General features: G+C 25.4%; 2 protein-coding genes across 3 annotated transcripts; one reads left to right on the plus strand and one right to left on the minus strand.

Annotated features, from left to right (window-relative positions):
* Positions 1-5,330: 5,330 nt before the first annotated feature.
* LOC145838026 (tubulin polyglutamylase TTLL7-like) lies at positions 5,331-26,638 on the minus strand. The gene is made up of 19 exons (XM_082945548.1): positions 26,619-26,638; positions 23,217-23,394; positions 22,799-22,997; positions 20,767-20,928; positions 19,453-19,669; positions 19,115-19,279; positions 18,713-18,821; positions 17,751-17,811; positions 17,449-17,535; positions 16,305-16,461; positions 15,680-15,792; positions 14,116-14,212; positions 12,822-12,995; positions 10,904-11,064; positions 10,101-10,347; positions 9,738-9,818; positions 9,357-9,517; positions 7,397-7,633; positions 5,331-5,539 (listed from the first exon to the last, which is right to left on the minus strand). Exons 2-19 carry the CDS (start codon positions 23,374-23,376, stop codon positions 5,428-5,430), a joined length of 2,700 nt encoding a protein of 899 aa, XP_082801674.1. The 5' UTR covers positions 23,377-23,394; positions 26,619-26,638; the 3' UTR covers positions 5,331-5,427.
* A 7,594-nt stretch (positions 26,639-34,232) lies between these two features.
* Positions 34,233-56,684, plus strand: LOC145838326 (translation initiation factor IF-2, mitochondrial-like). 2 transcript variants are annotated; one of them, XM_082945896.1, is made up of 17 exons: positions 34,233-34,330; positions 38,318-38,401; positions 38,920-39,046; positions 39,392-39,457; positions 39,745-39,874; positions 43,943-44,106; positions 48,528-48,610; positions 48,974-49,114; positions 49,707-49,803; positions 50,561-50,727; positions 51,162-51,326; positions 51,634-51,737; positions 52,492-52,613; positions 54,159-54,296; positions 55,380-55,544; positions 55,719-55,850; positions 56,082-56,684. In XM_082945896.1, the coding sequence occupies exons 1-17, from the start codon at positions 34,250-34,252 to the stop codon at positions 56,264-56,266; spliced, it is 2,151 nt and encodes a 716-aa protein (XP_082802022.1). In that variant the 5' UTR covers positions 34,233-34,249; the 3' UTR covers positions 56,267-56,684. The 2 variants fall into 2 exon arrangements, with proteins under 2 accessions (XP_082802022.1, XP_082802023.1); XM_082945897.1 differs by lacking the exons at positions 34,233-34,330; positions 38,318-38,401 and having other exon boundaries at positions 39,392-39,461; positions 56,082-56,683.
* Positions 56,685-72,089: the final 15,405 nt, after the last annotated feature.

Below are 72,089 nucleotides of genomic sequence, written 5' to 3' on the forward strand. Positions count from 1 at the left end.
TTTATTAAGCAGAATCTGTATTACTAGGTAACTCATTTTAGTTCAGATTAAAATGTGTGTGAAAAATTATATTTGAAAATAAAAATATATAAATACAAATATTTTTAGCAGCAAACTGCTAATTATTTTTATTTTTGCAAACATTTTTATTTTTAGCTATGATTTAATAAGTTGTTTATATTTTATACATTACAATATTTTATTATATTATACTTTATCAAATTATATTTTGCTATATTTTTTTTTTATATATTTATTTTGTTTTAGCTGTTTTATATTGTATTGAATAGTTTTAAGCGAGGTAAGCTTTTTATGACCAATGAAGCAAAACATAACAAGTAGACTTAAACGTAGAGAGTTGAACAACAGATTCGACCCTAATGTATTCGTTAGAACCAACTATTTCAACGAATCTATGATTAAAAGAATGATAGTAGAGCAGGAAATCTCATTAGGATCTGAGTCTTATGACGACCACATCACCTCTGGTTCGTGGAACTACGGAGGAAATTTACTAGGTTGCGGAAAAGCGTATAACGGAGTTAACATATACGCGCCTTTTAGAAAAGATCAACTGTTAACGACTATTAAAGCACGGCAAAACCATTACTTAAGTGATGTAGTTTTTATGCATAGACATAACAACCTTATTTCTACGGCGTTTAGAAACCACAATGACGGAGTAAACTGGACTATGAGTACTGGGCTCAACATGGAAAGTTATGTAAAAGTGTTTGATATAGAGACTAATATTGCAACTACGACGTACGCTTTTAGAGGATTAGTGAAAAATCATAAAAAACAGTTCCGCCTTTCCAAACAATATCTGGTTCAACATTGACCAGACGAATCACACCATAGCTGAGGCAGACATAAGGTCGAACAAATACAGACTTATAAAATTTGGTGTTGTTGATGAACTTGAAAATTTGCTACATAAACGTACCTTCGACATTCATCCATTCGACGAAAAGACAATTGCCGTGGGATACAAACAGAGGCTTTCATTTTACGATCGGAGAAAAATAACATCGTCTTCGGTAGCGCAACCAGTCGAGTCTATTGACTTTAGTTCACTTAATGACGACGGCTCTGTTATTGATTACATTAAGTACAACTCATGTGGAAATAAAATAGTTTTGACAAAAACTCGTGGATTAAGTAGTAAACAGTATGTAGTTTCAGCCAGTAATGCAAAAATAATTAATGTGTGTAAATTAGAACATATTGAATCTTTAGCAATAGCAACAATGAAAACGCCGAAATTTCTTGGAGAAAAGTATGCTCTTTTTGATGTTTACTACAAAAACTTTGCCGTTGTTTTTGATTTGGAACGCGGTCTGTATGTTGGTAAAATACAGTTAAATGAAAATGAAAATTCTTTTTATGACATTTGCTGTTTTCCACACCCTGACTACTGTTTAATAGCAGCAGCGAATCAAGGTTCTGTCAGCTTTATAACTCCAACTTGTTCAGCCCAGAAAAGAACAATAGAATGATTTTCATTATAAGATAGTAAACATCTAAAAATAATCTTTATTGGGTTTATTAAAGCTTTTAGTAAAACTAGTAAAACTAGTAAAAGTATAAATTTATTTTTATTTCAAATTGAGAGCATTTTGGCACAAAGGATAAAAGTTGATAATATTTATTACGCCGCATACTTATTTCTGCACAATTTGTTATTTAAAAGCTGTTTTTAAGAATTTTTAATTTGAGCATTTATAAATAAGGTTGTAAAAATCTAATTATGCTCTATAGCTTAATAACTGCCTAACTTTTATTAGTAAACTTCATTGATACAGTTTATCAATCCAATTTTTAGTTGCTATAAAACTGAGTCGTGAGAAATAAAAGCACAAACTATTTCTTTATTCTTATAAGTATGTTTTTAATACCTTTTTAAAAAATATAAGCTTGTTTTAATAATTTCACAAGCAAAATTAAACAAAACAATATTTTCTTTTGTAAACTATATCTCAACGACAGATTTAAGATACTAGTTTTTTCATATAGTGATAAACTTGTTTTTGTTTTTACGTATAACAACTTTAAAAATTGGTATAGTTTTCAAAAACTAAGAAAGTTTTTTTAATGCTTTTTGCTGCAGTATTTACTTCAAATATATCTTATTATTTTAACTGCTTAGTATGTAAAAATATGTTATTTAAGCTTAGAAATATTTTTCAGACTAATACTAAGTTGCTTTAAATTTATTTATAAGTATTAAGTTTAATAATCACTGCATACTTTGGAAAACAAAGAATTAAGCTATAAAAAATGATCGAAACATAAGTATTTAGACTTACTTAGTAAGCATTAAAAATAAGTTCTACTAAACTTTGAAATGTAAAATACAACAATCAAATAGCTTATTTAAAGGGTATCGTAAGTTCATTATTAGTGCTAAGTCTACCTTATGAGCTTAATTTGAATGTTTAATGAAAAAAAGAGTATCTTATTTCGTTAAATGTTTTTATTTTAATTTAACAATTAAGGCTAGTTAAAAGATATTTCTAATCCAAAAAAGTAATAGTTTATTTTATAACAAACGATACTAATTAACTATACTAACTTTTTTTTGCAGTATCAGTATATCAAAAAGAAATAAAGATCAAAAACGATACTATTTTTATCAAATTTTAAAAACATTTATGTAAAGTTTATTAAATACACAAGTTTTATAAAAACTATTTAATGTTTTTCAAAATATTCCATTATAGTTAAGTATATCTTAAGATGTTTAAACTTTAAAGAAGTGCAGTCACCTTTCGCTTGAGTACACATTTTGAATACAGGCTAAAAATGCATACTCAACCGTCAGTACATACGCAAAAAGTTCAAGTTTCAACAAACATATGTAAAATTTAATCAAAACATATGAAAAACCACTAAAGTTTACAGTTGATCATTAAGGCTAGAACAGTATTGAGTGATTGAAGTATTTTTTACATATTTAATCCATATCGGTTTGTATTTTACCTGGTGATTGGTTACCTTCAAGATTTAGTTTGTGCTCTGATAAGCCAATGGGTCTTAAAACTACTATTAGAGATTACAAGCAAGTAGTGTTCATGGTAACTGGTACGCAACGCCTGTCAATCTGGTAGGTGGTTTGTTTTAACAGAAGTTTTAGCTGTTGTTCTAACAACTATTAAAATCTAAGGTCCTGTTTTAAAAACTTTGATTTTTATTTGATAAAAACTGTTCACCAGCACAAAACTAAAAACTACCACAGTAAACCAGAAGTTTGACAGACGGAGAAAAATTCTAAATTTATATTTGGTAATTAGTAGTTAGAAAACCAATATTCTAGTGCATTTAGAGCTTGAAACTAAATTGAATTTCAATTTCTAACAGAGTATATGCAAGTTCGCGCGAGGAGATTAAAAATAGAATTGTATAGATAAAATTGTGATGTCCTTAGAAATTAAACGACAATAAAAAACCTTTAAAAACCACATTTATTTTAAAGTATTTTGTTTCTTTTGTCACAAATAAAGGTATTTCAAATTTATTTTGTAGTTTAATCTATATTTATATTTTTTATGTCCTTAGTGTTTTAAATTTGAAAGATTAAGGTATTTTACGGACAAACTTGGCAAACAAATGTGTAAATTCAAAAAAACTCATAGAGTTATCAAATTTAAAAAAAATTATAAAACATTCCCAGATACTCCAGAATACATGTTTTGTGAATTTTTTAAACAGTTCTAATCGACTTATTCTTCAGAAAGCCCTATAGGATTTATATATTGAAGTTTCAATGACTAATTTAAGTATAAAAAGTTGTTTTTCATTATCAGATATTTATATTTAACATCTAATAAATATTTTTATCCATTAGCGGGAGTCTTTTTGTACAATAGATTTTTAGACCTTTTTTGAGCGTTTCGTGTTTATAAACGTATAAAAAAGTTAATACAACAGAAAAGTTATAGAAGTTTAACTTGTTTTACTTTTAAGTTAAAAGAAACTTATTTAAAGATAACAAATTATTTTATTACTACAGATTTAAATACTTAGATGATAAAAAAATTATGTGTTCTAGTTCGTATAAAATTTTATAAGCTTGTGGTGTACGACTCGATAACCGAAAGGTTCCTTTGTACACCATGTCCTTACATTAAACTTTTTGAGCGCTTTTTTTATCGTTCAATAAACAATAATAATACGAAAAAAGCATGAAGCAAAAATATTTAAGGATTCTTCTACTTTAAATTTGATAACTTTTACTTTAAAAGGACATTCTTTACTTGAAAAATTTAATTAGTAGAATCTTGGGCTCAGAAAAAATATTATATACTTTATAGAAATTTTTTCTCTATATGTCAAGTTCAACGCGATTCTGGTCCACTATGTTTACTCTAATAAACAAATATGTTTTCAAGAGCATCTAGTTCTAAGTATATGTCAATTGCATTTATTGTTTTATTCATGAAATATTTAAGTCAAAAAACTGTATTTTTGTGTTTTTATTTTTAACATGGGGTATGTAAATATCAGTTACACAATTAGTTATTGGTGTAAAGTAGTTAAATTTTGACATACATTTTATTTCTATCATATTTAATCAATTGAATAACATACTATGTCTCTTCTTTGTTTTTTTAATAGTTTTTTTTTTTTTCTATTTACATTTATTATGAAAAAATTTAATCAAGAAATTATATTTTCTTTAGTAATTTTCAAGTTATTATTTTTAATGCTAAAATTAAAAAAATTGTTGCTTTTTGAACATAAGCTTTTGGATTTAAAAATGCGTATTTAAACGACAAGTTAACGTATACATTTTTTACATTTGGTAAATAAGGAACCTCATAAACGTAAATATACAAGTGTTTTAAATTCATCTGTTCTTTTTTTGGTATAAATCCGAATTTTGTATTTTGTAAGTTATACGAAATATTTATTTATCTAAGTAATTAAACCTAGCAAAAAATCAATTATCTTAAAATAATAAAATAAATTAAACTTTGTAAAGTATCATCCTATCATTAACAAAAAAATTACTTAAATATACTTTAATTGGTTTTAAGTGACTAAATTTTTGGTAAACATGGCTAAAAAATAAAATTATCACCTTATGTTTAAATATTTAATTGATAAAGCACAGCATTAAAAATTATTAAAAATTAGGTCTATACTTCTAAAACGCATTTATTTTTATTATTTTTATTGAGACGTTAGAAAGAAACTTAAAAAATTAATCTCATTATTTCACTAGGAGTATGTTTTTTAATAAATTAACGCATAAATCAAACAAAAAAAAATATTCAGCTTACACAAGTGTTAAAAGTATAATAGTTTTTAAAACAAACGTATGCAAATGAGTGCAGTTAATTTCTTCACAGTGATGTAAAAACAGAACGCACAGTAAGAAACATATAAAACACATTTCAAGCACAAATTTCTATGATCTATCAATCATGTGTTAGTTAGTGAATATCGTTTTGAGTATTTAGGCGTAATTAAATTATTTCTGTCTTGCTGTTCAAGCAGGCGTCTTGTTGAGTTTGGAGTATACAACCGTGTAAACCTAAAAAAAAAATTATTCGGGAGTGTTCTAAGTTACACTGTTATGCTTAAATACTTAAAAAAAAAACTTATGCTTATAAAATTTACTTTTAATATTTTTAAATTGTGTCGTGAGCGAACGGCCTAGTTTTTCAACATGGACCAAACACTAAAGTCCGGATCGGCAATGAAGGAGGCAACAAAATATATTACAGCTAAAATATAGTTGGCCTGAAATTACTTCTTATACTTACTTAAAGTATAAATAATTATCAATGCCATTGTTAAAAAAATTATGTATAATTGTTGCAATAAGATATTGCTTACGGGTAAATGGGTTACTTTTTGTGCCTTTGATAAAACAATTATATTTTTTTATAAAACTAAAACAAGTGAAGGTAAAATGAAAACTACCGCAAACAAGCTAAGCTTAAAATATAAGTTATAAATCATTTAAACACTTATGAACAAGAAGACCAATACTTAGAATTTAAGAAAACGAAAAACCCTACATTAGGTTATTGTTCTAAACGCACGGAAATGTTACCGAAAATATCACACACGCTGCAACAACTGACTCTGCTGACTACAAGAAATTGAAGTAAAATGCTGTTTTATAAGCATTGCAAAGAGTCTAACAATTTGTAATAAAATAGATTTATTTATTTTAACAATAACTAGTTTATAAATACTTAAAATCGTTGTCCACTTTTTCTAATCTTTTTAGCTTATTTGTTTTTATTTTAAATTTATTAAATAATAGAAGCTACCGCGGTAAAAAAATATGAAAAGATTACAAAAAGCTATGAAATTACCTACATATCTAACTCTAAAGTTAGGAATTAAAAAAAAAATTAAGTTGTATAAAATTAAGGTAAAAAGTTTGGTCACAATGGTAGCATGGTATCTTTTAATTTAAGTTGTTAATAACGTTAGTATAAGTTTATACACCTATTTAATCTAGCTCTTCAATACTTTAACAAAACTTCAATCAAAAACAAAACCACTTAACACCTTGGATAAAGTAATGTAGTAAAAAAAAAATGAAAAAATAAAAGAAGTGAAACTTTAATCATAAAGATATAAATTGAAATAAATTTGAAAATAGAATCACAGTATTATTGTTTAAACCAAGCGTAATTTATTAGTATCAGTCTTAAAAGTGTTTATAACTGGCATACCTACCTTTAGAACTTATGGTGTAATAAAAATAGTTGTTTATTTAGTAAGGTGAGACAGTTAGGACGTGGATGTAATCTATAACAGCTCAACATGACATTGTAGATAACTTATGATTGATAAACAAAGTATTTGTTAGTGAAAATTGGAATGGAATACAATTTGTAACATCAAACACATGACTAGTGGTGTGAATAGAATCTGTAAAATATGTAACGTGGAGAGCAGCAAACAGAAAATAACAGAACAGAAACTATCACTAGATACTTTAGAGCTTGTAATGAAAAGAAAAAAAAAGTGTCAGGCATAATTGATGGGATATATGAAATTACATTAGAAATTCTGGGGCCTAGAATTTTTGAAATTAACACCAAGTATTTTGGGGTTTTTAATGAAGTTTAATTAAACTACAACTTGGGGTGAATAAAGTTATTTTTCGCAGTATCGTGTGCACAGGTTTTAATAAACTTGAAGATCACTGCTCTACAACACATTTGTTTACAACAATAGATATGTAAAATAAGTGACAAAAGAAAGTTGTAAGATTTACATAAAAATAACAAACACACAGATAATGAAACAAAAACTATAATAATTACATGCTAAGTAGCAAAAAACAATAATCAAATAGAAAGCTATTTCAAGGTACAATGAAATGTTTTAAACCAAGTTTAAAAAGAATAAAACAGTAGCAACAAACCTTCTAGGTAGGGATGTGAACGAACTAGTAATCTCCCTGCTCTTCAACTGTCTCGGTGCGGCCAGTTTGTTGAATTTATAGTTGGAGTTTCCGGTCAATCGCTTCGTTTCATTGGCGAACTGATACACGATCAGAAGGCAGTCTTTGCACAGCTCCACAATCCTCCTGCAGCACTCCAGCTCTTCTTCTTTTATGACGTCACTGCTCTTCTTGAAAATTATTTCCCACGTTGCTTCTCTGGTTAAGTTAATTTATATTGTTATAATGGAGAACTTGAGACCAAGGTTCAAAACAAAGAAATATTACTAAGTTTAGTGAGTATAACAAAATAAAAGTTATTTATGTAAGCTTGCTTTAGTTCAGTGCTTCTGAAATGAGGTTCCGCAACGCCTCTCAGGGGTTCCGCGAAGCCTTTCAAAATTTAAAAAAGAAGTTTGAAAAAAAAAAAAAATCATAAAACTTCAAAAATAAAATAGAACACATAAAATGGAAAACATATATAATTATAGCTTTCATTGATCTGCTTAGTGTGTATCTAGCGGTAGGAATTTAAATGGGTATTCTTTATTAATAGGTTTCCTGGTTGCGCAAAGTTTGCTAATTTTTTGAATTTCTATTTTTAGTGATATCATGAAAATACTGTTATTATCACTAAACCAAACAATGTAGGAGCAATCAAAACAAATTCTAAATGTTTACGCAATAAAAGTAAATAAAAAATCTTTATCAGAAACTTATTTCTGGTATTTTATATTGTTTCAAATGCTGTAAAAACGTTTAAAAAGATGTCTATAGCTTGACTTAAAGTTTAGATAAGTTTTTTTTATTTATTTTTCGTTAGGCATCTTACCCGTTTATTACAGTAATCTGTGAATTCGATTAAGTTTATGTTCATTTCGTTATTGTTTGTAGTTCTCATTTTATTTTTATTATGCAAGGAAAGATTTTTATGACGTTGCGATTAATCACGTTTGTTTTCGTTTATTTATTATAGAATCATATAATACCTATTGCCTCTGGCGCACTTTGAGTTTGACTCGACTTAATAAATTACAATTGGTATGATTACTAACAATGATATAGTTTTGCTAAAACATTTGTTTTTCACTCAAATTCTTTTGTTTTTTGCAGGAAATATTGTATTAAACATTTTATGTAAAATTAAATTAGGGGTTCCGCGGAAAAAATGAACTTTGGAAAAGGGTTCCGCAACTAGAAAAAGGTTCAGAAGCACTGCTTTAGTTGAACATAAAATTTCCTTATTATACAAAAAAGTGATAGAAAATACAACCATGATTTAAAAAATACTCAATTTATTGAATAGTGGCACATGTTTATCTGTGTTCAAATAAAAACACAATTCCACTGGACTTTGAAAAAATATAAGTAAACCATAGAAAGAAATATGCCTTAGTTATCATTAAATAAAACACTTTATAAATTTTATCTTTATTCCCCCAACGAATTTGTTTCGTTCGGATCTCATAATTAGTAATTAATTATCTTTGAACATTTATTTAAATAAATTTAATTTTCTAAAACATTTTAAGTGAAAAATGTTTTCTATTGAACAACATAAGTTATTTAATGTGATATCCATTTGTTGCTAACTTTTACTAAAGTAAGTCTATACAGAATTATAAACACAATTGTAAATTTTGACTATAGTATAAACTTATTTACAGCGTTTGTATTAGGTTATTTTGTCAACTTATTTTCTGAACAAATCATCAAATAGTAAAGTTTTACAAGTTTTTTACTTCATTATTTAAATGTAAGAACTCAAAATTTAGTCTCGTAAGTTTAAACTAAAAAGATTTGAAAACAGCTTCAAACAATGTAATTTGACCATAAAGAAATAATAGCTTTTAATTTCTTTAGAAAATTGTGGTAACAAAATGAAATACAACCTTTGTACAATGCTTTAAATGATATTAAGTTAAGTCAAGCAGGTACGTACTTGTCAGGGTCGAAGCACTGCCACAAACCTTGACCACGATTCCATAGCATTCTGTTGAATATTTTGCAGAAGAGTCTACTGAGCTTCAGGCTATCTAGTTTGTAGAACTTCCAAACTTTCTGTACAACAGCTTCCACATTTCCTTCCACAATCTCAATAACCTGTCATGAATAAAATAAGTTTGTTGCTATATATTGTAGGTTGAAAAACACATACTACATTTTAAACTAATAGTACTAACTGTTCCGAAAAAAATTGGTCTAATAATATACTACAATATCTACAAACGTAAATAAATAGGAAATGAACCAGCGTTATAAATGACTAGAAGCATGCTAACAAAATTACATATTGTCTAAAAAACCAAATTAGACAAACAACCTTCTTTCTCTTAACCGAGTCTAACTGAACGAGCCAGTAATGTGCTATCTTCTGTTTGTGTTCAGACCACTTTTCTATGAGCTGTGTTTTTAAATTATCAATTCAACATTAAGAGCAAAAGATTTGTGGACACAAAAATTTAAATAAGTATTAAATTTTAACACTTGATCTAAAGTTTTAAATAAATTTTGAAAACAGTTAAAAAGTACCACTTAGAAGATGAAATATTAAAAATAAAACATTGTATAATTTTAGAATATTTCTGAAAACATCATTAAAATGAAATCATGTACAAACAAGCCGTTGATCTAAGTTAGAAACAAAAAAGTTTGTAAAAAGTATTGAAAAAAGAGTTTTATTTACGTGTTTTAGTAGTAAAGAAGCTTCCGAATCACATTTGCCGGGAAATTTAATGGTAGTTTTGCGCAAGGCTTCCAAAGTTCTCAAAACGTTCTCTTGTTCTCTGTTTGTTACGTCATAATTGGTTGTAATTACTTCGTGAGAAGTTTTTTTGTTTATCTTTCTTGTTAAACTTTCCAATTTTTTTTGCTCGTTATTACTAACATCTCCTGTACCCAACCACACGACATTTTGAGGTGAAATAACTGTTCTAATGACATTTTTAATAAAGCTTAAGAGTATAAAAGCAAAAAATTTCATAAATTGTAATAATTACATAGATTACATGTTGATCAAAAAATTATTTACATGGTAGTTCAGAAACTATCAGAATTAAAATAAAATTGCATAACTTGTAAGCTTTAAGTTTAGGTAATTTAGTTTTAACATTTTGACTAATGTTATAGTATAAACCCAATAAATTATTTTAATAATGTGGTAATGAAAAAATAAGTGGTTTTTAATCAAACATGTGCAAAAGATTTTGACGTGTTGTGAAGAACGTTTTAACAAAAAAAAATAATGGTTTAGAAATAAATAACAAAAACTTATAAAAAATCAGTAAAAGTTAAAAACATTTATGTTACAAATCACAAAGTATGATTTGGTCAAAATGGAAAATAAAACCATTTAGCTTAACTGTAGGTTCTAAAATAGGCAAGCACTTTTTACCAAAAACAGGAAAATTAAACAAAAAACACTAACTTATTTCACTATTTGGTTTCAACATGTGCTTTAATATTCTAATTATAAAGAAAATTACAAACTTTCTTTTTAATTCGTTAACATCTTTGTTATCGCTTGAGTTTTTTATTTCAGATCTTGCGTTCGGAAAAGGATACTTGCGTCGTTCATGAGTCGAAGGTGATCTTTTAAGTTTATTTTTTAGCAAAAGTTTTTGCCTTCTAAACACCTCATAGCGATTTCTCTATAAAGATAATATAGTTTTAGATTAAAATCAGTAGTAGTGAAATAAATCAAAAAATGTTTAAAAACATAAAGTTAACGTTAGTGCTACAATAAATGTCCATAAAAAAATTGTAGTGTTTTATATAATAAATTGAAGAACATCTGTAATTACATTATAACAGACCAGAACTTTTAGTTTGTAAACTAAAACAGATCTAAGTGTTCTTTATTTAAATTATACGAAATGATTTTAAAAAATTTATTGACACTTGTGATTGTACAAGTTTTAAAATAATTGTAAAATAATTTGGCACTCATAGTTTTTTTTAAAGCTCAATTAAGTTTATAGTCATTTTTAATTTTTGTCAGCATGTCAAATAGATTTTTAAAACCAAAAACCAAATAAAAAAAATTAGCTCTGTTTATTTTGTGCAGGGTTTTAAAACACATGCTTACAAATTTTCAAAAGTTAAGTTTTTTGTACTTCCACAAAGAAATACCATCGAAGTAAACAAATAAAAAGAAACACTTAACTTAAACAAATGATGAGTCTAGCTGTTGTAATAAACTTTGTAAAAACTAGGGGAAAACTAATTTATAAATTATGAGTAGCTTTCAAAAGTGTTGTTTACAATACATTTTTAACATTAAACTTTAATGTAATTAATACATACTTTCGACTAAATATATGATAGTAAAAGGTATATTACCTTAGATAAAAGCAAATAAAATTTATAATTTAATCAAGCCCATACTTGATATAGCTGTTAGTGCTTTGATCGTTTCAAAGTTTATAAAATAATCATGATGAATGTATTTTTAAACATCTTGTACTAGTAGTAAGTAATTTAGTATACTTTTATTCGAAATATAAAAATAGATTTCTATATAAAATACCTATTCAACATAAATAAAACATAGACTGAGTCAATTTATTTAGTATATTAACTAAAAGAAAACTATTAATTTCTACAAATGATATTAACACAAGCTTAGAACTTTTTGTATACTCTTACTGGCCTTTAGATAACGAACTCAAATGTAGTCTGGAACAAATTCTATTGCGTACAAACTAATAATTTTTTATACTTTTTGGTTAAGTATCAATTTTTAATTCTTTTTTCAAATTCTGATAAAAGAGTGTTTTGTCTATAAAATGTTATGTGCCAATAACCTTAACTGGTTTTCAAAAGGTTGTTTTGAATTTTTTATTTGATTACTTTTCATTTATTTTCATATTCAAAAAGCAATAGTAGTCATCTAATATTACGGTACAATTATATTATCATTTGTCACAATATTAAAGACTTTCGTATTAAACCATTAATATGTATAATTTTTTAATTAAAAAGAAAGTTAAAAGTTTAAATTTCTTAAAGTAGGTGCAAATTAAAAAACTCTTTAAAGCTATTTATTCTTCTTCTAAATCAAGGTTAATAATTGATGTATATTGTAAAAAAATTCAGTTACTTCTAAATGTTTGCACTTTGGAGTGATTTATCCGTTAAACTATCAATTAATGTATTAAATCAAGTTGATGTAAACTTTACAAAATTATATAAGAAGTAGTTCAAAAGAAGTATAAATGGTTAAACTTTTTTATTTAATAATTCTTATATATTAGTGTTAAGCTATTTTTGATAAATGTTAAAAAAACAAACGAATATAAGTATTAATTACTGTTCAAGCCTTTTTTAATTAGTTAATCAATGTGAATTAGCAACGAGCTACTTTGCTAAAGAAAAAATCTTAGAATATAAAATTTCAAACTCTTACATCATTGTAATCTTCATCTTCAGAGTTTTCGCTTGAGGACGACGAAGATGATGACGATGTTTTCCGTTGTGATGTCAGAACAGAAGGCATACTGCGTAGCTGCTTGGAAGTTTTTAGAGGGAGAGTTCCCTCCTCCGCCTCGCACTTTTCAATCATTGACAGCAACTCATCTTCCTGTGTGACGTCATAAACTTTATTTTACATAACCATGGTTGCTTAAACAAAAAATTGCCTAACAAAATTATTACAATCAACTTTAAAAACTAAGGTTGCTCCATAAACACCTGAAAGCTTACTTAATGTACTAAACAATAAAGGCATAACATTTAAAAATTTAGCACTGGCGAAATGACAAAATTTAACCATAAAGTGAGTAAAACTGAAAAAAATAAAAAAATAAATAGTTCTCATCTTTTACAGAAGTTTTTTTACAATAAACAAATGAAGTTTCTACAGTTTTAAAGCACATTGAATGTTTTAATATGTAGTATGGAGAAAAATGCACATGTTTTTTTTACAAAAGGTTAACAAATACATTGTAGTCTGAAGTTGTTGATTTTATACACTCCTTTATACAAAATGACTTAATTCAAGTTCGACTTTATTTGAATAGACACTAAGTAAATAAGTTAAATGTAATATTGGATAGATAAACTTTATAAACAATATGATACATAGCTTTTAAAAATACAGTAGTCGTAAATAATTTTATTTACTTAACAAGTACACTATTTACCAAATGAAAAACAAAAGTTACTTACATAATAGCGCTGATGGTTAAGTAAGAAAAATTCCTTGAAATTAAAAGTTGAACGTTTACAGAAAAAATACTTGAGCAAAATTATGTAAGTACTTTTAAAGATTAAGACTGTGATCAAAGTTAGTTATATTTACTACTAAAACTTGGTCACACAAAAACATTAACACTTTGTTTACAGTTGTACTCAAGCTTTTGATATCTTTATATAACTAACTTAACTGTTTTGTTAAATAAAGTGTTGTAAGTATTAAGCAATAGCGAAACTTAAATTAGAGTACAAATTTATCGAAAGATCTTCTCAAAAATAATCCTAGTTGTATTCAAATCATAAAAAGAAAACAGAAAACAAACTTATTTAAAAACTAAAAAATACTGTACTAGTAATAATTAATACTTCATAGTTGTATTAATTGTTTAAGACAATACAAATAGTACGGTTATAGTTAGCTTTTAATAAATTTTTAAATTTAATTCCTTTCATACAGTGTACTTAATTTTTGTCAGCAAAAAACTCTGTCCACAAATTGAACTTACGTTTTTAGGGTCATAGTAGTCAATAATGCTTTTTTGGAAAGGTGTTGACTGAATATGATGGAACAGTCTGAACGATTCTTTAAGCATATCCGTATACCTAAATTTATCAAAATTTTATATGGTTAAAAATAATTCAGAGATATATTCTTTTTTTTTAATAATAAAACTTATTCTTTGTTATACTATATATTGAACGATACAAAAACGGTCAAAATATTTGGTCCTAGGACCTGGTGCACAAAGAACCTATCTGTTATCGAGTCGCACACCATGGATACCTTTTTACGTCTTGCCCAGGACTTTTCTGATTCCTTTTCAGATAAAAATAGTTTGCTAGTTAAGTACAACTTTACAACCAAAACTCCAACTGATTTAAACAGTTTTTTTCGTACAAAAATAAATGCATCTAAAAAATGAAAAGCGATTGCTTACAAAAAAATAGATTTGATTATTTCAAAAGATATAAGTATATTAAGTAAAACTTAAAGACCAAGTTGCTTTAAAAATTATAAACTTAAACTGAGCTGATAGTTTTGATAATCTTTTAGAAATATCCTATATATAAACTAGTTATTGTTTGAATTTTAGAAAATTATTTTCATAAAAGATCCGAACGTAACACATTCGTTTTTAATGAACTTTGATATTTTTTACTTGAATAAATTTAAGTACCTGTCATTTTACAAGTAACGTTTTGTTTAAAAACATTAAAAAAAAGTATCAGGGTTGCCACAGATCGAGCTGAAAAAAAATCCTGAACTTTCTAAAACAAATTCTTAATTAAAACCGCTTCAAAAATATACAAACAAACACTTGAAATTATGTAAAAGTTTCAATATTAGTTTTATAAAAATTATACAACTGTTTTTTTTTGCTGGTTTTAATCATCAATTTTGCACGAAGGGTCATTTTTGCACGAGAGTAAAAAAAAATAAATAATTAAAAAGATAAAAATAAAAAAAGATTAATTAAAAAAAAACTACCGACTGAGGGTAAGGGTTAGTGGTAACAGTGATAATAAAAATAAAAAATAAAACATAAAAAATTACAAAATAAAATAAAATCTAGGCAAAAAAACAAATAAACTAATAAAAAACTAAAAATAAAACAAAAACTGACTGAGGGTAAGGGTTAGAGATAACAGTGGTAGAAAAAAATATATTTACTTTATAAAAATTATCAGAAAAAAAATTATAAAATATGTTAAAAAATAAATAAAACAAAATTTACCGACGGAGAGTTAGTGGTAACGGTGAAAGTAAAAAAAAAATTATTTAAGTTAATAAAAAAATTGAAAAAATTTCAACTTGTGCAAAACTGTCCCATCGTGCTAAAGTGACGCCCGTGCAAAAGAATCGCCGTGCAAAATTGTCCACTCGTGCAAAAGTGTCCTCTCGTGCAGAAGTGACGCTCGTGCAAAAATTTTCCTGACCTTACGGCAACCCTGAGGTATAACTATTAATTCCAAGTTCTTAAAAAAGTAGAAAAGTATAATAACTCTAAAGGTTGATTTTTATGAAACAGAATAACACATAAGTTTTTACTCTTACAAACAATATCTTACATTTTCTTGCGCGTGACGTCAAGACAGGGGAAAACCCTGACATAGTTACCAATATGGTCGTCTTCGTATTCCTCCCGAGCTGCTTCTGCCCTGATCCATGCAAGCTGGTCCTTCTGTCAGTTACAAAACTGTTTGTTGAATTTATTAAAAGTTAGATTTTTTTTTTTATTCACAATTTTTTTTGTTCATAACGAATGGTGGTAGTTTAATATATTATTAGCAACTTAGATTTTTTATAAAAGATTCTCTTTTTGAGTATAAAATTACAAAAACACGTCAAGCAGCGAGAGACTTTGTCCATTAATCCAGATCAGTTCTTATGAAAGGCTATCAAACCTAGTATCTTTTAGTAGTCTAATTTTTTTTTTTTTGGAACTAAATTATTAAATAAGCTGTAAAAATTTTTAAAATAAAGGTTCTTGCAAGAAAATTTTAACTTATAAAATATTTTCAATTTAATTAGCTTTAAACTGTCAAAGCCTCAAAATTAAATAAACAAATTATAATATGCTTAATAGTTTAAAGTTAGAACTTCATATAGAGTTAAGAAAATTGCTGTTAGTATAAGCAACAGTCGTTGCATGAAACGATTAGCAAAAAAAAAGTTTAATAAAAATTCACTAACAAGTTCTTTCTTTCTTCGAGTAATGTTCAGCTTATTTTTTTCTGTTTTATTACTTAAGTTAAACTCATGTTGCTGTTGATGATTTGTGTTACTTTTGAACAGTCTTCGCTGAGTTTCCGCTTTTTGAAAAGCCAATTTTTTTCGTCTATCACTTGCTCTGAAAGTTGTATTTAATAAAAAAATTAACGAAATAATTTTCAAAACACAACACCTAATTAAAAATTATTTGAAATCAATATATATTTTTTAACAACACTTGTTTTTACGATGTTAAAGCTGTCATGAATTAATTTTTATTTAAAGAAATTAAAAAGTTGGATTGAAGCTTATGTTGTTCAAGTCATAAAAGGGTAAGGCACTTTTTTACATGTTGGTCGTATTTTGTAAAGTGTTATCTTATCTATCATCAATTGTAAACCGTTTAACAAAATTCCAAGTAGCTTCCGAGATATAAGCGATCAAAGTCAGTAAGCTCAATAGGTTTCCTATAGAAAGAGCAAACCATAAATGTGAAAAAAGACTATTTCAAAAAAAAGCTATCTTTTATTAATTTTTATAACCAAACTTCTTCAAATTTTTACAGTATGTCAATTATTAATATTTATACATTTTTAATGCATGAACATTTTTAACTTAAAAATAAAAAATAAAAAAAAACATCTATCTTTTTATTTTAAATTCTATTTTTGAATATTTCTACAATTTCAACATTGAAATTCTTTTAAACTATAATAGAAATGTTTTCTAGAACTTGAGGTCTTAATCTCAAAAATGAGGGGAAAATTTATTTTTATCTAATCTTTAAATCTATTTGTATCAGAAAATTTTTGCAGTATCTCAAAAACTTAATAAAATTCCTAAATACTATAACAGAACTGATTTGTAGTTTGAACTTAAAGCTTTCATATAAAATAAAATATTAGTTTTTGGTTGAAAAAAATGTAGGATCCCCTATGGCTTTAACTGGCTAAATAAGAATTAAACTTGATCAGTTACACCAGTTCACTTTTACTATAGACTGTTTTTTAATACAATAAAAGAGCTATAAATTTTTGTAAGAATATGTGCTCGCCATGTTTGCAAAATAGGTATAAAACATCAAGTGTTAATGCATATATAAACTTAACATTGTACAAATACATACTTTATGTTGACAAGCACCAATGCATCATTAATGACACCAGCTTTTATTTCTCGATCTATTCTTTCATCTCCACCGAAACTAGGAGCCCTTAAAAAGTTACATAGAAATACAACTTAGAGAGAAACATTAATGCCATTATAATTAATTATAATTTATTAAGTTATTGAAATAACATGTTATAAGACAAAATAATTTTATACAATTCTACTTTTCCAAATTTACTCAGTCAAAGAGAAAAAAATACAGTGTTACTAAAATAACTACTTGAAAACTTATTTGACTATTAGTGAAGAAAAAAAAACCTGTTTACTTCAAGAAGCCAAGGCTTTAATCTCCGATCAAGAAAAATATCGAATCCCAAAACTGTAAGAAGTAGTATTACATTAAATAAAGTAAAATATAAATAACTTTTAAAAGAAAAAAACAGAAATAGCATTAGTTTAAGTCAGCTGTTTCAGTATAAAATTGTTACTTCAAAATTCCTACATGTACTTAATAATCTTTAAAGTTTATAGAAGGACAAAAAACGCTCAAAATATTTGGTCCTAGGACCTGGTGCACGAAAAACGTTTCATTTATTGAGTCGCACACCGCTTGGATACCTTTTTACGTCTTGTTAAGGACGGTAAATTGACGAGTAAAAATAAATATTATTTAAAACAAGATCAAGAAGTTGAATTTTCAGTAAATGTTTTATTAAATCAACAAAACACCTTGTTGAAATGTTACAACCATTTTGAAATATAAAAACTTAAAATGATAACTATATTTAACTACAAATATAAAAATTTATAAAAAAAATAACAACTAAGTTTCTCTAAGAGAACAGATTGACAAAATATTTTCTTTGTTAAAGTTAAATAAAAGATTAAATAAAAAAAAATTGTAAAATGATTTGATTCTAAACTATGATCAAACACACTTATATTTTTTAAAATTAACGATAAAAGTGTTTTGTACATGATACTTTAAAATAATCAATTTAAACATCTTATTTTTAGTTTTGTGAAAATTGGTTGTATGTTTTTCGAGGTATGTTAAGATAAGTTACAAAGGTCTATGGAAAACTGCAAATTGAAAAATTAAAAATATTAACTGTTAATTCTCAAATACAACCATTTTACTTATAATAAATATTAAACTACTTTTAATTATTGTTAAGTCTTCAAATATTATAATTTAAAATATAATATTAGTAATAAATACAAAGAAGTGTTTTGTAAATTACTGTTTTTGCTTTTATAATTATTACTTGTAGACAAACCTTCAAAGCAAACACTTTCGAGTTTTGAATTTTTACTGTTGGGACGACACATACGATATGCGTGACTAACTTCAGGCGAAGCGACTATAAGAGTCTTAACAACCAAATCCTGTTTAGAATAAATTCTTGTTAAGTCATATAAAAGCTTTCTGTATTTCTTATGTGAATCAAGTAGGCATACTAAAAGTTTAAAACGAACAAAAAAAATTAGGACACATGTATATCTAAAAACTGGTTTACCAAACGATTTGCTGCTCTTTCTTAAGAAAAATTATACTAAGTCAAAGCAAAACTATTTTTTTAAATCAGAGAGTATGAAAAGTATCAAAGGATTGCAAAATCAGAATAAAAAAATTATTAGGTAAAACTTTAAACAAGAAAGTTACAACAAGAAACAATTACAGCAATATCCCTCCACACTTTAACAGTATCATGACCATCATTACTGAGGTGTTTCATCAACGACTTGACACTGCGTTTGCTACCTCGATCCATATCATTATGCCTTTCAAAATTTTCATTTGTTTTGTTCACAGAGTAATTTGTGAGGTGCATGTATAATTGATCCTTAAAATATTTGAATTTAAGTAAGTCTAATGAAATTTATAATATCTTGAAATAATTATAAACAACAGTTTAATACCCAAAGATTAAAGCTGTACAGAGTACACAAATACTTTATAGAATAAATTAAGTTGAAAAACTATACAACGTATGGAAAGTTTAAAATTTATTGTTACCAAATTTTTTTCACTGGCAGAGCTGTATTTTTCAGTGCTAAGTCTAACAAGGCCATCTTGGTAAAGAAAAATTCGAAGAGGATCACAGTTTGTAACCAACACGTAAATACGCAAGTCGATTTTGTATCCATCCCACAACAGTGGTTTGTTAAGATACTCTTGAACAACCATCTGACTTCCAATATTAATTTTTTCAGGGTTTCGAAATAAGGATATTCTAAATAATTAATAAATATGTTTAAAAAAATATCTTTATTTATATTGAAACAGAGGCATGCATGTAGTTACAAATTTTTCTTAAACACACAAACATGACAAATAAGGTTACAGTAATTTGTTGCTTAAGTTTGCAATTTTAACACAGTCAAAAATGTAAACTTTGCGAAACTGTTTTTCAATACAAATAAACAGATCCTCAGTGTATTTTGTCTTTTAATATTCTTAAAATATATTTTTTATTAAAATCACATCAAAGTTAAAAATTTAATTTTTGTGTTTTGCCATATCAAAGGTTTTGCTAATTATTCTAATTTTTTATAAATCACACAACTATTTTATTATAATTCATTTACCAATTTAACATTAAAAAGTTCCCAACTTATATACATACAAGGATACAATTTATAAAGATTTTATTCAAAAAATTTTCTAAATTATAATAATAAAATTGCGAATTAACTGTGTTATTAAATAGAATAGCTAATTAGTTGCACTTTTGTTATTACTACTTAAATTAGCTCTTTACTCTAAAACTTGTGATTTTTTTTTTCTAAAAAAAACACAAATATTCATATATTCAACAGGTTACCAAAACAAAATAGTATTTACTCTAGTTATTCTAGAGATCGTCAGTTGTTAATTAAATCTGCAAAAAATGTTTCAAAAAATAATTGGAATATATTGTAGATAAAAAATAAAAATACATACAAAAATAAAACAAAATGCTAGATATTGTAAGCATTGTGAGTGAAAACAAATTATTAATTACTTGAATAAGTTTGTACCTAATATTCATTTTTTATGTGATGAAGTTTTTATAAACTTAAAACATACTTATATATGGTATATCCAAATTGCATATACTTTTTAGCATAAATAGATATATAATATGCAATAAACAAAAAATCAAAGTGATAATTTGAAAACAGGCTAGAAATATTATAAGTTAAATCTTATATTTAAAAAATATTTCAAAGAAAATTTAAAATATTTAAAAAATATTTCAAGACATAAGAAATTAAAGTCAAACTAAAGTCAACTAAAAACTTTTTTAATAATAATCTGTAAACGTAGTTTAACACTGAGAAAACTTGCCCATGTCCCATAGCCCCATTGGATGGTTTGTGAATAAAAACAGGAACTTTTTTTTTACTTTTTCTCATGTCTTGCGAATATAGCAACAGTGTATTGAACTCAGAAGGAAGAATCCAAGATCTGGGCGTGAAGTTGTATTCCTCACCACAAGCCCGCTTCATTCTGTTTGAAAAATACTTTTTCTAAATAAGTTTACAAAAAACTTAAAAAATATTTCAACAAAGTACGCAAATAATATAAACATAGCTTAATAATTATTTTTGTTATGACAGAACTCATTAGAAAAAAAATTAGTTTTATGTAATGTTTCAGTAAGTTAATGTTATGTGCTTTTGACTGTTCAAAATAAGATATGAAACAGCAATATCTACATTATATTAATGTTTAAAATATTAAGTAATTATGATTTTTGTAATTTTATATCTACTAAACTAAAAAAATACGTTGGAGCCTAATTAAAGAGTCTTTTGAGTACTTATTTTCAAATTTAGGCCTTTTCCTTGGCTAACTTTATATTACAGCTCGAATGAGTCTTAAATTCGCAAAATTCAAATGACTAACTTAATTAATTATCATGTACTTCTATAGTTATTAAAAACTTATGTTTTAAACTTAACTTTATAAACAAAAATAAAAATAAATTTTGTACTTTTAGTAGTCTTAGTTTGAAAAATTCTACAAAAAATTATATATATTAGTATATAAAACTTTAAGGTAAGGTTTACTTTGTATTATTGTATTTTTAACAGTTTCAGTTTAAAATAGATATTAATTAAATAAATATTGAATTGAAGCTGAAAATGGAAATTAACAAAATAAAACACAATATAAATGAAGTGTACTACAATTTCTTTGCTAACATTCTACACATTTTTAAGATAGAAAATATCAAACAAGTAATAACTTTAAAGCTCTACAATATTGTATGGTAAAATATACCGTCAACCAACATCAGTTTAAAAAAATGCAAAGCAAAAAAAAAAATGCTTTGATAACTAAATAGTATTTTTAAAACCTAAAAAAAAGTTTTAAAAATTCATACTTACAAGGCTTTGATAAATCAAATGAAGTAAATGAATTCTGTCAGGTTAAAAAAGAGCTTTAAGACTTAATATTCTATTTTATGACTGTGTCGTTGTTTTTTAACAAGATGTTTTACATTTATTACTGGTTCAACGTTTTTTTTTAACAGATTTTACCTTGATTGCACTTTTGAAAATAAACAATTGAAGTTTATTTACAAGATCATAACTAGAAAAAGAACTTAAATACTTTATTTTTAAACTTGTACATTTAGAAAACTTGTAATAAATAGGTTTATTTTACAGATTAAAAAATAATAAAATTGCAAACAGCTGTGCAGTAAGTGAAATTCATGCGCTGCAGTTAAAGTAGGGGTGGGCAGAGTTTGTAGGCCCAAAGACCAGATTTGTCCCGTCAAGTGAAAGTTCTAATGTTTACAAAACTTAAGTGGAATCCGGCTGGCGTAATGTAAAACTTATGCCCGCAAACAAGTAAATCTGGCCCAATAAACCAAATGTTATAACTTCACCAGATATGGTGAAGAGCAAAAATAAAGTATTTTGTATAATTTATCCAGCCTGCTAAGAACTAAAACTTTTCACATCTGGCCCAACGACTAAACACGTTGCCCACCCATAACTTAAAGTAGATATTTCAGAAAAAATTACAATATTTATCATTAGTTCCAAATCATAGAATACATATAAAGTTAGGTTGGCTAGTATTATTTCTAAATTTCTCCTTTTTGTTAACCTTGAATTCTGTAGTTATTACTATTTTTAATTCGAAGAACCATCAAAAGACTAAACTGTTTGTTTGCCTTAATAATTTTAGTTAGTAAAGATTTTATTTTGGAAAAGATTGCAATTAAAAATACTGATTTTAATAACATTAGAAACTTTTTTAAATGTGATAAAAATAGTTTAATACACCTTTAATCAATCTATATCCAAAATTTATTTCAAGATAAAATAAAATGTATTTTGTTTATAACGTAAGTAATACAAACTTTGCCATATTTCTTGCCAAACTATCTTTCCTACAAATAACACCCATGTTAGGAAAATGATTTATTTTCTGGTAGTCTTTTAGTTCCTGTATAGCATCACATTGTATAATGCAGTCTGCCCATATCAGATTTGACATAGAGCCAATTCTAGATTCTTCTGATGTTATACGAAATCCAGCTTTTTCTATAGTCTGCTTTACTGTTAATGTGTAATATATCTTAAGGTAGTATATTATAACTAATATGATGCAAATTGTTAGGTAAAGAATGTTAAAAATTCAGAAGAGTTTAAAAGTTTTTCAAAATTAAATAAACAAAGTATAACTAAATTAAAAAATGCAAGTTTTTTTGATTACTAATAAAATTTGTAGTTCAACTCTTCAGTTTACCTATTTATTTACAACATACAAAACAAAACCTAAATCGTATTTGCAGCTTGAAACACATGCTTGTACTTGCAGCTTTTTACGCTTTTTCTTTTTTCTTTTCACTTTTTCTTTTGTGCTACCCTGTTGCTCTTTTACATCTTCTAAATACTTTTCTTTTATTTCGCTGTTCACAGTGACTGGATAGTACATAGCAGCCTAAATATGTTTCTACAAAATTATGTATAAAGTAAGGAAAGTAAGTTCAACTCATTTTAATACATCTTAAAATAGTTCAATAAGACTTATAAAAACTTTATTGAACATTTCAAATAACTCTTAAGAAAAATACTTTTTTTTTTTTAACTTATATTCAATTTCTAAAACATTCAGGACTTAAATATCATATTACTATTAGTTTTTATCAAAAAACTATTTTTGTGACGCTGTTTTATTTAAAGGTTATTTTAAACAAAAAAACTCTTAAATAGATTAAAAAAAATTAATTAACTAAGCTTTATAAGCTCTTTGGCCAACACAGTGTACTAAAACTGAAATCTTTATTTAAAGAAGAATTGAAAGTATTCTTTATAAAGTAATACCTGTATTTGTTTTCCTAACTAAAAAGGATACTTGTTATAAGAAAATAGTTTTACATAAAATAAAAATTTTCCAATATGTATAACTTCTAGTTGTAAAATTTAAATATTTTATTTCTTAAAGAACATAAGAACATCAAAGTACTTGTGATTAAAATAAAACATCTACCTTTTAACTTTTTAATAGTTGAACGAAAGGTTGTATGTATATGCTTCTTTCTGCATTAGATGTTTAATAAACTTATGAGAAATACTGTTTTTGAAGGTTAGACAACACTAGTCTATACTCATTTTACAGTTTGTTTTACTGAAGACAACTATTTATAAATTATAACAAATAACTTTATCTATGAATTAAGGATGTATAAAACAATATAATTTTACTAAACTGTATAAGTAACTAAAAATAAAACGTTTATTTAAAAACTTTAATGCATACTTAAATTTTTATATCTCTAAGATGTTTCTGTTCAATACAGACTCAAATCATGATAAATAACAATTTCAGATTTAAAATAAAAACTAAAATACTATTTTTAAGAATTTTAAAGCAGTTTTTTAGCAGCAAGGCTAAAAAAAATTTGTTAAGCATTAGAAAATCAAAAATAAGTCATTATCTTGTTCAAAATTGATGTATAAAATAACAAAATATGGAAACTGGATCAACTAAATCTTATTCTAGATCTAGATAAAAATCTGCCCTAAGATTTTGAAAAATCTTAAAACTACCCGAGATTTTTATAAAAAATCAAAACTGCCCTGAGTCCTCTTAAGTTAAAAACTACTTAAAATATCCTGAATTACCGTGATACTTTCTAGAATTTCCAAATATCCTGAGTTTCCCTGAGTGAGTGGCAACCCTGAAGTACCTGCTACTTTCCTAAAACTATAAAGAAAAACAAGAACACTATACTGTTATCTAACTATAAAACTTAGAACAATATAACTCACTTCTTGTTTATTAAACTATTTATTCAATTTTTAACTAAACACTTATAAAAACAACTAAACTTCACTTTAAAAAATGATTGAAAAAAAAATTAGGTAAAAATATGGCTCTCAGTTTTGTAAACTAATTTAAATTAAATACATTAGAATTTAAACTGTATGAACAATCTTGCATTCTAATAAAACAAGCTTATTTTAATATTTATTTTATTAATAGAAAAAAAAATTGTAAAAATATATAAAAAAATGAAAAAAATGGTGAACATTAATATTTAAACTAAAAGGTTACTTATGTAACAAACTAATTGAGTTAAAATTTATAAGATTAATGAGATATCAGCAAAACTAAACTAACAAAACTTAATATTTCTTTCTTGCTTGAGAAAAAATTGACTGGCTGTTAACTTTGTCAACTTCTTTCATTTTACACAAACTTACTGCACTAGCACTGTAAAAATATATAAATACAAATAAGCTGCGTAAAACTAACTAATCAACTCATTAAAAACATTTTTATTACTTGTACCTTTACTAACACATCAAATTAACTAATCAAAAAACTTAGTTCTACAAATAAAACTTGCAAAAGTTTAATAATACGTATGACTGACTAATATATACTTATATCAGAACTAGCTTGTGATGACAATACAGACAAACTTTAGCTACTTCGAAAATCATTGTAATTTATATTAAATTATGAAGTTCGTTCAAACTGAAGTAAAAAAATAAAAAAATTTATTCAAATATAAGAGGCAACTGTATTTCAGGTGGCTTATGTTGCTCCACACCCCATAAGAAATAATCAGATGTTGCCAGTGTACTCATATACTATTTTTGGTCAAAGTGCTAAAGTAACTAATATGTATTTATTTAAAGTAAAAGTAAACATCGAATTAATTTAAACTTAAATACCCAACCAAAAATGTTATACTATTGATGCAAGATAGTTGACTTTCATTTTGTGTTAATTTGCCTTTCTTTATTAACATATTTAAAGAGTTTTTATTTTATTTTAGCATAGAGGTATTAGTTATTCTAAAAAAAATTGGTATAAAACAAAAACCATTTAAAACTTCTTTATTCAAGTTTTAAATTATTTAAGAGCCGCAGTTTGAAACTTTTCTTTTTGCAATCATAAAGTTTTCAAATAATAACACATTTTTCTTAAAACCACAGGGTGGCTACTGGTTTTTGAGAAATTTCTTCCAGGTTTTTGAAAGAACACATTTTTGGGTCTACTTTTAGTTAAAAGTTAAGCTTAAAGTAAAAAACCATATAAAATTTTTTAACAACATTAGAAGATACTATAAAGCCATTTTAAATGTGTATTTTAATAAAAACACCTTTGATGATGACAAATTTTTTATATCTATATGATAGATTTATGTTTCAAATCAAAATTTTAATACTTAACATGTGAAAATTGTTAAAAATTCCAAGCTTTTCCAATTTTTTTTTTGCCTAAATTGTCAAACTCCAGGTATTTTAAAGGTAAGTTTCCTATTGACCACCCTTAAACTAGAAAAACCTATATTTTTAACATTATTATTTCTAGTGTAAATACTCAAAAATTTAAGGTAATCGTTTGTTAACAAAGATCTTAACAAAGTGAGCTTGCTGGAATATACAAAAAATAATTTGTTGTAATGTATTTGTTAACATATTTATTATTATTTTATATTTGATAAAAAATTAAAAACATATCTGAGAATTAACTTTAAAGAACACCTTTTTGTATTTGTAGTATAAATTTCAAAAAAGTAAGTATCTATTTACAGACCAAAATTAAAAGTTATATTACTAAATCAAACAGTACTGTTAAATTTATTTATAGTTACTCAGTTAAAAAATACTAAACTTTGTTCAAAGTTAAAGCTAAAATGATTTAAATTATCAAACACTAACCATTTTTTTTAATTAGAAAGTTTCACATGTTTTTAAAAACTAGTAGCATAGTGTACATAGAAACGCTTATGTTCCGCATTCAACAAGTTAAGTACAGCCAGGAAATAAAGTCACTATTTATTAGCTTTCTATAAACACCTTATTTATATTTTAGATATTTTTGAAAAAAAAAGTGAACATAATTGAAACCATGATTAACTTTTTTTTTAATTAAATTATTTTATTGTAAAATTATTTATTACTAAAAAGTTTTTTAAATACTGTTTAATTTTTTATACTTGAAATACCTTCACATATTATCAAGTATAGCTTTTTTATTTTTGTAATGTTTAAATATATAAAAAAATACTTATGATTTAAAAGTTAATTACTTTTTGTTTATTTAAAAAGTATTTTTCATACTACTGAAGCTTAGGTAAGTGATAAAAAATATTTTTTCATTGTTTTGTAATGTTTTTTTGTAAGTCTTAGTTAAAACAATTAACTGTATCCGTCGTAATGTATAAATATATAACCGAGAGATTTTTTAACACATCAGGTTATAGACCAAAAATTTGTGCGCTTTAATGTCTTTTAATGAAGAAATTGAAACATTATTAAGATAAGGTACATTCTTAATAAAAATATAACGAAGTTGTTTTTAGCATTAAAACTAATAATTGATTATAATAAAAACAAATAGCATTTGACTAAAAAATTACTCACAATGCTATGTTTTTAAAAGTTAGATGTAAGCTTAAAAAACAAAATAAACGTTATATTAACATTATCCTTAATAAAATAGAACTAATCATTACTTTGTTAACTAAAAGAAAGATAAATTTATCATTATCAAGAAAAAACAATAATTATTTAAAAAATCTATATAAACTAAAATGGTTTTATAATTTATATTTAGCTTGTATCAGGAAGCTTATTTTGAAACAGTTAATCTTCTTACTAAAAATGTTTTTATCTTAATAAAAAAAAACTATTAACAAAATAAAAACTTTGTTAGAAAGCCTAAAAAGTATAACTTAAGAAATGTTTAAAAAACTAGATTCTTAAAAAAACATTCCAACGAAATTAATTTGTTAGAAATAACAACAACAAGTTGATTAGTACTTGCTTATCAAAACTAACGTACATTTTTATTTTCTAATTTAGTAGCACAATTAAAAATTTGTTAAAATGCCTTTAAAGTACTTAAAATTAGAATTTATGATTTAGCACTTGTGTATACAATTTACATTTGTTTAAATACAGTTGCTTTCAGTTGATAAAAATCTGGCAACTATGCTTCAGAAAGCTTTATAAATAGTCAGTTATAATTTTTTTTTAATAAAACAAATTGTTTGCTGATTTATGTTAGTTTATTATACTTATTAGGATCGCCCTGTGAAAAGTATTTTCTGTTTTTGTTCACTAATTAAAGTCTATAGTATAGACTCTATACATAATTTAAGTTGCTGTCCTGGATAAGACTTTAAAAGGTATCCGGTGCAAATGGATAGCTGAAAGGTTTCTCGTGCACCAGTTCCTAAGACAAAAAATATTGAGCGTAATCTTTTTTCTATAAAAAGTTTATCGTACATAAAACTCGCACGATGTAATCGCATGGTTTGAAAATATTGAACAGAAAAATAAAAAATGCTTCATAGCATTTGACATTGTAAACTTCTACTCTAGTATTAAACATCACCACTTAATGAAAGCCATAAAATTTGCAAAAAAGTATACAGATATAGAAGATAAGGACATTGAATTAATTGAACACACGTGCAAAACAATTTTAACTTATGACAATAAAACTTGGATCAAAAATGATGAAAATGCGTTATTTGATGTACCGATGGGCTCTTTTTTCGGCGCTGAGCTCTGCGACCTTGTGGGACTGTACGTCCTAAACTGCCTTAAATCTATTTATAACGCCAACGAAATCGGCTTATACAGAGACGACGGCCTCGCAGTTATAGAACGGAAAAGCAACCAGTCACTAGATAATATTAAAAAGAAAACAATTAAATTATTTAATGATATTGGCTTCAAAATAACTATCGACGTTGGCACAACCGTATGTAATTTCTTAGATACAACTTTAAACCTTACTAACAATCTATATAAACCATACCGCAAAGAAAATTCAGAAGTAAGATATATAAATAACAAATCAAATCACCCTAAAGTTATAAAAAGAAACCTTCCAGCGATGATTGAGAGGAGAATTGATAAACTTTCCAAAAATGAACAAATATTTAACAACCACGTAGCAAAATACCAAAATGCTTTAAACAATGCCAACTTTAAACATAAGCTAAAATATACAGAAAATGTAAAGACCCAAACTAAACAGAAAACAAACCGATCAAGGAAAATCATTTACTTTAACCTCCCGTTCTGCCAATCCGTAAAAACTAACATCGGCAAAGCATTTTTCGAGATAACTAATAAACACTGCAAGCAAAACGAAACATTAAATAAAATATTAAACAGAAATAACGGTAAACTATCTTACAGTTGTATGAGCAATATTAAGGTAATAATACAAAAACATAACAAGAAATAAAACCAACAAAACCGAAGAACAAAACGTCACCACCAATAACACATCCTGCAACTGCCGATCAAAAAACTCATGCCCCTTGGATAACAATTGTTTAATAAAAAATGTAATTTACAAAGCTACGATAATATCTCCAAAGGAAATAAAATATTATATCGGCTCGACCGGAAACACTTTTAAAAATAGATGGTACAACCACAACAACAGTTTCAAAAATTATAAAGATAATGGGACCGAAGTAGCAAAATACATTTGGCATTTGAAACAACAAAAAATCACCTACGACATAAAATGGAGCATCCTTCATCACATTGGGGGAATTAAAAGCATACATAGCATCTGCAAAACCTGTATTTTAGAAAAAATAGAGATAGCCAATGCTAAGAAAAAAGTCAACTTAAATAAGAGGTACGAACTATTTGCAAACTGTCCACATTTCCAAAAGCTCTGCTTTAAAACTTAAACTAGCACCCGCTGATTAGTAAGTTAAATTATTTGTAATTGTAAAGAGTTTTTATCGCCCATGTAAAAATTGTTTTCTTTTTTATTTACACCAAAGCACGATACGAAATTAAAACTTTTGATTACATAATCTTTATTCAATAAGGCAATTTAACAAAAATTTTCTAAGTTTGTAACTAAAGTATATTAATTCAAATTGTGCGCCAATTTAAACAACAATATAGTTACGTCATAAACCTAACTTTGAAGTTTTGATTTTTAAGTTTAAACAGTCAATTTATAGCATTATCAACTGCAAATGTTGTGTTTAGTATTCTCTTTGTTGTTTTTTCTGGCAACTAACTTCAATGTGAGTCATGTTTTACTATTTTAACGTATATAGCACTATAGTTTTTTTTTTCTAGTCTATCTTACCAACAAAATTCTTAAAAGTGTAACATAAACTAAAAAATTTTTTTACTTAAGTTTAGTATATTTAAGATTTATTTTTGCTTTTAAATCATTTTTTGTTTTACTTCCATTTATTTTGTTCAAAAAATTTTTTCAGACCTATTTACAACAACTGAGGATCTCCTATATGCAAGTATAGGAGTGAAACTTTGTTTTGTTTGTAATAAACTGTTAAAATAAATATTGGATATAAATCTCCTTAAAGACATTTAAGTCGAGAACTTTAAATTGTTTGATTTAAAACAAGTTACATTATTACATAAATGAGTTACAAGATTACTTATGGATTTTTTTTAGAAATGTAACTAGAACAGGGGAATTTAAAAACTATCCTTAGACTTAATTACAAAAACTTCTGCATTAGAAATTCATATACAACTACAGAATATAATACAGAATACTAAAATTTTGTTGAGTAAACATCAATTTAACATCAATTTATCAACATTTATTTTGACTTATCAAGACTCTAAAATTGATGTATACTAGTTTTTACTACTCAAATTAGTCTTTTCCTTGTTTAATTATGACAGAAAAGATTTATATACTCAATACAATGCCTAAATCAGTCCATGTCATTTTTTTGTTTGTTGTTTTTCTACTGCAACAATAATGAAAAAAAAATCAATTGATTGTTTTGAAAATTTTACAAATTTTCATTGCACAATATATAATTTTAAAACACTTACAGGTTCATAATTTTTCTTCAATAAACTTTCAATAAACTAATATAACAAATACAGAAGTATCATTATATTATAATAAAAATCTTCTAGCTTTTTACCAAATAATATTATATAGGGTTGCCACAAAACTTGGAATCCTGGAAAAACCTGGAATTTGACAAATTAGGCTAAAAAACTTGAAATTTTGAACAAAAATCACTAAAAAACGTAGATTTTTAAACAATTTTTACACAGTAAGTAATAAAGCTTTTTATTGACACAGAAAATCTATCATATAGATACAATTTTTTTGTCATCATCAAAAATTTTTTTATTAAGAAACACATTATAAGTAGCTTGACAGTTTCTTTACAATGTTGCTATACTTTTTGATACAGTTTTTTACTTAAAACCGGATTTAAAACTAAAGTTAGACCCAAAAATGTGTACTTTAAAAGTCTGGAGGATAAGTTTTAAAACCTAAAGAAAATTTGCCAAAAACCAGACGTTTCTATAGTTAGCTGAATATTTGCAACCTTAAATTCATATTTATATCCTAGGGCACTAAACCTTAAATTGAGGTTGTATAGTTTTGTTACTTCATATATGTGTTCTTGTAAGTTGTCTTAACCTTAACTTGAAGATAAAATTAAAAAAAAAAACATTTCTGACGTCATAATTGTCACTTGAAGACTAAAAACTTGTATTAACCGTCTAGTAACGTATATCCTAGGGCACCAAACCTTAAATTGATGTTGTATAGTTTTAATACTTCATGTATGTGTTCTTGTAAGTCGTCTTAACCTTAACTTGAAATTAAAATTTAAAAAAAAAAAGCATTTCTGACGTCATCATCGACACTTGAAGACAAAAAACCCGTAAAAACTGTCTAGTTACAAGAACACATATATGAAGTATTAAAACTATACAACCTCAATTTAAGGTTTGGTGCCCTAGGATATATGTAACTAGACAGTTAATACAAGTTTTTAGTCTTCAAGTGACAATTATGACGTCAGAAATGTTTTTTTTTTTAAATTTTAATTTCAAGTTAAGGTTAAGACGACTTACAAGAACACATATATGAAGTATTAAAACTATACAACCTCAATATAAGGTTTGGTGCCCTAGGATATACGTAACTAGACGGTTTTTATGGGTTTTTTGTCTTCAAGTGTCGATGATGACGTCAGAAATGCTTTTTTTTTAATTTTATCTTTAAGTTAAGGTTTAGACGACTTACAAGAACACATATATAAAGTATTAAAACTATACAACCTCAATTTAAGGTTTGGTGCCCTAGGATATAAATATGAATTTAAGGTTGCAAATATTCAGCTAACTATAGAAACATAAAAACCAGTGGCAACCCTGATTATACATAGTTTTGAATTACATTATAGTATAATTTTCACTACTTTTACTTTAGTTTCATAAATGTGTTTTAGTTCTATTAGTTTGTTGAAAGTTTATTTAAGATGGTTTTTAAACATGAAAGTGTTTTAAACTTATAAGTTTTGCAATAAAAGTTTGTAGATTTTTCAAAACAATCATTTTATTTTTCCTAACTTGTTTAATTAAGTATTTTTTATTAAAATTATAAAACAGTAGCGGAATGAATTTTAAAGCTTTACTTTTCATTTATTTACCAGATTTGTTTGCTTAATTCAGGGTTATCACACACTCAGGATAACTCATGATATTACATTTTTAAATTTTAGGATGACTCAGACTAGTTTAGTTTTAAGATTTCTAAAAATACTAGTCCAGTTTTTTTCTATATTTTGAATAAGATTTAGCTGATTAAGTTTCAATTTTTAAATATTTTACAACCTATTTTATTTAAGAGCCGGATTTTTATTGATTTTGTGCAGTCAAAATAGTAAGTTGTAAGGATTAAAACTGTATATAAAAATAGAAGATTATTTTGTAAATTAAATGTGACATTTTTTGTTTAAATTATAGTATTAAGTGCTGAAACTAGACTTTAGCTTTTTATTTAGAATGTGTTATAGCTTTTTTAGAAAAATAAAATAAAATTTTTAAAATAGATTTATTGAACAAACTAACCCATACTCGATTTTTTCTAACAAGATCCCTGAAAGCAAAATTTTTAAAAAACTTTGAAAAAAAATCCCTCTAAAAAAATTGTAAGACAAAAGTTGTTTTAAAATATTGAAACTGATTCATGTGTTGATGAAATTTTTATCTCTTACAGATAATATACTGACATGTGCAAGACTAATCCTAAACTGCTTTAAGTATTTGGCTCCCAAGTTTTGTCTTTGAGTTTGAAAATTTTTAAAAGCTTAAAAAAAAAACTTTAAATATGGTTATAAGAATCTTAAGTAAATCACATCAAGAAGTTAATTTAGAGTATGTTTAATATGTAATGCATTTTGATACATTTTGTGTACACCAGATATGTTTGGTCTCTCTTATTCTGTGACTGTTTGGTTAATATAAGTGTGGTTGTTATATATTGTTAAAATAAATAGTGTTTATTATAAACTTTTTATTTGTTTTATAGTGTCTTGATTGAAAGAAAAAAGCTATTGTTAAAATTTGATTTACTATCACAAAACTATTTAAGACTTTCAGATAGTTGATGGTTTTGTTGTTAGTTAAACGTGGTAAAAGGTAAAAGTAAAGGTTAATATTTAAATAGCATTTTTAGTTCTCATATAGTTTTAGAATTTAAATAGGCAATGGTTTATTTAAATTTGCAACAGCTGATTGTGAGAAGTATATGGTTGCAGTGATTACATGACTAGAATAATGAAGAATTGTGTTGCAGTATTGGAAAATGTTACCTGCTTGAGGTTTTTAGTGGTTTTGTTGTTTTTAAAGTTAAGATTACAATAAAAAAAGTTTATTTTTGTAGAAAGAAGAGTAAGACTGATGATTTTCTCCCATAAAAATGGTATCTGAGGTTTTTTAGGCTGACTTAGGCTAGTTTGTTGTAAGCTAGGCTAATTTAATTGCTTTGAAGGGTACTAACCTTGTATATTGTACCATAATTCTTGGTATAATATAGGTTAGTAATTATTTGCATTGGTAATTTGTATTAAGAATTAACCTAAACATTGTGGTTCTTATAATAAAAATTATGTCTTTGTATGTGTTTAACAAACAGCTTGCTTTTTAACACAAGTTATAAGTAGTGGTCTACCAGATCAAAATAATTAAAATATGGCTAGTTTTTAATTTACATTTATAAAAAAAATTCCAGCCAACTCAGGCTAGTTTAGGAAACTCAGGATATTATGATTATTTTCCTAGTTTTTCGTGTTTTTAACCTTCTTTGTTTTGAAACTGTGTTTTTATCTATTCCTAAACATTATAATTTTGTTTTTTTAATTAATAGTTTTTTATTCTGCTTTAGCTCATACAATTTTTATTATCAATTTTTCTATAAACTCATGCTGACTTTTTTCCTTCAAAGATAGGCAAACTTAAATGCAAGTAGATAATTAATTATTTTTTTTCAGATTGTCTTTGAAATTTATAATATGAACATGTTTAAAAAAGTTGCAAATTTTGGAACATTAAGCAGAATTTTATCTTCATACCAGTATAGTTACAATATAAAGGTTAAGCATTTGATGTTTTTCAGTTTAAAAAAAGTTTTATTAAAGAAAACTCTCTTACTCTTAGTGTTGTGTAAACCTTATTTAAGTATTTAGTTTTGTAACTGGTTTATAAATTTAGTGGTAATAGATTAATTCTATAAAAGTGAACCCTAATTTTTTTTAAAGCATAATAAGCAAATTATCTTTGCATTTACAGAAAATTTTGCACCTAACCAACATCTGTTACATAAAAACACTAAAAGTTGTAGTTGTAATTGTGCTGGTAGCTGAAAGTAAACTTTGAAAAGGGCAATTGTAGTTTAGAGAACATTGTTTACAAGACCACAGTTAACTCTGACTTTGAGACAAAGTTTTACATCACCTTATGCTCATTTCAGTTTAGGTTCAAAATGTTCTATCTCGAAAGTTATTCTAAATGTGACACATACTTTAATAAAACTGAGCTTTTCAAGTATGTTTGCAAATTTAAGGCAAACACATTGTCCAGAAATAACTTAGAAGTGATAAAAGTGCACAGTTTATAGAAGATGGTAATAACCCGGTTTATAGAGCTACTTACTGTGTTTAAAGAAGCTGCTACCATTAAGTGAACATTAAATCAAAAGGACTTTCTACACAAATTAAATTAATTTATCTCCTCTTGGTGGCATTGAATAAAAAACTACTTCTAAGCTTCAACGATTTTAGACTAACTAATAAATTTTGTAGATTTAGTTTGCTCTTTTACAAACGAAGTTAAATTGTTGCACAAAATTCAAAATTGAACCATAATGTTTTAGTTCTGTGTAATTTGTTTGCTTCTGTTTTGTATGCTTTGATTCTTTCTAAATTTCTAGCTAGTTTTTGTGAATTTAAAATTATATATATATATAGGATTAAGTTATTTAACTTAATAAATTAAATTTTTCACACTGAGCCCACCTTGATTGGTAGATTAATTTTTGCACAAGCCGTTTTGCATGATTTTTGATAGTGTCAAAATTACGTCATAATATATTCATGCAAAAAATTTTTAACTTTCATTAGTGATTTTGTTTTGTGCTTTATTTTAAACTTGTTTTGAAGCTGATTAGTGAATAGTCACGAAACTCGAGTCTCGAAATACTCTGCTAGAAGCTTTAGGATTAGCTAAAAACTATTGCGCAATTAGTAAGGACAAAATCAACACAGTAGTTCACTGCTGCAAGTCAGTTCTTATTTACAATAATTGTGGGTGGTCAAAGAAAAATATGGGTGATAGTTTTGATATACAGAAGGGAATGGTGCAGAAGTATGCAAATTAGTAGGGTTACTTATACTGTTTGCAAGGTTGCCACTTTACATGGAAACTTGGAAAAACCTAAAATTTGACAATTTAAAGCAAATAAAAACCTAGAAAAACCTGGAATTTTCAACAAAAAACCTGGATAAGCCTGAAATTTTTTAAGTTTGAGTTATAATAATTTAATAAAAAAGATAAAATTAAAATACTTATAGTTTTTATGACTTCTGTACTTTTAGTTAACTTTGTGATTATGGAAACAATAATGTTTTAACATTAACTTTTTGTTGATATTTTTAACGAGTGAAAGTCATTAGGGAAGAAAGTAAAATTAGTAAACATTCCGTCATGCATGGTTGGATAATCCACCGTACAAATCTTGGTTGCAGGAAGACAACACTGATAGTACTAAGTTTTATTGCAAAATGTGCAAACTAAGTATCAGTTTGTCTAATATGGGGGTTGCTGCTCTTAGAAGCCACACAATATCTAAAAAGCATAAGTTACAAACAACTCTTTAAGGTGTCACATACATTCATAGTTGCTTTACTGCTGGACCTTCTACTAGTGGTGGTATTTGTAGTAGTACCTCTGGCTTATTTGGTGTTCCCCATGATACAAGGTCTGCTGATATTTTATGGGCACTAGAAATGGTCCAAAGCAACTTTTCTGGAAATAGTTCTGACAACAAGTTTTTACTGTTTCTAAAAATGCTTCAATACAAAGGACAAAATTTGCTTATACAGTAAGTTTTGGTCTAACACCATTCTTCTTTTCAGAGCTTTTGGAAAATGTAAAAAAAAGTCTCCAAAGACATTCGATGAAAGTCTCAATGATTAGATTGAAAATGTATTTTATTCTAAGATTCTGGAATGAATTTACAAAAACAGTTGAAACCAGATATTTTGGATCAGAGTTTTTGAGGTATAGCAATACAAAGGTACAGGTTACAACATAATAAAATAAACATTTATATCTTTTGAACATCAATTTTATAACTAAATTTTAACTTACTACTAAAAACTATCAAAAAAAGATGTGCTTTCAAAAACCTGGAAGAAACTCTGAAAAACCTTGAAGAAATTTGGAAAACTTAAAAAAAAAATTGAAAATTTTTGAAAAAGCAAGTGCCAACCCTGTGTTTAAAATTGAGAAGGAAAATATCTTTGAGCAGAACAAGTTTTGAATTTATAGAGACGATGGCTTAGCGATTGTAGACTCAGAAAGGTGTTCAACAGATTTGACTTGAAAATAGCTATAGATTCCAATATAGTAAGAACTGGTTTTTTGGATGTAAAGCTAGACCTTTGCTATGACACTTAAGCACCATAAAAAAACCTAATTTCCAGGCAATATATCTCAATGTCCAATCAAACCACCCTCAATATGTTGTCAACCAAGTACCTAAATCCATCAACAAAATGTTGACAACTATATCTAAGAATGTGAGATCCTAAAACAGAGCAAAACAGCACTACCAGGAAGCGATAGTTAATGGAGGTAACTCAGGCTGGCTTTTTTTGCTTAAAGAGTAGCAATCTTGTTATTTTGTGTAATGTAGCAGAGTTTTAGTAGATGACAGGGTTGCCACACACTAAGGGTACTAAGGGAAACTCACAATATTTTGAATCTTTTTTTAAACTCAGGATGACTCAAAGAAGTTTTGATTTATCATAAAAAAATCAGGATGGTTTTAAGATTTAAAAAAATCTCAGTTCAGATTTTTTTCTAGATCTAGAATGAGATTTATTTGATACAGTTTCAATTTTTTATTACTTTATATACCAAATTTTGTTCAAGAATTTGATTTTAAAATGCATATTTGATTTTTTTAGCTTAAGGCTTAGCTTTTCACTATTCTTAAAAATAACATTTTAATTTATCATTTTATCTGAAGTTGATAGTTGTCATAGTCTGAGTTTATATTGATCAGAAACAGCTTAGAGATATAGAAATTTAACTATGCATTAAAAAAATTTAATATACATAATAATTTTAATTACTTATATTGTAAAATTATATTGTTTTATACATCCTTAGTTTATAGTTAAAGTTGTTTGTTAGAATTTATAAGTAATTGTTTTCAGTAAAAATACTAATAATGAATATAGACTAGTGTTGTTTAATCTTCAAAAACCGTACCCTCATAAGTTAAGTGAATGTTTAATGCAGAGGCATACACATACAACCTTTCTTTTAATTATTAAGAAGAAAAATGAACATGAAGTATAAGTAGTTTGCGCTAGAGGTAAAGTAAAATTAAGGGATTTGAAAAAACTCAGGGTTACTCAGGACAGTTTATGCTCATTCAGGGCAGCTTTTTGACTCAAAGAGTAGCAACCCTGAGATAACTTTTACAAGTTAATGAATAAGTTTAATGCATAAAAAATACTGCCAAGTTTGCAAAAATCTACTTTTCAATACTTTTTTTATCTGAATAATATTATATTTAAGGAAAAACTTTTTTTTTTCTTGAATTTATATTTTTATATTAGTTTGCACAAACATTGATTGGTTTTAGTGATTATCTTTTTTTTTTTGCCTTAAAAAGTGTTTAAACTTTAACCTTTGTAAATCTTAAAATTATGTTGATTTTTCCTAATAAATTTAATTATTTAACATAAAATGTGTTTAAGAGAATTTAAAGTAACTTAAACAATACAAAACTACTTATTCTTTTATTCTGAATGAAACCAGATCTTGCAGGAAATGTGTATTTTTTACAGAATACTTACCTAAAGGGGAGATGTATATCTTTTGTGAATACTAACCTTCTAAGAAGTAAATCATTCAACCAAAAGCAGGCAAAAGTATGTTTTCCTTTCTGCATGATTTTTTCACATTTTAATATTTTAAATCTATCCATTTGTTTTTTAATGCTTATTAATTCCTGTTTATTTATTATTATAAAACCTTAAACTCATTTAAATAGGGCATAGGTTAAAAACTGTTTTTTATTTGTTTATTTTTCAATTTTTTTCAATTTTGTTTCGACATAATTTTCTAAATATTGCAAGGAAAATTTCCTGCAAGTTTCAGTGGTTTTCTCAAAAAACGTAGGAGAAGATAGATTTTTAGTGAAATAGTCCTTTTTTGCCGTTTAAGTTTGCCCCCATGCACTTAAACAAATGTTTAGTGTTAAAATTAGGGATTCTTTAATTTATAGTTTGAGCTTTTCTAAATTGTAAATTTCTAACTAGCTTTTTGTAATAATAGTTTTTCTAACTTTTTGTTTGTTAATTTTTAACTGGAAAATGGTTAAGTACATAATTTTTTAAAGTAAGAAAACAAAAGCTTGTATAATTCAATTAAGTATTTTATTGTTTAGAAACATGAACAAAATTTAAAAAGAAGTCAGCGTATTTTGGAATCAAAGAAAAATAGGGCTCCAGTACTAGAAACAGAAAAATATGTAAAAATAAAAACAATATGTAACCTTACTGGAAGAAACATAGGTAAATTATTATTTTTTTACTTATACTTTCTTATAGTTTTCGGTCTTATTTACTGATAACTTTTTTGTAAATAAAATAACTTAATATGCTTTTTTTAAATTATTAAAGTTTTATAGTTATTTTATATAACTGTTTATAAGTATTTGATGTTTTTTTATTACATATTTATAAATAAAATAATAGATGATTTTAAAATAAAATATTTGAGTATAAAATTTAAACAAAATTTATATTACTAAATACCAAAACCTATTTTGTTGTTGAGAAGAACTATTAGTAATATGAGATTATTTTTACATTAAAAAAAAAAATAAATAAAAAAATCTACCAACATATTTTTTTAAGAACTTGTAAAAGAAGCTGTCAGTCGATGCCTCAAAGTAGACAAAGCAGAACTTTATGGAAATTATAGTTAGTAAGTATAAAATAAAGTTTTTGTCAATGGTTTGGTATACTTTGTGTAATGTTTGCAAAAGTATACACTTCGTAAAAGTAAATGTATTTTTATAGAAGCATGACCTTATTAAATTTCTTAAATAATTTTCTTGTGGTAGTGAAATCTTGTTATAAACTTTAAAATAAGTAAATTACTAAAATCAAAAATTTAACACTTAAAATGTTTTATTTTTTGAACAGTTTTATTATAATAAAATGTCTCAAGAAAATCCAAAATTGTTATTTAAAGTTTTTTTAATTAGTGCTTTTGGAGCAAACGTCCCTTAACAAGGTATTTCAGAAATTAGGATATAGAAGAGTGCTAATAAAATCTGAAAATGAGGAAGATAAAACAGAGTTTTTAGAATCACAGATAGAAGATCTTTTAAAACCGTTAGTGTATTACTTTGACAATATTTATTTACAACATTTTTAGATATTTTATCTTGATAACGATTAAAAACTTTTTAAAAGGTATAAATTTTGTAATAGTAAAAACTTTAAGATAAGTTAAAATTATCTAAAAGGTGAACAAACATATTAAGACGGAAAATTATTGATTGTTTACAAAGCTAAAAATAAAATAAAAGTTTTACCCATAGGCTATCTTTCTTGATTATAAGGAATATATAGTGCATGCTTTATCAAAAAGTTTTTTAAAATCTTTTTTAATATAAAGCTAAGTAGGAACAAGCATTTCGATATTTTTTTACTATAACAGAAAAATTTAATGAACAAACTATACGAACCTAAAACTAATTATTATTAATAAATAAATCAAAAACTGTTTGTATTCTGAATTTACAGTATTTTTTATGTAACTATTTTACTAATAAGTCAAAATATTTTTTTACTTAGTTGAAAGAAAAATTTTTGGTCAACATTTTTTCTGTGATTTGGAAAATTCATATATTGAATTTTTACATTCGGTAAAACAATAATCTTTTCAGAATTAAAGTTGAATACAGGGTTGCCAAAAAACTATTTAAGCAAAAAAAAACCTAGAGTTTGAGAAATTTTGAAAAAAACTGGAAAAATATGGAATTTGGAACAGAAATCATTAAAACCTGGAAAGGTTTAGAAGTTCAAACAATTTTTTCCATGTAAAATAAGAAAAGTTGGATAATATACATTATTTTTTTTTAACTTTTTATAATTTTATTTGTTACAAATAACATTTAAAATAGCACCACAGTATCTTTTCAATATTTGTGTACTATTTAGGACAGTTTCTTACCTTACTTTTATTGTTAACTAAAAATGGTAAAAATACTTGTATTTTCAAAGCCTGGAATAAATTCAGAAAACTTAAAAAAAAATTTCAAAAAATGTATGGCAACCCTGTGAATATAGATTTTTAAAGTTAAATATTCCTATTATCAATAAAACTTGTCAAAATTTGTTTGCATTTATTTAAAAACCACTTCAATTAAAAAAATTATTACTAAATCAATGTAATAAACAATAGATAACGTTTAGACCAGGGTTTCCCAAAGTGGGCGGTACCGTCCCTTGGGGGCGATTTTAGTAAGTCGGGGGCAATAACTAGTAAAGGGTAAAAGGGGGGGGATTTTAAAATTTTAGGCATTCATAAAATTTTTACTTTTTAGCTTGCTATTTTACTAGTTGTAACTTGCTATTGAATATTCAACCCTGGGGTAAAATTTAACAAAATAGTCCATTTTGTTTACGTAAAATATATTTAAAAAAAATTATTGCTTAGGACTACTATTTTCAAGTAAATTACATATTTTTATTCAGATCTTTTCTCATTTAACAACTACATAGGTCATAGTAAATGGAATACCTTTCACCAACTCATAATCTGATGTATATGCTATTTGGTGTCATAAATTGTTTGTAAAAATATATGTTGTCTATTATTAACTATCACCTCATGATATTTCCAATTGTTTTTTGAAAAGTTACTTAGTTACACTAAAAAATAAAACTATATTAAAGTATATTTTTCAATAGAATATAGAGTTGTTGTAATTAATTAAGATTTATTTTGTAAGTTATGTTTTTAAATCAATTTTTTTTTGAGCTTGCACTACTAAATTAAAAAAAAGTAACTTTTGATTATCATGTACTCACATGATAATAAAATATGATAATATAAGTATAGGTAGTGTGGGTAGCTGTCAAACTTTCACAAGCGTACAAAATTTCACGAGGGGACAAAATTGCACGAAGATACTTTTGCATGAGCAGACAATTTTTGCACGGGTTGAATTCTTTTTTTTTAGTGTTTTTATAAACTTTATTTTATTTTTAATTTTTTTTTTTAATTATTACTGTTACCCCTTACCCTCGGTCGGTAACTTACTTTTGTTTTTAATTTTTAAAATCTTTTAATTTATTTTTTTTCTTTCACTATTACCCCTAACCCTAGATCGGTAGCATTTTTTTTTTGTTTTTTTATTAATTCATCTTTTAGTTTTTTTTTCTGTTTTTTTTTTATACTCTTGTGCAAAATTGTCTTCGTGTAACTTTGTTCCCTCCTGCAAAAGTATCTTTGTTCAATTTTGTGCACTCTTGCAATTTTGTTCTTGTGCAATTTAATCCCCTCGTGCAATTTAGTAACCTTGTGCAATTTTGTTTTTGTGCAATTTTGACCTGTTCCCAGGTAGGGTATATGCAAATTAGTTATAATTATAATTATTTGAAAATCACAATAATTTAAGTATATTGTGCGGCTTAAATAAGTTACTCAGCATTAACTACCAAATGTCCGAAATTCGTTATATCAGAGATTATTATAATGTCAGGCTTTAGTTAAGATTTCGGATTGGTAACATACGGTCCAGATCCAGTCAAATTTCGGCCCGCTGAGTAACTTGAAAACTACTTGTGCAAAACAAATAAAGTTTAGTTTTTTGAATCTTAATATTTTTTAATACGCATTCAATTTAGTTTTCAGTTTACCATAGCACTTCCTAGATCATTATATTACTAGATCAATTTATTACAATTTTGCTCAAGTTTTTAAATTTTTTTATGTTAGTTTTATAAATAACACAGCCCGCAAGTAAATTTTTTTAACAAGAGACACGTAAATATGAAATTAGTTTCGAAACAATTTATATTTGAACAGAATTATTACAGAATACATAAGGCTTTTTAATAATTAAGTATTTTAAAACACTTAACAAGGCTTATAATAACACAACTGCTAATTATTTTCTCAAGCCCTGTAAACTACTTTGAACATAGCCCAAAAGTGCGTGCCTAAGAAGTACCAGTCTAAATTACATTTCAAGCACAACTTTTTTGGCTCAAAAGTGCGTACTCAAGAGAAAAACTACTGTATAAAATCATGGGTGGCGATTTTTTTTCAAATTTCTGAAAAGAAGGCGATTTAGTAAATGAGTTTGGGAAACCCTGGTATAAGCATTCGTTTAGTAATAAAATTTAAAAACTTTAAAGTGATAAGTTTTATTCTCTTATTTTAAAAGTGATAAGTTGAAAACTTTTATTGTTATCTTAAAAGTTAAAAGTACACAATAATATTGTCAATATATTTAAGTATGCAAGTATAGTTTCTTAAAGTAATATACTGAACGTGTATATGATATTTTTAATATTTTTATTATGAACACAATTTAAAATTAATTTAACCATTTTCATTTTATTAAGTAAAGTATTATAACATTTTAATATATTTCTACTACCTTTCTTTTAAAATCCTACATTACACACTAAAAAACTTTTTTTTTGTTTTTAAAAAATTGAATACTGTACTTTTTGAAAAAATGTGGTGAAAATACATCATAAGTTTCAAAAAATTGAATAAAAAGTTATAATGTTTTCAATAACAATCACCTTTTGCGAATCTACGCACATTGTGTCTTGATCAAAAGTGAGTAACTAAACAAGAGAAAGTAAGTAAACGAAGGTAGCAAATATACCTACTATACTCTTTCTATAACACCATGCAAAACAAGTTTAATCTTATGTGGGCAAGGAACAAGTTAGCTAAGTATAAGAGATTTATTCAGAAATGAGACCTTATGTCACAAATGTTGTAAGGAATTGAACGTTGAACCTTGTTTGATTTATTAAAGGTATAAAGGTTAGCTAAGACATCTCAAATATAAAGCGCAAAGCCATATAGTTCAATAGATTTTTATGGACGGCACAAAATAAAAAAGCAAAGTTCTCTTAATGATTACAATTTTTATATCATATTTTTTAAATGTAAAAACACATTTAAAGTAGCTTTACAGTATCTTTTCAATGTTGTTATACTATTTAAGACTTTTTTGTAATCTTTAACTTAATTTTATACTTAAAACAGACCCAAAAACTTGTGCTTTCGAAAATCTGAAAAAAAAAATCAAAAAGCTTTTGACAAACCTGTATTTATTAGATTTGATTAGATAAAAGACACATGGTTTTGAACAAATATATTTTACTGTTCGTTATATATTTACAAGCTGCCAATTTTTTTTTAAATAGATCTTACAATGTGGTAAAGAGCAGGTGCAAAACTCGTGTTGGGGTTGTATCTATTCTGGGTCATATTGACCACGGCAAGACTTCATTGTTGGACTATCTGAGAAAAACTTCTGTTGCATCCAATGAAAGTGGAGGAATCACTCAAAAAATTGCTGCTTTTTCTTGTTAGGAGTGTAAATATACTAGTATCTTAATTTTTAATTAATTCCTTGTATTTTTGAAACATTTGTGTTTTTATTTTTCACTTGCTACTTAACTTTGACAGTTATAACATAGTAATATAATACTTAGTCATATTCTCCTAGTACCATTACTCAGTGGACTGGCAACTGGTAATTGACTTTTTTGGTGACTAGAAAATAAAACTTAGAGTCATACATTGTTGAGTAAAACTGGGTTTCCACTTTTCAAAACTGATTTTGTTTCTTTTCTGCTTCGTGTTTTTCAGAATTTTTGTGAGTTTAGATTCAACCATTTTTTTAATTTTCTGTTTAAAATTTAACCGAAATATTTCTTAGATTTCTGTCTAAAACTTCTAATTACTACACAGAATTTACCTGAAATACTTATATATCTACTGTTTTACTTTTTTTATCTGATATGGTATATTTTTTAGTATAAATAACAAATAAAAGTTTTTTGAAAACTCAATATTTTTGAATATTTTTGAATTTTTAAATTCTTTTTTTTTCGAAACATCTGGGGTGCTTTTAAGGGTTTACTATCATTTATAACCCGCGATGATTTCTAACCCAATCATTTCTAACCCGATCATTTCTAACCAGATCGTTTCTAATCCGATCGTTTCTAATCCGATCATTTCTAACCTGATCATTTTTAACTTAATCATATTTTACCCGATCACTTCTAACCCGATCATTTCTAACCCGATCATTTCTTACTCGATCATTGCCAACTCGATCATATCTAACCCGGTTATTTCTAAACTGATCATTTCTAATCCGATCATATCTAACCCGATCGTTTCTAATCTGATCAGTAAAATTTTAGTTTTTAGATTTATTTTAATTAGTGTTTATTTTAAAACCGAACTAATTTTAACAAAATTGTTCTAAAATCAAAATGTAGTTTATATTGTCTTAACAAAAATTAGTGTTTATATAGCTTTAATAAGAACAAGTTTTTAATAATAATATTATTTTAACTTATTGTAATTTCAAATTGTTTTCATTGTTTTGAATTTTATTTTATATTAACCTGCTTAAATGGAACTTTTCTATCAGATTAAATAAGATTTACTAGATTGATTTTTTTTTTAATTATGTTTTAGTAAATTCTTAAAGTAAGCTGTTTTTACAACACTAAAGTTATATATTCTTGTCTTTTCCATAACTATGATATTATTTTAGCACAAGTAAATTAGAAAAATTAAACTGTTACAAATGTTATATTCAGATACAAAGATTTTCATATTGCAGTCTAAAAGCTTTGTTGTAAGTCTAGCGCAAGCGTTGTATAGTAGTCGACTAATCTATTACCATTTTATAGTCTGTAAGTTTCCACTTTAAGCTTAAAAACTAGCACAAATTGTTCCACAACTTGCAAAGACCTCTTAATATAATCTAATTAAAACAAAAAATAAAGTATTTAGAACACTTTTGTATCATTTAATGAAAAATCATTATTTTTTATATAACCACTTAAGCAGATTTGTTTGTTAATGTAACAAGTCCGAGGGCTGTCAAATTTGTCTAGTTAATCTTCTTAAAAACGTTGACCATAATATCCAGAATATTTTAATTACGACCTGAAATAGTACTTAATTTTATATACTTAATTTTTACAAATACATTTGCTTTATAAATAAGAGTTTTTACGATCTTTTGGCTTTTGCTCGTAATTATAATTAATTTAACTATAAACACTTTCTCTTTTTTATTCATATAAAGTGCTCTTCTCATTGTTATTTTGTTTGTGCTTACGTTATTTTAAATCTTTTTAATAAAGTAAATAAAAAATAATTGATATATCAAAACAAGTTTTAATTTAATTGTAATAAAAAAAATTAAAATGAATCAAATGATAATACTTTTCATATATTATATATACTTAACTGAAAATTTTAAAGAAGATTAACTAGACGAGATTTGATCATCCTCGTACTTGTTGTATTAAACAAGTCTGTTTAAGTTTCATTGATTTTTCTTGCTCTAGGTCTAGGTATATATTTATTAATAAAATAAAAGGTAGACGATAAGTCGACATTACATGATTTTTCGGTTTGTTAAATTATACAACTGTTTTATAGGTTTCATTTACAAAAGTTATATCTAAAAATTAAGGTTTTTTAAACACAAAATGTTCAGGTTTGCCTAATGTTTGTTTTAGTTCCATTATCTAAATTGGTCTGTGCAAGTTGTAGAATAATTTGTGCAAGTTTTTAATCTAAAAATGAAAATTAGTCAACAATTGTACAACGTTAGCTTATAGACTGTAATTGTAGATCTTTGTATCTGACCATAACATTTTTAAATTTTTAACTTAACAATAACTTTTTACGTTTAACGCTAAAAATATTTTAGCTACGTAATTAAGAATAAGATTTAACTTAAATAGAGTTATAACAGCTTACTTTAAGAACCCTACAAAGAATTTTTTTATTAAAGTTTTCAAACAGTTTATTAAATACGACAATCATTTTAAAATAAGGAAACATTTAAGACATTTATTTTGCCTTAAAATTTCTGCACACAACAGTTTCTTTGTTCTAAAGTTTATTTTTTACAGAACTTAATAGCAAAATAATACAGCTTAACAAATTACGTTTTTTATTTATGTTGGTTTTATTGGGTCGGTAATGATCCCATAGAAAAAGTGGGACATTTTGGCTTTTTCTAGTCTGCGTAGCATATCTCAGAAAAATACGTATAAATTTTTACTAATATTTTTTGCAATATTTTTTGAGAACTAACTACAATAGTGAGTTTTTTTGTTTTTATATAAACTTGATATTTATTGGGATGTTGGCAAGTTTTTATTTTTTCAGTTTCTTTTTACTTCGTCAAAAAAACAACTAAGAAATTTACTGACAAATAATGATGTTTTAGTTAAAAACTAAAAAAAAACTAAATAAAACCTTTTTCAATGTTACGGAAGCTAAAAAACATTTATAGACCCTTATGTGGTTCATAGTTTGCTTAGCATAAAAAAAACTTTCTACATTTTTAAAATCTTTAACACAGATATTTTTATTCATCAGTGAATTAGATTAAGATAAAAACTATTAAACAAGAAGACCCTGACTTCTCCTTATTTTAGAATGAATGTCGTGTAGTAAATCTTGTATATTCAAAAACAAAAGTTCGATATAAGCAGATTAAGAATTAGAAAAATTCAAAATAAAGAAAATATTGTAGTATGATAAGTTGAAATTAAATTAATATAAAAAGTTTATTTTAAGTAAAACAATAAAAGCACCAAGTTTTGTTTAAGACGGAAATCTTAAATTCCGATTAAAGAAATCTAAAAATAAATTCACTGATTGAGTTAGAAATGGTAGGGTTAGGTATGATCGAGTTAAAAATGATCGGGTTAGAAAAGATCGGGTTAGAAATGATTGGGTTAGAAACGATCGTGTTAGAAATGATTGGGTTAGAAATCATCGCGGGTTAGAAATTTTCGGGTTAGAAGTGATCGGGTTAGAAATGATCGGTCACAGTTTTTAAGGCGGTTTTAGGGAATAACGAGCGTCATGTAACTCAAAAAACTTAGTGAAACGCCACTTATTTTTTTACAGGGAAAAGCAAATATAATAGAGAAGCAAAAATGTTTTCAGAAATTTTAGTTCTCAGGGAAACTGTTTTTTAAGGTTTGTGTAAGCAGTATCTTTTACAATATTTACGTTTTTTCTATACAGTTTATAAAATTATAGAAATGTTCTAAAATTTTGAGTTTTCAAAAAACCAATCTTGTTTTTTGATAGACACTAAACCATACTTTAGATAAATGGTAAAAAGATAAGTCCTAAAAATATATTTTAATGATTCATTGTAGTTTAATAGTAATTTTTTGACAAAATTTTTGAAGAGTTTTAAATAATTTTTGAGCTAAAAATAGCAAACACCTGTTGCATTTGAACTTACATAAGTTATGAAATAGTTGAAACAAAAAAAATAAATACAGTTCTGAAAACAATATCCTGTTCAATCCAACTAAGTTTAACACCTTATTTATTTTTGATCTCTAAAATTATTTTGTATGGTCAATTACTGCTTGGCCCCGTTTTCAGCCCACTGTGCAGTAACTAACAAATAGTCAGTTTTGTGTAAAAAAACTACGTTTATCTACTTTAGTTAAAGTAATGTTTTTATTCTATTTAACGTTACGTAGAAAATAAAAATTATATAAAATAATCTATAAAGATAAAAAATAAAATAATCAAAATAATAATTTTGTTGATTTTATAGTTGTTATTGAATAATCCTCAGATCCGCAGTCCATAAATATGCCACTATTTAGTTTCGATATTTCAAACGATTTTATTTGTCTACCGTTTCTTTACAATTACAAGTTTACTAATTAAAATTTACCCTACAATAGCTGTAAATCGATAATTTTACACCAGATGAGTCAGAGAATCGAAAGGTGACTTTTGTTGATTGTCCTGGGCATGCAGCTTTTTCTAACATGAGAATGCGTGGCGCTGAGGTTTGTAATTTTGTTAAAGCTATATAATTAAAGTTTTATTTATAGTATATTAGTATTAAGAAAACTATTTTTGCTCAGTTGTGTTTGTATAACTATCTTTAATAAAACATTTAGTTTTATATCTTAATCACTAAAAAACATATGGTTAAATTACTAGTGTATGTGTTTTTATTTTTAGGAAACAGTAATGGAACAGTTTTTTTTGCTGTTGCAGATATAAATTACTTTACACTATTGTACAGTAAGTATGCACAAAAAAAACACGTTAAGTGTTGTTTGTATAGTGTGATGAACAAATACTTTAACAATTGTATCACAAAAAACAAACTAGAGTAAATAGTTATGTCTTAATTTTTGATACAGTTAACGGACGTGGTAATATTAGTTGTTGCTTCAGACGATGGTGTTATGGAGCAAACTGTGGAAAGCATCAAAATGATTAAGAAGGCTGGAACTAATATGATTGTTGCCATCAATAAGTGTGACCTTAAAAAGTCTAACCCGGTCAGTCGGAATATTATACTATTTTTATTAGCTATGTAATATACTATAAGTTAAAAAGTGATGTATGTTGTAGCTATCTAAAACTTGAACTGTTATGTGTAAACTGTTTCAAAAATTCTAGTTTTTATTTGTTTTACAGACTTAATAATTTATAAAAACTTGCATATTTTCACTTATTTAAACTTAATGGATAATTAGATAAAGTAAAAATTATAATCTTGGAAACATTATTTTTACCTTATTAGTTATGTAAAATCTTTGATAAATTAGATTGATGATAACTGTATAATAGGAAAAAGAAAGTATTTTTTCGGTAAGGTGGATTAGGGGTTCTGGTTAACAGTACAGAAAAAAAAATTAGGGAAAAGAATATAATTTGGGTCGTTATCTTTATTAAATTCTGGATCATTAGTTTGAAATGTTTAAATTGGGCTTATAAACACGACAGTTGTTTTACAATTGTACTAAAGTTGTTCTATTAGCGTTTACATATTTACATGAGTTATAACTTGCTGTAAAATTTGTAGAATTTAAATTAAAATCTTTCACCTGATTTTAACAATCATAAATCAAAATTTATTTTAATTTATAGCAACTAACGATGAAGCAACTGGAAAATTATGATGTAATTTGTGAACCTCTTGGCGGTGATATTCAGTGTGAAAATATTTCAGCTGTTACGGGACAAGGTACTTAGTTTTGTAAGTATATAAATAGTTGAAATTCCTAAAATCTAGTCTTGAGGTGCTTTTTCTAAATTTTTAAGTAAAAGTAAACATATATATTGTTACAAATATAGAGTTTAAGCTAAACTTGGTTGCTTCTGATAATAATAATAACAATAACAACTATTTAATATATTTTTGATTTAAAATTTTTGAATTAAGTTGTAGATTATGTTTAGTTTTTTTTGAAATAAAATTAAAATAAAAAAGTTTTAATTAACATAACTATTAAATATTTTAAAAACTACACAAAACTTCTTTAAATTTCACAAAATATGTCTATTTATTTTCTTTTGATGTAAATGGTTTTTATCTAATGTCAAACAGCAGCAGCATATAGTACTGTGGTAAAACATAACCCATTTGATTAGGTTATAGTTCAGTTGTTGTATAGGGCTTCACTATATCACTTAAATAATAAATTATATTTAAATGCCTGTTTCTCTTGAACTAATTAAAAAATATTTATAAAGGAGATATTAATAGTGTGGCAATGACAAAGTTAATAGTACAAATTAAAAAGGTTCCTTTGCAAGATAAAATGTTACAAAAATGGTTTTATAAATAGATGCAGTAAAAATAACAAAAAATGTTGTTCTTACCTATGCAGTGCATTTTTTAAAGCTTATAGTCTGTTTACTAGGCTTTTTAATTAACAGTTATAAGAAAAAACTTGCCATTTTTAATGTTAGTTTAAGCACAAAACAGCATTTTTTTTTAGGAATGTCGAGTTTGATGGAAAAAGTTGCGATGGAGATTGAAATTTTGGAACTTGAATCTGATAATCAAGCAAACGTCCAAGGTGTTGTCCTAGAAACGAGAACAGACAAGCATTTAGGCACTATGGCAACTTGTATCACTAAACATGGTACTCTTAAAAAGGGACAGGTTATTTATATACTACATTCTTTATAATGAGTTTGTTTATAGTAGTTAATATTCTATGTTATATGTGTTGTATTTTATTGAAATTATTTTTTTCTTGAAATTTTAAAACTAAAGAATTGCTAATAAATACATTTTATAAAAAAGACATTTTTATATACAATAACTTTCTATATGCAAAATAAGTTGAACGTAAAATTGCTTTCATAAATGATCAATTACGGTGAGAATAAGTTTCAAATAACTTTTATTATTTGTAAAGTATTTTTTGTTTAGATCTATTGAACAATTAGTTTTAAAGATTTATGGTTCAACTTTTTATCTTTTAATTTTTTTGTTGTTTGTTTTCTCAGATTTATTTTTTCCATAAAAGTTTTATTTAATGCCAAGTGGTTAAAAAATATTTGTCTAAACTTTTAACTCATATTAAACAACAGTTTGTAGTGAGTGGGAGCAACTACGCCAGAGTGAAGGTTTTGTTAGATGAGCAAGGAAAGCAAATAAGCAAATGCCTTCCGTCTAAAGTGGTATGCATTGGCGGATGGAAAATTAAAAACGAAAGTGTTGAGAGTGGTCAACCAATAGTTCAGGTGAAAAACGAAGTAAGTTTGTTGTAAATATTGCAGTTTCCTTGTTTTTTCGATTGTTTTGAAAATTTGCTTAAAAGTAAAGTTTTTGAATAGAAGCAATCATAAAGTTTAGGTCGTTGATTATTAAAAAAAAACTAAATAAGTGCACTATTATTTTTGATTGACTTTAGTAATACTTAGATTCTTAAAACGATTAGTTTTTCAGCTGCTTAATCTTTCAATAAGTTGAATTACAGTGTTATTTATTTTAAAAAGCTAAAATTTGAAATGAAACAAACAATATGTATTTTTATTAAGTTTTTTATTCTCGTTGATACAGGCTACTGCAAAAAAGATTTTGGAACTTAGGCAAAAATTAAAAGAGAAAGAAAAACTTGAATTAGAAACTATGATGGTTTCAGAATCTAGAGAGCAAGAAAAAAAGTTTGTAATTAAAAATATGGTATAACTTATCTAAGCATACAGTAGTCTGCAACATAACTTTGAATGTTAAGCGCAGGTCATAAGTTCGTTTAAAGCAGATGCGAAGAACCGCGTCAGGTTCTAACTTTGGCATAAACTGACATTATATAGGTCTATTTTTTATTAATTGTATTTGCAATTAAATTTTCACAAACAAAATTGATTTTTTTGATGAATTAAAATTTATTTTTATTTATTATAACTTTAATACGTAATCATTTTTTCTTGAAAGATATTTTCATATTAGAAATAATACAATGAAATAAAAAAGATTCAAGGCATCAAAATGTTCTTATTTTAATAATAAAATTCCTAAATTTGTTTAGAATTTTTAATTGAAATGTAATCTAAAAATAAAACAAATTGATTAATTTTTTAACACAATATTTTTATGAAGATTACAAAGTTATGCTGCAGACTACTTTTTCTAATCGTTTTTTTTTGTGCACTTTTGATCTTTTAAATGCAGTTTCATCTTTCCATTTTCTAGAAGTTTTTTTTAAAAAGTTTTTGACTTATAGTTAGTATGATACTACGTATAGTTTAATTAATAACATTGAGTTTTAATTTTTGTAACTCAATTATATAAACACTTTTTAAATCTCAAAGAGTTTATACACTTATGTACACAAAGTTTTAATGTATAAAATAAAATTAATTACGTAATGTTTCACTAAGAAATGTAAAAAACAATAGTTTGTATAAAACTTTTCAGAGTATTTGACGAAGTAAAAGAAACAATAACCAGTAAAAAAAAGCGCCACTACGCTGTTATTGATAAAATCAATGAAACAATGAACACCAACGACTTGCCTACATATAATATAGTTGTAAAAGGTAAGTTTAGTACGGTTTGTACCTTAAGCTAGTTTTCGGTTCTAGCCAGTAACTAAATGTAGTTAAATAATTACTTTCTACCCATTGAAGTTAATTTTTATAGATTATTGAATAAAGCAGTGGTCGGCACGGTGTACACTGGTGCACACTAGTGTACATGAAATTTTTTTAAGGGTGCACGAGACTTTTGGTGTGCATGAAACTTATTTTGGGGTACATGAATTTTTTTTTTCGCGCAGAAACTAAATTAAAGTTTTTTTTGTAATATTTCTACATTTAAGATATATTCAACCTTGATACCTAATTGACCATTTTGTTGTAAATAAAACGACCATTTTTGTACTCTCCTAGTTATATTCTGTTACATTATGTAAGAATTCTTCTACCCTTAGCCTAGAAATGGATAGGGTAAACTGGTAAATTTAAAGCTAGCGTGTAAAAATTAACTAGGTGTTACCGAATTATTAGTAAAAAAAACCATTAAAATTGTTTACATATTTTTAAACACTAGCGGCGCTAAAGAATGCAAATTGGGGTGCACAGAATTTTAATTTTGTGATTTAGGGTTCACGGATTCGAAGTAGCGTGCCGACCATTGGAATAAAGTATACAAAGGTTGATTGATTTAGGAGTAAAAAGTTCTGTTAATATTTAAAATGTGCACAAAAGTGTTATGGTAGGTCTTGAATATAAATAAGATGAAAAAATGCATAAGAATCAATTTCTTAACATGTTATTGATCCATCTAAGGAAAGCATATGTCAATAAGGTGCAAATAAACATATAGCCTTGAACTTTTTTTTAAGTTGTAAAACAACAAAAAATTTCTTTTTAATGTTTGTCATTCTTATGAATACATGTCATTTGATAATTATAAAAGTATTTTATACTGTGGGTTTGTTTGTGCTTGATGGTTTGCTTAAGTGTTGTATCTTTTTAAGGGACTTGTTGGTGTTTCTAAAAAGTAATTATTTTTTAAGTTATAAATCTTTTTTTTCTTAAAAAACTTAACTCATGATCTCAACAATTAATTAAAACCGGATCTTGATCGTATCAAAAAAGACATTTCAAAGAAACACATTACAAATTCATAGTTTATTTTGACTTCTCAATCATTATCAAAAAAACTGCAAAATAACTAAAGATTAGTGTTAAACAACTAAATATATAAAATAGATTAAGTAATAATATATAAACAGTTATGTATTAAAAATTACTTTGTTTTACTTTAGAACATTTTACACTATAAAAGAGTATTTTATTTGTTCAAGGTCTATACAGCTTGTCTTAAAAAGTTTTCTTTCCGCTAGAAATTAGTTTTGTAAAGTAAAATATCGTTTAGCGTTTATTTTTATCTATTTTGAATTTAAAAAAAAAATGTTTATTTTGAGGCTATCCTTATATGTAAATTTTAACAAAAAATTATAAATTAAATAAAAAAAATTAAAACTAAAAATAGCTGTTAAAAGTTAACAGGTTAACTTTAATAAATAATAGTACCTTATAATTTTTATAAGTCTACTTACGGTAAAATCAACCATGTAGCTGATACGGTGGGATCACTTGAGGTTATTAACAATTTGCTGAGTTCATACAACAATTGTGACGTAAAATTAAACGTAATAAGCACTTCTGTGGGAGACCTGACTTCTGGAGAGGTTGAGAGAGCTGCTGTTGGTGAAGGTTTGTGTTGTTTTTTACATTATCAGGACTGCCAAAAGGTCAGGAAAATCAAGTAAAACTGAAAAAAACGAAAAAAGTCAGGAAATTTGACAATATTTGAAAAAACGATAGATTTTTTTACTTAAATTTACAGAATTCCGTATTTTTCAAAGCCTTCAAATGGTAAAAAATTAAATAAAAACCCTTTAAAGTCAGACTAAAATTGCAAAATTACTTAATTTCAATACCTTCATCTGGTAATTAATAAAATATCCTTAATAAAACTGCAAAAATTTCTCTAACATAATATGATTGAATTCAGCAAAAAACTATTGTTATAACCTGTATAAAAGTAAGATTGTAAGCTTTATATAGTTTCAAGTGTTTGATTATGTATTTAAGAATAAGTTTAGATTAAGAGTTTGATTTAGAAAAGTCAGGAAAATTTTAGTAAAAAGTCAGGAAATCTTTCTCAGCTTGATCTATGGCAACCTTGCATTATGTTTTTTGTAATTTTTACTGTATTTTTGATAAAAAGGTTAGGTAACGTTTATATTTATCTGTTAAAGCTAATGCATTTCTACAAATATATTTATGGTTTTTGTTTTTATTCGTTTTTTAATAATTATTGTTTCAAAGATATGCTTTTTTTAAAGTAAAATTAGTGATTTATGAACAATTTTAAAACTTTATAGTTTCTGTTTAACCAAATAGTTTTCGTCTCTAGTAAAATAGTGCGATTGATAACTAGAATCATGTATTTAAAAAGTTTTCGATTTTATCATTTTTATTAGAGTATTTGTTGAAGTTTAATAGTTTTAAAATAATTAAAAATAACAATATGTATAGTTAACTTAGTTTTTTTTAATTTTTACTTATAATTACAAATTAATAATTAATTAAAACAGAAAATTAATAAAGTAAGTTAAAAGCTTTTTAAACCTGGTTATCATTTAATCAGGTTTGATTTTAAAATAAAATAATAATTTTAAACAACCCAAATTTACCTCTTTAGTAAATTTGCACTACTTTATTCCACAGTTCATTTACCAAGTATTACTAAGCTTAACAGACAAAAGCATAATTTTATTCTAAACTTTACAGGTTCAGTGTATTTATTCAACGTAGATACTTCGCGAGCTCTAGAGCAGGAGTGTGCTGCGAATGATGTCAAGTTGCATCGATTCTCCGTTATTTATCATTTACTAGACCATTTGAAAGAAAACCTTACAACTTTACTTCCGCAAACCTATGAGCTTAACCAAGAAGGTAAAGTTTTTATTAATTTGTTTAAACTCTTTTTAAACAAAATAGATTTTTCAAAGATATAAATTTGTGAAATGTCAATTTTAAGAACATTGTTTGGTACAATCTTCATAATTTATTTTGTTACTGATTACATTTTTTTTTCAGCGTTTTAAATATTCTTTTTTAATTTGTTAGGTGAAGCAGATGTGATTCAGATGTTTACATTTGGAAAGTCTGAACTTGTTTGTGGCTGCACTGTAACGTATGGAGCTGTTAACCAGAAAAAAAACTACCAGCTAATAAGAGACTCAGAAATCGTTGATGAAGGTTACAATTTTTCATAAAAAGTTCTAATAAAGTTGAAATCGTAATCGATAAAGTTTACAAAGCTAACATAACCATTTGACTTCGACTCATTTTCTTTTTATTTTTAAGAAAAAATGTTTAAAACTTTGTTTAAAAGCAATTAAAAACGTTTAAAATATACTTTTTTTAAAGACTATTTTAATAACTTCAGTAAGTTTATTGTGATTGTGTTCAACTATATTTCCTTCGTAGGTACAATTAGCTCCATAAGAAATGGAAAAGTTGTTGTTGAAACCACTAAATCTGGTAAAGATTGCGGAATAATACTAAAATCAAGTAATGACGTTATAACGAAGCCACAAGAAGGTGACGTCATCAAAACTGGAACTATAGTTCCCAAGGAAAAGGACTTGGAATGGTATCCTGAGGGATTTTAGTTAAATTATGGTTTTGTTTCACAAATAACCCTAGAAAATCTTACACGAGTTTGCTTTAAATTATTTTAGGAAATTATTTGATTGTTGAAGTATGCACGTTTAATTTATATTATTGGTCTAAACATTAAAAATTTTAAGTTATTTATACTACTTTTTTACCCTGAAAAGAATTATGCTTAATGATATTTTAGCTACTAAACAAACAAAAAAGTATTACAATTTGTTGTAATTTTGAGAGTTGTTTTTAGATTTAATTATACAATTTTTTTGACAAACGGGTTAAGTAGAAATCATTTATAGTTAATGTTAATTAGATCAAATCATTTTGTTTTATAAATAAAATGATACATTTTTGTGCTGTGTTATATATTTATGCAAATATGTACAATAACAACAACTTAAAAAGTAATCAGTGTATTTAAATCTAACGAAGTTTTTCTACTATAAATAGCACAGTTCTACTCACATTAGTTGTTTTAATATTTTTTGAAGTAAATTTTTTGTTTTAACTTAATATATAATTTGTATTAATGTTGCTACTCTGATGTACTTTAGTAATAAGATTTATCACCAATGGACTTTTAATTAAAGCATACGTGAAATATTAATAAGAGAAAAATCGGTTGTAGTATAGTTAGTTTTAATTTCAACTATAAAAGATTTAAAGTTAATTAAATCATTTAAAATATGTATTATAGAAAATTTTATTTAGTATCAAAAAAGATTAACACGGTCTTTTAAAAATATTACGTTAAATTAATGTGTGTTTTACATATTAACAACTGCAGACTATTTTTGCTGAATAAGTTTATAAAATTTTATACCTAAGTACTAAGACTAAAATAAATTTCCAGAGGTCAGTGTCTTCATTCTAAAAGTACTAAAAGTCTAAAAATATACATTTTTAAGTCAATCTTAGTTTTGAAAAACTTAAGAATAAATATTAAATGTAGCAATTTTTGTATCAAACAAGCTAATTTATTTTGATATATTGCTGTTTTTCACACGATCGAAATAATTGTATAGTCTGTAAACTCTTGAAAATAGTGAAAAATTAATCCATTAATAAGTTAATTAGTGAATTTAGTTCATAATGTATTAGCAATAGATGCATAAAATACAGTATATATTTTTTATCAAACGTCTAACTAGTTTTTTTTTGTATTACTCCAACTATTTATATTTTGTTTTATTAGCTTTATGCGTATTATTATTAAATTGTGATATGTTTTTTATTTAAGCGTTTTTTCTTATGAAGTACTTTTACTTATTTTGAGGTAACATCTTGCTAATAACATTTTTATTATTATAGGCGAAACGGATGTATCTTATAAAGTAGTTTATAGATTTCTCTCTTAGCATAAACATTTTTGAAATAATTTCTGTTAACTAACTTTTTGTTGTAAAATATACCTACCATGCCTGTTTATTTAGCTATTTTGTTCTGAGATTTTAGTTTAAAGATATTTTGAGTAATCTAAATTAAATTCTAAGCAAAATATTGTTTTACATCTAAAACCTGACTTATCAATTATCATACTTATTTGATCTTGATTTTTAAAAGTTTATATCTGTTTTGTATAAAAAACAAAAGTTAGAATGATTGTATATAATATTAAGTTTTACGGTTTAAAAGAACTAAATAGATGAATTATCTTATGTAAAATATATTTCTAGATTATTGTATTGTTATAGTAATTCTTTAGTGAAAATAGCTAACTTAACTAATTTAAGTAATAATTAAATTGTTTTAAACAAGTTTTACAGTTTTAGAGTTTGATACAAAAGTGGGTTCCCTATATTTTTTCTATTTATTTAATAGTAGTGAGAACTACTTTTTAGAAATTAATAATATGTAAGTCATTGTTTTAGTTTAGTTATATAAAAGGCAGAGGTTATGAAAGTTTATATATGCTTAATTTTCAAGCTTAAACGGGTTTAATTAATTATATGTATTTAAATCAATTTTTTTATTTAGGTTTGACACAAAATCGGTTTAAAAATTGATCATTTTAAAGTATAAGCTTTTTAAATAACAACATTTATAAAGTATTTAAACTAATTCATTTACAATTTTCAAATAGTGTACTTCTTTTATACTCGGATAAATGCTTAAAAGATAACATTGTTCTCTGTGAAATAGTTTTATGTTTGTAATTATTTGATAAATTTCAAAATATTTTACAACTTTTCTTTAAAAGTTGCTTTAATCATAATTTAGAAATTATTTAAAAGTTATAGTAGCTTAGAAAAAGCAAGAAGTACTTCGTAATATTAATATCTATAAACAAACCGATAAATACTAACAACAGTCAATCGCCACTAAACTAAAAACAGCAATTTGTGTTTAACAAAAGCGTTAAGTTTTCTTGCTCAATAGTTTTGTAAATATAGTAATAAGCAAAGCACAAGTTTTTTTAACTAAGCAAATTAAAATTCTGGAAAAAGATTAATATTTAGAACTTTCAGTACTATATTGAACTTTTTAATAATAGTTTTCGTATGAATTAATTTATATAGTAATTTGTCTTAAATAATTCATTTATTATACTTTTAAAAAAAGTCTTAATTTTTTTTTGCCGTCGAAACCTGGTAGTGAATAAAATATTTAATTTGCAGATTTTTATTTAGTTTAAAAAATAAACAAAATGTTTTCATTTCATATTTTTTTAGTCTACCATAGTTTTACGAGATGTTTTTATAAAAGAATATAATCGTTTACCTATTCTGCGAAACGTAAAATTTAATCAGACATAAATAAATTACATTTGCTACTACTATCAATGTAGTAAAACATTACTGATTGTTTCGTTTGAGTTTTATTGAGGTAATATGTTTTCAAAAAACGAATATTAAAGAACTAAAAGACACACATAAGCAATTTTCTGCAATGTTTAAAACAAAACTGTTTGTTATATACAAATGTAATCACAAAAAACTTATGGAGTTTGATGAACCAATTAAAAAAATCGTAATAAATGTTAGTTTTAATTTTATATTTGAAACAAACTTTCAATAAAGTTTACTGTAGTTATGAAATAAAATCGTCAGTTAATATTTTGTTGAAGTTTAACTAGTTTTAACAATAATAAATTTAAAAAAAAATGGCTTGAAAGTTTTTTTAATGTTTCAGATGTGAATGTTTTTTTATTTCATCTTAATAAATTGTTTAAGCATCATAGTTTATAACTTTGATAGCAGTTACTTTTTTCTCTAAGCATCTTAAAATACTCATTTATGAACGAAATTGAATACTAGATGCATATTTTCATCATATATTTTGCTATTTAAGTTTTTAACTCTTGATATTTAATTTTTCAAATTAAATATTATTTACGATCTATATAACGTTTTATAAATAATGTATAAATAATTTTCATGAATATTTTAAAGACTGATAAATACAAAAAAAAACAGTAAAATATTACTACGGTGTGTTTAAAACACTTGTATGTATTTTCAGCTCTATTCTACGGTGGTGATACCGAAAAAAAAATCTAATTAATAAGCGGTCAAAATATTTGGTCCTAGGATCTGGAGCACGAAAAAACCTTTCGGTTATCGAGTCGCACACAACGGACACCTTTTAACGTCTTGTCCAGGATTAAAAGATATTATTAAGTTTTGTAATATAAAAAGTAAACTATAATATTAGAATTATGCTTAAAACAAAATCGATATGTCAAACATTTTTACAAAAAATGATATTTACACTTTATAAAGTTTTCAATTTTACAAAAACATCACAAAATATAGATTTTCCTAAAACATAGCTCTGCGAGAAAATCAGATTAAACGTATAAATGAAACAAAAAACAGCATGCTTAAATTTATTAGTTTTAAATATTTTTATGAAAGTCTAATGAGACTAATAAAAACAGCTTAAATAGACATTTGTTGTCAAATTGGGAGCCACAGAATTTACTCGAGATCTATCTAGTATCAACATCCTTCTTTTTGACTACTATTACCATTCATTTAACAATAGTTTTTAATAAAAAAAAGTATTGTTGATAATTTTTTGTCTAAACAGTAATAATTTCTAAACCTAGAAGCCATTTCGTCCTCTTTTAATTTTTTTAATAAGAAAATTTTAATAAGAAAAAGTAATCACAAGTTATTTTTGCCCACATAAATCGACCCTTTAAGGAAACACCACTCTAAAGCATTCAATTAAAAAAGTACTTGTAAGTACTTGCTAGTAGATTTTAATATTTTTTTGTAGTCATCTTTAATGTAGATTGCTTGAATGCTCTCCCTACAAGACGATTTTCGATAGTCGTTATTCTTGCATAAACAATTTACTTAGCAAAGATATGATTTCTCTAAAGACTGTACTGTGATAGTTTTTGCCTTCTAAAGCGGGTCGAGTAGAAAATTCTGTCGTGCCATTAGTTGTGAATATTGTTTCAAGACGTCGTTGGTGAAAATTTTATTAAAAAATGTATCAGAATGCTATTTAAAAAATAATTTTGGTACTGAAATTTAAGTATACAGAAAGATTTACAAAAACATAACTTATTTTTAGTTCAGATTATAGTATACAAAATTTTAAAAGTATACCAAAGTATACATCTTTTACTTACAATCAAGCATAAATATGCAAAAGTATTATTTATATAAACTGTTTAATTGAGATTGTTTGAACTAATAACACTTTTAACAGTTGAAGTATAACTATCATATTAGCTTTTAGTATTCAAATTTAAAAAGATAACAACTATAGTTCAAATAAATTTTAAATGTGGTTAGAAATAATATATTTAATTATTAATAAAGCAACTAGTTTTACATTTTTGGTTGCTTCATCTGATTATAAAAAAGTGTTGTATAAACTAAATGATATTGTAATTTTTGATGAATATTTAGTTTAAAAATATTTAATACTACGATTTTACTAGGGTATTAAACTGAAAAAAAAAAGTAACATGTACTTTTTTTGTATAATAAATGTTTATTGTTTAAAATTATATAAGCTGTACTTATTAAAACAATTTTGTATTAATAAAAGCAAATTAAAAAAATACATTTTAAAAGTATGGTAGAAATCGATGTACCTTAAACAAATTGAACGTTATCTTAGAAATAAGCAACTTTCCTATAGATATATTCTAAAAGTAATATTAGCAGCTAGGCAACTGTTAAGTTATTATAATGACAATTGTTTTCATTTATTTGCTTTCGTGTTCTATTGTATACTTTTAACTATAATTTTTTATTTGAAATTTAAAAATGAATAAAATAGCCAAGTCGCTCTGTTTAAAAAAAACAAGCTAAGGTAAAAAAAGTTTTAAAATTTTTGTATAAAATTAAAAAAAAACTACAATTATTATTCAAAATAGCTTTAACTATTAATTACGATTACACTATAACACTTGACCGCAAGTCAGCTTTATAGAGTCATTTTTCTTAAAGGCGTTTTTTTTTTGCTTGACGTTTTTTTTCAATCAAAGGCGAACTGCCTGATATAAAAGCTTGATATGTTGGTTTTTGGCTCAGATATTCTTTTCAGTTAGTAAACATGCAGCAAGATTTTTTTTTGTTGCATCCGATGTAGTCTTTGTTAAATAGTCGCGTATGTGTTCAGTTTCTTTATGTGTATGTTTTCTAGTTTTTAGAATTTAAAGTTTAGATACGTCAGCTTATTTCATTTTTACTTTAAAAAAAGTTTAATCCCATCTTTCAAGTTTTTTCGTTTTGGCTATTAAGATTGTTTAAGTCGTTTTAATTTATTTTTTTTGTCTAAAAATATTTTTCACGTCAGTTATTTATTTTTTTTAAGTTTAAGGGTTAGACACAATTTTTATTTGTATGTTATTAGACAATTGTTTGTATACATTTTGAATTTTTGTTTCAAAGTAAATGTATAACTTAGTCAATTTTTGTTTATTTTTTTTCTGTTTATAGTTTGTTTTATTTGTTAAAGTTAAAACTTTGAACTTTGAAAATAAGTTTTTATAAGCTTGTAATAGATTGTTAAGGCACATGGTGTACGGACTCGATAACTGAAAGGTTCTTTTGTACACCAGGTTCTTAGACCAAACTTGTTGAACGCTTTTCTTTTATCATTCAATAAATAATTTAAAGATGTTTCTTGATATGTATATTATGTTTTATTGACTTAATTTTAACAAGTTTTACGTGTTGGTAATTTCATGTAAGTAAACTGGTTTTAAAATGTTACTCTTATTATTAAGTTAAACAGTCGTATTGATTAGTTTTTAGGTGCTTAGACTAAATATAAGTAAAGTCTACTAGACTCAAGATGGAATTAGTCTACAGCGATTCTAGTAGCGGCCGTCTAACTCAGTGCTTGAATGTTTAGAAAGATAAATATAAGATATAATTTCCTCATCTTTATTACCCACAAAAACCCAGGACCCTGTAGTGTAAGCTTTCAACGCGTTGTGAAAAATATCTTATTATAAAAACACATATGTTTTGTTTTGTGAATTTTAAAACATTATCATTGCATAAATATATTTTAAAACTTAAGTCAAAATAATATGTTTATTTGTTGTAGAACAGTTTTTACAGAATTTACAGTTTTTATTTTATTTTATTTGTTTCCTTTTTTTAGTACTTTTTATAAAACTCTTTTTCAATAATGCTCGAAGATGTTAGTAAACAAAATTAAAATTGAATAAGAAGTTTCTTGTATCTAACTAGTTATGTAAGCATTAAAAAAAAATGTGGTTTTGATAATTTAAAGTTTTATACTTAAAACTATTAGTATTAGCAGAGTATTTATGCAATGCTTTGTTAAAGTATGACCAGCAATTTAATTTTTTTCAAACACAGATTAAGAACATTCTTATTGGTTAGATAAAATTTATCACGTGTTATACTAAATATTTGCACAAGTTTAACGCATAAATGCATGTTTGCTCAGTATAGGCAAAATATTTTGCACCTTCAAAAGCCATGTTTAATTAAACTTTGTAATTCAAGTTTAATACTTAAATGTTATCAAATATTTACCTTTATAATATTACTTGGAGTTCACAAAACTTCCTAATGTTTGTTTTGGTTTACTTTTCAACTAAGTTTAGTGATACATTTCAGAATATATAAACAGAACTTTAAAATATAAATTACAGAAAAAAAAAAGATTCTTTGAATTTATACTGTATTATATTTTAAGAAAATATTTAAGTTTGAAAAAAGTATAAAAGAATGATGGAAAAGGTCAGCTATGAATTTAAAGAAAGCACTTCAACAAGTAATAAATACCAAGTTGGGTGTACTTTCGAAATCACTTCGGAAAACACTGATTGTACAACTACTTCAAATAGTTCTTTTGACAATAAGCTTTATTCCCAAGTTCTTTTTGATGAAAAAAGAAAAACAATTGAAACCATTAAAATCAAGTATATTTCACAAAGGTAGTTTTGATTCAATATTTTAAATGTTAAATATTTAGTTCATGTGTGATAAAAACACATTGAAAAAAAAGTACGACTACAAAAACTTTTAGTTTCAATTTAACCTATTGTTTTTGTTCTGTAGTGTCTTCAAAACTTTAGTTGATTATGTTTTTATTTAAACAATTGGAACTACCGAAAATTTAATAATAAAGTTTAATATCTAAATTAAAATATAATTACTTACGTTAAACTAGCTTTTTTGAGTTAGAACTAGTTATTAAAAACTACTTTTCAGAAATTTTAGTTGATTAAAACTTAAATAAACCTTTTAATTTTTTGATAAGTGTTTTTTTTTTGCTTGGAGCTAAAAGAATATCGATTGTTGTTTAATAGATTATTCTTCAAAAGTCCACCGCAATGGTGGGGCTGGGTAATGGTTTTGAGTGTAAACTTGCAGATGTTAGTCATATGCGGTACACTCAGTAGTTTTGGAAACTTTATTGATCCTTTAACAAAAGAGTTTTTCTCAACTAAGTCAATAACAGGTAAGTAGATAGATTTAGCAATTTTAAACTGTTTGGATTTTAAAAGTTTTGTAAAAAAAATTGTAATTTACGATACTTTAGATTTTTATTTACATTAAATTCGTATTTAACAAAAAAATTGTTTATATTTCTGTATATAAAACTCAGTTTTTTATGTGTATTTAATTTATAAACCGTTGACATAAAATTATTTTTTTATTAAACAAAAAAAAAAGGGCTCAAAAGTTTAGTTCAATAACCTGGTGTATGAAAAACCTTTCGGTTATTGAGTCATACACCACGAATACAGTTTAATGTCTTATCCAGAACAGATTAATGTCTTGACATTAATCCATAACATGTATTTATGTAGATTATAAGTAGTTTTATATTCAAAGTTCTTTGAAAGTAGTGAATTAAAACTTAAATTTTTATATAATCATTACATTCAGTATAAATTAATTTTACACAAAACGATTCTATTAAACATAGAATGCCTTTAAAGAGCATCAAAATCTTTGGTAAACAAAAACTTTTGTAATTATTTGTTTTATAAAGTTTAGCTTTCTTTTATAACTATACAGAGATATTTAAGGTTGCATTGGGTCTATTCCGTATGGCTTTACACTAGGACTGAGCCCACTAAGTATCAAAATATCAAGAAAATATGGTGTAGGAACTGCCACATTGATTGGAGCAGTTTTTGTAATTACTGGTCTATTGGCGAGCTCTTTTGCAAAAAGTGAATACGTGTTGCTGATCACTTATAGGTAATAAAATCAACTTGCATATAAAATAATTTTCAGTTAATTTTACTTCGTATGACAAAAATGGATATCATTTTAATAAAAATAATTAAATAAAGCTAATTGCTTCTCTCAATCGACTGGCTTTTGATAATTATTTATATTATACTTAAACCATTTTTTTAAATAATTAATTAATCTAGTCCACTGTGACCAACTAAATGTTGGCCCGCTTCAAAGTCTAACAAATTTATATTGGTTATATAAATTTAATATGTTTTCTTACAAAACACCACAACCTGCAAAATAATCAATCTCATTTGAAATTAACGTCGTTTCTCTGTATCAAACTCATAATAACATAGTTGTACAGAGTTCAAAAAATGGTAAGTACTTCAAAGAGTATAAGATAACGAGTGATAAGAATTTTAATTTGTTTTTTTTTTTTATATAATTAAAAATATGATACCAAATGGGTATTACCCATACAGTTTATATATGTTTACGGTTTTTGAAACATCACATTTATCTTTTACTTTTTATCTTATATTTTTAAAAGCAGGTACTTATTTTTTTCAGAACTCTGAAAAACCGTGTGATCCGTTTAAAATAGAGACACGACGTTAGTTTCTTATAAATTCTAACAATTTGTATATTTTTTAATCTGTTTCAACGAATTGTTTTGTTCGTATTTCTATTAACAATATTTCTATTAATTTGTTTTCATGAAAATTTACTTTAAAAAATTGAGATATTTGAAACAATGTAAAATTTTAAATAAACTATACTCCGGTATTTTTGTTCTATATTGCAATTTGCTTTAATTTTTTTGATAAAATTGGTTTTATAATCCGTCTAAAATCTAGGTATTTGTCTTAGAAATTATTTAAAAGATTTGACATACTTTTTTAAATTCTGAAAACATATAAAATGAGAAACTTGTATTCTGATGAAAGTTAAGAAAAAAATAAATGTGTTTTGTTTTACGAAAATGTTATTTTATATTTCACCTAATTTTATAATGTTTGTTATAAATTTTTGGTTATGATTAAGTATGTATCATTTGAAAACATACACATAAACCTAGAACATGTTACTTAGTTATAAATTTTATTGATACACAATTAGTTATTGGTTGAATGCTATTACAATTTTTAGTGTTTTAATAAATGTCATGTTTTCTATATTAAACTTGTTTTTAAATATACCATCTAAGCTTAAATTACAGCTTACTGAAAAATTAGAAAACTTAAAATGTTCAAAATAAAAATAAACAAAAAATCATACATTATTTGTTATAAGCTTTTTTGATAACAATTATCAAACATCATATGTTCTATACAACAGTGTAACAAGTAATTATAAGTAAAAATACAGCATATTGTTTGGAACTGGTGCGTGCCTATGCTTCAACCCAGCTTTACTACTAGTGGGTGGTTACTTTCCTACAAAACACCAATCTCTTGCTTCATGTTTAGCTACCGCCGGAGCTTCATTGGGTGTGTTATTTTAAAAGAATATTTGAACTGATCACTAACAGAAGTTATCTATTACGATCTTAATTTTGTTTAAGCTGTTTAAAAAAAAGTACTTAAGATATATTAATTAAGAATAGATATAGCTTTTAAATTTATAAAGCTATGTGTAAGAACTGAAAAAATATTGCTTAAAACTAGAATTTTCAGTAAAGACTAACATAGTGATGAGAAACATGAAGCCTGCGGGCCGGATTCGGTCTGTCAAGGGAAGTCTCTGGCCCTTGACGTATTTTTTCAACTTAAACAATTTTTCTGCAAAAAAAAAAATTGAGCATTTTTTGAAAAGAAATTGAAACTTAGTTTTAATAGAACTTTTAGTTAATTATTTACTTTGTAGCAATTTACTTTTTAAAGGTTATTCTAAATTTCAATGTGTAATATTTCAAACTTATAAGATCCCTTATGAAAAAACCGACTAAAGAAAGATTTTTTTGACAAATCTGGCCCGCTAATTACAAAAGTTGCTTAATATCCGCCTCTAGACTAACATAAATAACTAAACAAAATATCATCACTTTAGCGTTTCTTTACTGAATAACCAAAATACTAGGTAGTCTTGGTATAAATCCTCTAGTTGGAAAGATTGTGGAAAAATACGGATGGAGAAGAAGTTTTATAGTTTTAGCTGCAGTGTTTGTTTTTGTGCAAATTATCTTTTTTGTTCTATATCATCCGTTTGCTTGTAGTGAAGGTGATAATAGTGAAAAGGAAGACGACAAGTCTAATAAAACGGGTTTTTAAGTTGTTTTGTATTTTTTAGTAAATTTTACACCGATTAAAAAAATAACTACTGATTAAGTAAACAAAAAAAAAAATGAAAATTATTAGATATTTATTTTTTATTAAATAAACGAGTTTAATCTCTTTTTATAGTTTACAAAAATTTCGACTGCTTTAAAAAAATAACGATGTCTTGATATCGAAAAACTCAAAATTTTAGAATAAAAACCCAAACTTATTAAAAAAAGTTTTCTAGAGTAAATTTGTTATATTGAAAATAAGTATCATTAATAAACAGCTTTCTTTTTATAAGAAAGATACTTTTTAAAGAAAAAAATAAGTAAATTTTGTATATTAAAACTTACCTGCTTATAAAATTGTTTTGCTTTAAAGCTTATAAAGTTATTTATTATTTATGAAATTATTACAAGAAAAGCTTAAGCTTTTTTATTTTTCTTTATCAAAACGAAATAAATCAAAATACGTTGACTCTTTTAAAGCAATTTTGAAAAAAAGTTTTAGTGTTTATACTCAACTAAATACTCTTAAATCAATTATTTAACCTTTAGTCTTATGAAAAATACCTTATTTTTTTGCAACTCTTTAATGTTACTAAAACCATTTTGAGAACTTCTAGACTTTTTTTAATAACTTTGAAAAGAAATATTAAGTTTGTCTCTTCTAGTAACACAAATTCTTAAAAGTATATTTAATATATCATATAAAATTAAAATATTTATGCATCATTAAACTAAACTAAATTCAAAATATGTTAATATTATAACTAACGTTTTTTTCATTGTTTTAAAACTAAAAATAGTTACTAAGTATTTATGTTTTACATTTTAATAAATTTTAGAGTTTTCTTCGACCACTTCAAGTCTTTATATACTGAGAAAATTTCTTGTTTTATTATGGCTGTTCAGTACATTCTTGAGAAGTTTAGCAGCCACAATTCCGCTCATTTTTCTAGTTAGTTATTTTATAGTTACATTTAAAATACTTATACCTATGATAACGTATAAAATATTAATTTTAAATAAAATACCTAAATTACCACCCCTAATTAAAGTTGTTGTGGTAAAGAACTTTATAAACAACTGTTTTTTGTATTGCAACTTAACATTATGCAAGATTTTACGCAGAATAAATCTTAATAAAGATGATGTCTTTATTATTCTTAGCTTTAATAAAAATCTTTCTAAAACAAGTAAAATTGTAACAGTTAAAATAATTAATTCCTTTTTTGTTTTTAAAGTTAAACTTTCTATAATTCAAACTTAGTTTTATAGTTAATTGATTCCTAGTTTAAAAAACAAAAAAATATACTGGTGGCTATTTGTATATGTTATAAATCATCATTGTATACTGGAAAAAATTCCATTTTTATTCTTCCTTTATAGTTTGCTTTACAATTTTAATAAAATATACTGCACATTTTGAGTTTTATTTTTGCTGTGATTAAAACCAGTATTAGCTCTATACTTTTTATAATTACATACACTTTGCACTATCCTTTTTAATTATAACAAAAAGCTTAATGAACTAATCTTAATAAATTTAAATTTTTAGAAATGCTCTCATAATTTTGTACAAAACTAAAAAAATAGGTTCTATAATACATTTACAAACTGTACTACTACTTAATCAAAGGTGTTTAGTTAAGTTATTATTTTCACAACTTTTTAGATTTCATTTATAGCTTTAAACTAAAAATTAAGGTGTAAAATAAATAAAACATTTTACACAAATGATAAATGTGTTTAATTTGTTGACCAAAAAGTCATAAAGTAACTTGTTTAAAAAAAACTGCGGGCATGTCATAAAAAAACGTTTATCTATTTTTATTTTTGCTTTTAATTTAGTTTTTAATAACTTGTGGTGCTTATTAAAGAACAATTTCTTTATAATGTTGGATTCGAATTTTTGCTTAACTTTTAGTATGATTTTCATAATTAAGGCGACCCACAAAGGTTTTTTTTTAACTGACACGCAAAAGATTTTTATAGTTAATATTTTTCTTTTTATATAGTGCTGTAGGTCTATACATCGTTATGTCGTTTTTAGGTAGCATTATTTTCATACTTTAATTTAACGTTTTGTTGCATATAAAGATTGACTACGTGAGAATATCTTCAGATGAAAGTTTAACCACTGCAAACACGATTCTTATTGTTTACGGATGTTTTGAACTGTTCGGTAGATGCTTTTCTGGTATTTTTGCAGAAAAATTTGAATTCAGTTTTTCTTTATACTATGTCTATATAGGAGTCGTTTCGGGATTAACGACAATACTTACATCAATTTCTGAAACTATGCTGATGTATAAAGTTTATGCTGTAGGTAAGTTTAAATAGTTGTCCGTGTATTTGGATTCTTAAAAAAAAATTAAAAACATATTGTGAATTTAAAGCTTTAATACAAAATTATGGTTTAACTCAAATATTTTTTTTCGAAATACAATATAACTTATTGATTTAGCTAAAAGACTTAAAAGTTTAAATAAGGTATAAGTACAAGATGGCAGACAAAAATATGTATTTTACTTTAATTTAGGTGCTAAGACTTTTTTTGCATTTAATTTTTATAGTAAGGAATGTATAAACAAGTATGGACAAGGTACAAACCGCCAACAAAAACTTCACCACTTCTATTTTTTATGCACAACTTGTACAAAACACAAACAAATTAACATTTTTACATAAAATGTTTATACATTGATTTCAACTTGATTTTAAGTACAAAGCAAAACTTAATTGATGACAATTTCATTACAGCTTTTACTTTAAAGAGTATTTTGATGTTTATAACACAAATTATTTTGACTGAAAGATTCTAAACATTAACATGCCCGGACCGCAAAAGACCTCTTCTGGTAAATATTGCCCGCTGAGCAGAGAATTTTCCATCCTTACTTGAGACGCATTTACAATTGCTAGATTTATTTGTACTTAACTTATAGAAACTATGCTATTCTACACTTAAAGACGTAAATTATTTAAAAACAGATTAAGAGATAGTTCAAATTAAAATACTTCATATTTTGTTAAATTTTTTTTAATTAGATAGCAAATGGGGTGATTTTAAGGTTTTTTTTGTAAAAATAACTCAGTTTTATACTTGAAAATTAAAAAGGATAAAAGACTTTTATAATCAATAACTTATTTAATCTATAACAGTGTGTGGATTAGCTTCAGGCTTTTCTAACAGCCTTCTATACACTGCTAGTATAAATTTATTTAAAGAAGTAGATGGCACTATTGTTTATGGATATACAAATGTAATGGTTGCTTTTGGTTAGTGAATTTATGTATTTGTTTAAACTTATGCTATAAATTTTACTGAAGACTATAGAATTTACAACATTACTTTGCTAAATTAAAGGTTTATATTTTTTACAATCGTTTAACAAACAAATGTCATAGTAATTAAACTGTTTTGTAGTATACTTATTTAACTTTAAATAAGCAGCTTTTATCTTAGTTTTAAAAAAATTTCAACAGATGTTTTACAAAACTACTTTGTTAGTGTTTTTGAAGTTAGAAATAGTATCTCTGAAAGTTACAGATTTACAAATATACTTAAAGGTTCAGTAGTCGGGCCAACAGCAGCTGGTGTACTTTTCTATGTGAATGGTTCGTACAAACTACCATTTGAAATAGCCGGCGCAGGTTTAATATTAAGTGGAGTTTCGGTTGCATTTTTTTTACCTCTTAAATCGAAGTGTCCTCTCACAAAACCAAATCCTGGTAATTGACAAAAATTCCTCGATTAAACTTGTCATGCTTATTCAAGAATAATTATTGTCAGAAAAAAAGTATATCAACAGTTAAAGTATTAAATTAAAAAGGAGTGTTTAAAATTGATCATATAAAATATTTGATTAACTACCAGTTTTTATTTTAAACTACTGTTTGGTTTTTTTTTACTCTTTTATATTAACCACTGCCGAAGATTTACAATTTAAACTGTGATGAATTACGAAGTATAAAGTCTTTCGATTATTAAAGCCTTAAAAGTACTTTTAGAAACATAATTAACAACTAAAATGATTTTTATTTATTTATATTGCTTAAAACGTATTTCAATAAAGGAGTTAAAAATCAAACACATTCATTGCATTACATTTTAGAAGTAGAGAAATGATACTTTTAAAATCTTATCATAAATTTATTACTACAGTAACCTCTCGGATCTTTACGCACTCGTGACGTTACGTACTCTCGTTTAGTTACGCATTTCAGAATTCTATAAAATTCAGAAAATAAAAAATTTCATTTTTTTAATATTGCACAAATTAGGTTTAATGTATATTTTTGAATTAAAATATGTTTTTGAATGCTAACACACCTCTTTATATCTTTAGACTTTGTAAATTTATGTTCCTTGGTAATTGATAAACATTTAGTTATACTTCAGTATATCAGAAATTTTGTTAACAATAAGAGATTAAATCAAAATTCTGAAATAAACATGACTGTGTTTAATAATAAAAGTATAATAAAATAATAAGAGTTTAAAACACAAAGAAATAATACAGCAGTCTTGCCCTATATATTAATAAACACCATTTTATAATTGTAAAGAAATGCTTAATTATGAATTGAATTTGCTAAGTAGAAAAAAATATAAATGTCACATATAAATAAAGATAAAGATAATTTCTACTTATTATTAAAACAGTAAAACTGTTTTTACTCGTATTATTATTTTATAGAAATTTAAATTCTTTTTTTTTATATATGTATAGTTGTATCTGTTGTTTTCATATTTATAAATTAAGAAAACAAATAGTTAAAAGTGGGAAAGTGCCCAGTTTGCTATTAACTAGAAGCAATATTAAAAAACAGCCATTATAGTGAGTATATTTGGTACCTCTCGTTTCTTTACGATCTCTCATATCTTTACGCACTTTTTCTGTGGACACA

The sequence above is a fragment of the Thalia democratica genome, chromosome 6 (genome assembly GCF_965202585.1).
Source record: "Thalia democratica chromosome 6, ktThaDemo2.hap1.1, whole genome shotgun sequence".
NCBI lineage: Eukaryota > Metazoa > Chordata > Thaliacea > Salpida > Salpidae > Thalia > Thalia democratica.

Coding starts and splice junctions, on each gene's coding strand:
- LOC145838026 (XM_082945548.1), bottom strand. CDS start 23,376: ATGTACTATCCAGTCACTGTGAACAGCGAAATAAAAGAAAAGTATTTA. Junction 17,812..18,712: donor CGAAAGTGTTTGCTTTGAAG/GTTTGTCTACAA, acceptor TACTTCTTACAG/TTTTGGGATTCGATATTTTT. Junction 12,996..14,115: donor ACTACTATGACCCTAAAAAC/GTAAGTTCAATT, acceptor GACGTCACACAG/GAAGATGAGTTGCTGTCAAT.
- LOC145838326 (XM_082945896.1), top strand. CDS start 34,250: ATGAACATGTTTAAAAAAGTTGCAAATTTTGGAACATTAAGCAGAATT. Junction 39,047..39,391: donor CCTTACTGGAAGAAACATAG/GTAAATTATTAT, acceptor TATTTTTTTAAG/AACTTGTAAAAGAAGCTGTC. Junction 39,458..39,744: donor AGAACTTTATGGAAATTATA/GTTAGTAAGTAT, acceptor TTTTTTAATTAG/TGCTTTTGGAGCAAACGTCC.